The following is a 72,089-nucleotide window of genomic DNA, read 5'->3' on the forward strand; positions in this document are numbered from 1 at the left end:
AATGGTTTCTTTTTGTCTTCTTCTAATGCCTGTTAAGGGGAAAGTAATCCAAAAGAAAAGGAAAATAATCAGATTACGTTACTGAGTTTGGGTAATCCAAAAGTTACGTTACTGATTACAATTTTGGACAGGTAACTAGCAACTGTAACAGATTACAATTAGAAAGTAACCTACCCAACTCTGTGTGCAGTGCACTTGTCACCAGCTCAAAGTCAAACTCATATACAGTGAGGGAAAAAAGTATTTGATCCCCTGCTGATTTTGTAAGTTTGCCCACTGACAAAGACATGATCAGTCTATAATTTTAATGGTAGGTTTATTTTTACAGTGAGAGACAGAATAACAACAACAAAATCCAGAAAAACACGTCAAAAATGTTATAAATTGATTTGCATTTTAATGAGGGAAATAAGTATTTGACCCCTCAGCAAAACATGACTTAGTACTTGGTGGCAAAACCCTTGTTGGCAATCACAGAGGTCAGACGTTTCTTGTAGTTGGCCACCAGGTTTGCACACATCTCAGGAGGGATTTTGTCCCACTCCTCTTTGCAGATCTTCTCCAAGTCATTAAGGTTTCGAGGCTAACGTTTGGCAACTCAAACCTTCAACTCCCTCCACAGATTTTCTATGGGATTAAGGTCTGGAGACTGGCTAGGCCACTCCAGGACCTTAATGTGCTTCTTCTTGAGCCACTCCTTTGTTGCCTTGGCCGTGTGTTTTGGGTCATTGTCATGCTGGAATAACCATCCATGACCCATTTTCAATGCCCTGGCTGAGGGAAGGAGGTTCTCACCCAAGATTTGACGGTACATGGTGCCGTCCATCGTCCCTTTGAGGTGGTGAAGTTGTCCTGTCCCTTTAGCAGAAAAACACCCCCAAAGCATAATGTTTCCACCTCCATGTTTGATGGTAAACATGGACGTCTTGTGGTAATAGGCAGCATTCCTCCTCCTCCAAACACGGCGAGTTGAGTTGATGCCAAAGAGCTCAATTTTGGTCTCATCTGACCACAACACTTTCACCCAGTTCTCCTCTGAATCATTCAGATGTTCATTGGCAAACTTCAGACCGGCCTGTATATGTGCTTTCTTGAGCAGGGGGACCTTGTGGGCGCTGCAGGATTTCAGTCCTTCACGGCGTAGTGTGTTACCAATTGTTTTCTTGGTGACTATGGTCCCAGCTGCCTTGAGATCATTGACAAGATCCTCCCGTGTAGTTTTGGGCTGATTCCTCACCGTTCTCATGATCATTGCAACTCCACGAGGTGAGATCTTGCATGGAGCCCCAGGCCGAGGGAGATTGACAGTTCTTTTGTGTTTCTTCCATTTGCGAATAATCGCACCAACTGTTGTCACCTTCTCACCAAGCTGCTTGGCGATGGTCTTGTAGCCCATTCCAGCCTTGTGTAGGTATACAATCTTGTCCCTGACATCCTTGGAGCACTCTTTGGTCTTGGCCATGGTGGAGAGTTTGGAATCTGATTGATTGATTGCTTCTGTGGACAGGTGTCTTTTATACAGGTAACAAGCTGAGATTAGGAGCACTCCCTTTAAGAGTGTGCTCCTAATCTCAGCTCGTTACCTGTATAAAAGACACCTGGGAGCCAGAAATCTTTCTTATTGAGAGGGGGTCAAATACTTATTTCACTCATTAAAATGCAAATCAATTTATAACATGTTTGACATGCGTTTTTCTGGATTTTTTTGTTGTTATTCTGTCTCTCACTGTTCAAATAAACCTACCATTAAAATTATAGACTGATCATTTCTTTGTCAGTGGGCAAATGTACAAAATCAGCAGGGGATCAAATACTTTTTTCCCTCACTGTATCATGTGTTTGACCTAGCCCAACCCTGAACCAGGCCCCCTCTCCCACATGGAGAAAGCTGTGGGCTGGGTGCTGACACTGATCGGTCGGCAAGGCGCTCTGCTCCCCGGGTCTTCCGATGCATCTCATCAAACAAAGCAGAATGGGCCTCTTGTTTACCTCCTACATGCTTGACATAGTTGAGATGGTTGAGATAACACTACAAGGCAGGCATGCTACTGGAAATGCATTCATACCCATCTGAAACAAAACACTGTTTTATTCACTTTGAGCCTAGTTCCAAAACAATTCAGCATTATGACGATAAGCATTATGTAAAACCAAGTGTGCCTATATGACCAGAGCATTATCCAGTTCATGAGAAAGTATGGCAAGGTTCAATCTCATAAGCATGGGACTATAAAGCAAAGATGTCAATTAGCATTTCTCAAATAGTTGAACTTATGAATTGAATCACTTAGCAGCCTCCAGCTACCAAGTAATTAACAGGACACCTTTATAAGACCTGACACTGTGCAGATGAGATTACTTAAGAAAACAAATGGCTTGTACAAATATATTCCTGGGCAAAAGTTGCACTTTTAAACTTTTCTGAGGATAGAAGGGAAGAGAGACCCACTATAGAGATGAGGCCATTGGTTAACCATTATTCTAAGTACTTGGTCATTGTCAGTCATTGAGCTTCAGGGAAGGCTTTACAGCTTTCATAGCCATAATGCGTTTTTAATGCAGACTGAAATGTGTCAACTTAACTTGTGTGCAAAAGGTTTTTTGAACGCTTTCAACCTTTGGGACTATTTAAAAGCTACTGTATTCAACGAAGGTTCAAATTGTCATTAACATTTCCACAGGTAAGACCAGTTACATAAAATGTAATTTATTGGTATTTAATTTAACAGCATACCAACAGCATACCAATTTCATTAGTTGTTTTTGACGGTAAAACTATTTACAAAGGTGTGTTCAAATTTGATGATAGAAATTGTACAGTGTCATCTGTCTACAGGGGGTCAGAGGGACATGATCGGGTGGCGACAGGTGTTTGTGCGCACATGTACGTACAGTATGTAACCTTCGTAGTCTTCGTTGGCAACATCAGTGAAGATAACATTAGGTCATAATAACATGTCTTCTCTTCATACATTGTGTTCCATAGTTAGTTTCCCATTTTAAAGAAAAAAACTGTTAATGTGGGACCCCAACTGAGGAAATCATTGACCACATCATTTCCCCAGGTTGTTGTGCGGAATAAAACTTAACGATCAGAAAATAAATATAACCAAAACATTATTTGGAATCCATTGTAGTTTGTGCGGGATCTCATATTCATGCGTCTTGGGTGTTATTTTCCGAAGATCCTAGGACTTCTTCATTTTGCCTGCATGGGCACTGCCATTTTTGTGGTGACTGGAACTGTTGCTGGTGCCATTGCTGGTACTGTTCTCATGGTACTTGCCATTGGCGACCAAGGTGGTCCCGTTGGCCTTGTCGTTGAGGCTGGGATTGGTATCCTGCTTGGGCAACCTCTTGCCCTTTACGTAAGCCTGGTACCAGAAGTTGGAGAAGAGCACAAAGAAGAAGGTGCCGTACATCCAGATGAGGTGGATGAACAGGGGGACCTGGTAGTCACAGCTCTTCATGAAGTAATACTGGGTGGCGTGAAGTGACACCATCACAAACTGAACCTGTTGGATAGAGTTGGTGGAATGATGAGGAACAATATGGGGATGGATGTTCTGAAATGACACAGTGCTTACACTGATCAACAATGGTATTTACTACTTTAGTATTCTGCATCTACAACAGTCCAAAAAATCTAGTAAAGATAGCCTTTTAGAGAAACAACTAAAAACTAAATGGCCACGAAGACCTGGCAAAAGCTAACTACTCATAGTACAAATCCATACAGGAAATGACAAAGCCATATACATCCATTCAAACTAACAAAAACATACAGTGCCTTGCAAAAGTATTCACCCCCCTTGGCATTTTTCCTATTTTGTTGCATTACAACCTGTAATGTAAATTGGGGGTGAATACAGTATGTATTCACCCCATTTGCTATGAAGACCCTAAATAAGATCTAGTGCTTCAGAAGTCACATAATTAGTTAAATAAAGTCCACCTGTGTGCAATCTAAGTGTCACATGATCTGTCACTTGATCTCAGTATATATACACCTGTTCTGAAAGGCCCCGGAGTCTGCAACACCACTAAGCAAGGGGCACCACCAAGCAAGCGGCACCATGAAGACCAAGGAGCTCTCCAAACAGGTCAGGGACAAAGTTGTGGAGAAGTACAGATCAGGGTTTGGTTATAGAAAAAATATCTGAAACTTTGAACGTTCCACGGAGCATCATTAAATCCATTATTAAAAAATGGAAAGAACATGGCACCACAACAAACCTGCCAAGAGAGGGCTGCCCACCAAAACTCACAGACCAGGCAAGGAGGGCATTAATCAGAGAGGCAACAAAGAGACCAAAGATAACCCTGAAGGAGCTGCAAAGCTCCACAGCGGAGATTGGAGTATCTGTCCATAGGACCACATTAAGCCGTACACTCCACAGAGCTGGGCTTTACGGAAGAGTGGCCAGAAAAAAGCCATTGCTTAAAGAAAAAAATAAGCAAACACGTTTGGTGTTCGCCAAAAGGTATATGGGAGACTCCACAAATATATGGAAGAAGGTACTCTGGTTGTCAGCTTCCTGCTTCCCCTGTTTGTCTCCTGGCCTCTAGAGGTCAGCTGTGTTCCCCTTTGCCTTAGTTCTTCCTCATGTGTCCTAATTAGCTTATCCAGGTCACCTGTGCCTTGTTTCCCCTTGTGTATTTTAGCTGTGTGTTTTCCCCTTGTTTCTCACTTGGTTATTGCGTCCTGACTGTGTGTCTCCTGCTTTGTCTCACCGTGTCAGTCCTAGTAAGTTTTTGAAGTTATCTTTAGTTTGTTTTTCTCCCCTCGTGGAGTTGTTTTGTTTTGCCTCCTGTTTGGGAACATTAAATCTACTTGCCTGGAGTATTGCCTTGGGTGTTTTATTTGGGTCCTACAACATCTCCTCTGTGGCTAAGGGGTAGTACCCCCAGCTCTACACTTCTGAGACCGGAGTTCTAACCCGGATTGTGACAGAATAACCAAGTCAATCATGGACCCAGAAACACTCAGTTCCCAGGACCTGTTGGCGGTGATCATTCGACATGAGGCTTCTTTCCAGCGCCATGAAGCCGTTCTCAGCCGACAAGAGGAGCTGATGGCTAGACATTCTCAACTCCTGGCCGAAATGATGAGTTCCCTTCACCAGCTCTTTGAACGCCTCCTTGGTCCTCCCCCCTTCCCCCGGTCACCTCCCAGTGACGACAGGCCTTCTCGGTTGGCGGAGCCCCGACTACCACCTCCCAAGCCCTTTTCTGGGGATCCAAGCTCTTGCCAGGGTTTCCTCACCCAATGCTCCCTCACCTTCGAGCTCCAACCCTCAAGTTTTCCCACAGACCGTTCCAAGATTGCCTACCTCATTACCCTTCTTTCAGACAAGGCGCTCGCCTGGGCCTCTGCGGTGTGGCAGTCCCAGGAAGCCTGTTGTGACTCCCACGCTGCATTTGTAGAAGAGTTCAAGCGGGTGTTCGATCATCCTGTCAGTGGGCGGGAGGCTTCCAAGCGCCTACTGTCTCTCCGTCAGGGCCTCCGTAGCACGGCAGATTTTGCCATTGAGTTCCGAACCATAGCAGCAAGGAGCGGATGGAATGATGAAGCGCTGAGGGTCTGCTTTCAGGGAGGGTTATCTGAGCCCCTTCAAGATGAGTTAGCCACCCGTGAACCAGCTGAAGATCTCGAGTCCCTCATAGCCTTGGCCATCCGCCTGGACAATCGTCTAAGAGAGCGGAGAACGGCTCGCCGTCAGGTGTCTCAGTCCCAAGTTCCTCTGAGCAGCTCTGTTTCTCCTGTTTGGACTCCGTCATTCAGAGCTGCCCCGGCTCCTGAACTGCCCCAGGATTCCCCGGAGAGCATGCAGTTAGGCCGTTCCAGGCTTTCTTCCAACGAAAGGGAACGTCGCATGAGGGAGCGTCGGTGCCTCTACTGCGGGGTTGCCGGCCACTTCCGCTCCACTTGCCCCGAGCTTTCGGGAAACGCCTGTCCCCGCCCAGCTACAGGAGGGTTGTGATGGGGAAAATTAGAGCTCCTCCTACTAACGCGGTCCTAGCTATTACAGCCACTCTGTCCTGGGAGGGCCACCAGCATCGGGTCCAGGCTATGATCGATTCCGGTGCCGCAGGTGATTTTATGGATGTAACCTTGGCTAAGGAACTTAAGATCCCTACCCAACTACTTCCTCAACCCCAGGCAGTTACAGCCTTAGATGGCAGACCTCTGGAACCAGGAAAAGTTACTGAGGCGACTCAGTCCCTGCGACTTACCATCTCTCAACACCAGCAGGAGGAGACCTTCTATCTCATTGACTCTCCCGAGTATCCTATTATCCTGGGTCACCCTTGGCTATGCAGACATAATCCCCAGATCGACTGGCCTACTGGCACCATTCTTAGCTGGGGTCCCACTTGCCAACTCACCTGCATGCTTCAGAGTTCCTCAGCCCCTAGTACCCAGTTTCAAGAGTCTGTTGACGTCTCCCGAGTCCCCAGTGTTTACCATCGGTTCAAGGCAGTGTTCAGCAAGGCCCGGGCTACTGCCTTACCGCCTCATCGCACTTATGACTGTGCCATTGATCTACTCCCTGGGTGCTGCCCTCCTAGAGGTCGGATCTTTTCCTTGTCCTCCCCGAGCACGCAGCTATGGACACCTACATTAAGGAGTCCTTGGCAGCCGGCCTCATCTATGCCTCTACTTCCCCGGCTGGGGCGGGCTTCTTTTTTGTTGAAAAGAAAGACGGGGGTCTGAGGCCTTGTATTGATTACCGGGGACTCAACAAGATCACGGTTCGGAATCGATACCCTCTTCCTCTCATGGCCACTGCTTTTGAGCTGCTTCAAGGGGCTTCCATTTTTACTAAGCTGGATCTCCGCAATGCTTACCATCTCGTGCGGATCCGGCCAGGAGACGAATGGAAGACGGCGTTCAACACGCCCACGGGACACTATGAATATCGGGTGATGCCGTTCGGGCTCACCAATGCCCCCGCAGTATTCCAAGCCCTGATTAATGATGTTCTCCGGGATATGCTTAATCTGTTCGTCTTCGTGTACCTGGACGATATCCTCATCTTCTCGAGGTCACTGAAGGAACATGAGGGGCATGTTAGCCGGGTTCTCCAGAGGCTCCTTGACAATCACCTCTACGTTAAGCCTGAGAAGTGTGAATTTCATGTTTCTCAGACTCAGTTTCTCGGGTTTATTGTCACTCCCGGGCACCTAGAGATGGATCCCAAGAAGGTCAAGGCGGTCCACGATTGGCCCACACCTGCCACGGTCAAGGAGGTTCAACGGTTCATTGGCTTTTCTAACTTCTATCGGAAGTTCATCAAGAATTTCAGCTCGGTGGTAGCCCCCTTGACGACGCTTACCAAGGGAGGAGGGACCAAGATTCACTGGGGTCCGGAAGCAGCAGGGGCCTTCGAGGATCTCAAGCGCCGCTTCACTTCTGCTCCGATTCTGGTGACCCCTGACCCAGAGAGACCTTTCGTGGTGGAGGTGGACGCCTCAGAGGTGGGGGGTGGGAGCCGTCCTGTCACAGAGGGGTGCGGATGGGAGATTACACCCTTGTGCCTTCATGTCTCGCCGCCTGTCTGAGGCCGAGCGCAACTACCACGTGGGGGATCTAGAGTTGCTTGCGGTAAAACTGGCCTTGGAAGAGTGGCGCCATTGGCTTGAGGGGGGCTCAGCACCCTTTCCAGGTTCTCACAGACCACAAGAACCTGGAATATCTCCAACAGGCTAAGCGGATGAACCCTCGGCAAGCACGATGGTCCCTTTTCTTTAATCGATTCCAGTTCCTCCTGACTTACCGACCTGGCACCAAGAACGTCAAGCCGGATGCTCTGTCTCGAGTCTATTCTCCCGAGGTACAAGAGAAGCCCTTGGCATCGATTATTCCGAGGTCTAGGATCGTCGCACCTCTTCAGTGGGAACTAGAAAGAGGGGTACGAGAAGCTCTTGCCCATGAGCCCGATCCAGGCGGTGGTCCTGCCGGTCGCCTGTACGTTCCTCTCTCGGTTCGGGCCCGCGTCTTGCAGTGGGGTCATGAGTCGCCCTTGACATGCCATCCTGGCAGTGCTCGCACACTGGAGTTCCTCCGACGGCGGTTTTGGTGGCCGTCCATCAAGAAGGACGTGCAGGTCTATGTTGAGGCCTGCCCTGTGTGCAACCAGGGAAAGTCGACACGCCAGCGACCCCCAGGGACTGCTCCATCCCTTACCTGTTCCTCGAAGGCCATGGTCACACCTTTCTCTGGACTTTGTTACGGGACTTCCTCTATCCCAGGGCAACACCGTCATCCTTGTGGTGGTAGACCGTTTCTCTAAGGCTGCCCGGTTTATTCCCCTGCCCAAGCTGCCCTCGGCTAAGGAGACTGCTGAGCTCCTCATGAACCATGTCTTCCGGATATTTGGCATTCCCCTGGACGTGGTCTCTGACCGAGGTCCCCAATTCTCGTCCCGGTTTTGGGGGGCCTTCTGCAGGCTTATTGGGGCCACAGCCAGCCTATCGTCAGGATTCCATCCAGAGTCTAATGGCCAAACGGAACGGATTAATCAGGATCTGGAGACCACCCTGCGGTGTATGGCGGCCAGTAATCCCACGTCTTGGGCCACCTATATCATTTGGGCTGAATATGCCCACAACACCCTCCAGTCCTCAGCCACCGGATTGTCCCCCTTCGAATGCCAGTTCGGTTACAACCCTCCATTATTTCCAGAGGAAGAGGCGCAAGTTGGTGTTCCCTCGGCCCAGCGCTTTGTCCAACGCTGTAGGCGGACCTGGAAGAAGGCCAGGTGTACCCTCCTTCGGACCTCCCAGAGATACCAAAGTCAGGCTAATCGCCACCGCCGGACGGCCCCCTAGTTTCCGAGCTGGACAGAGAGTTTGGTTGGCCACTAAGAACTTGCCCCTCCGGGTCGAATCCAAGAAGCTTTCCCAGAGATACATCGGCCCTTTCCGCATTGCTAGAAAGGTTAACCCTGTTTCGTATCGTTTAGTTCTGCCTCGCTCCCTTAGAGTTAACCCCACTTTCCATGTTTCACTCCTTAAACCTGTCTTGTCTTCTCCTTTTGCCCCCCCCACAGACCCCCGCCACCTCCCAGGATCATAGACGGCCAGCCAGCCTACACAGTCCGCCGGATACTGGACTCCCGGAGGGTCCAGAACTCTCTGCAGTATCTGGTGGACTGGGAGGGCTACGGGCCAGAGGAGCGCTCCTGGGTTCCAGCCAGGGACATCCTGGACCCAGGGTTGATCCGAGATTTTCGCACCCTGGGGCCAGGGTGTTCTGGAAGGAACGTCAGGAGTCGTTCCTAGAGGAGGGGGTCCTGTCAGCTTCCTGCTTCCCCTGTTTGTCTCCTGGCCTCTAGAGGTCAGCTGTGTTCCCCTTTGCCTTAGTTCTTCCTCATGTGTCCTAATTAGCTTATCCAGGTCACCTGTGCCTTGTTTCCCCTTGTGTATTTTAGCTGTGTGTTTTCCCCTTGTTTCTCACTTGGTTATTGCGTCCTGACTGTGTGTCTCCTGCTTTGTCTCACCGTGTCAGTCCTAGTAAGTTTTTGAAGTTATCTTTAGTTTGTTTTTCTCCCCTCGTGGAGTTGTTTTGTTTTGCCTCCTGTTTGGGAACATTAAATCTACTTGCCTGGAGTATTGCCTTGGGTGTTTTATTTGGGTCCTACAACATCTCCTCTGTGGCTAAGGGGTAGTACCCCCAGCTCTACACTTCTGAGACCGGAGTTCTAACCCGGATTGTGACACTGGTCAGACGAGACTAAAATTGAGCTTTTTGGCCATCAAGGAAAACGCTATGTCTGGTGCAAGCCCAACAACTCTCATCACCCCGAGAACACCATCCCCACAGTGAAGCATGGTGGTGGCAGCATCATCCTGTGGATATGTTTTTCATCGGCAGGGACTGGGAAACTGGTCAGAATTGAAGGAATGATGGATGGCGCTAAATACAGGGAAATTCTTGAGGGAAACCTGTTTCAGTCTTCCAGAGATTTGACACTGGGACAGAGGTTCACCTTCCAGTAGGACAATGACCCTAAGCATACTGCTAAAGCAACACTTGAGTGGTTTAAGGGGAAACATTGAAATGTCTTGGAATGGCCTAGTCAAAGCCCAGACCTCAATCCAACTGAGAATCTGTGGTATGACTTAAAGATTGCAGTACACCAGCGGAACCCATCCAACTTGAAGGAGCTGGAGCAGTTTTGCCTTGAAGAATGGGTACAAATCCCAGTGGCTAGATGTGCCAAGCTTATAGAGACATACCCCAAGAGACTTGCAGCTGTAATTGCTGCAAAAGGTGGCTCTACAAAGTATTGACTTTTTTTTGTGTCTTATTTTGCATCTTCAAAGTGGTAGGCATGTTGTGTAAATCAAATGATACAAACCCCCAACATTTTATAATTCCAGGTTGTAAGGCAACAAAATACGAAAAATGCCAAGGGGGGTGAATACTTTCGCAAGACACTGTACCAGCTGGATGGCGGTCATGTACTTCTTCCACCAGAGGAACTTCTGGAATCGTGGTCCAGCCGCAGACAGGCCGTAGTAGGAGTACATGATGATGTGGACGATGGAATTCACCATGGCATGGAAAGAGCCCATTCCCCCTGGGGTAAAACACACAGAACACATCAAACCAACCCTGTCCACATTCCACTGGATCCACCAACAAGATACTTGTCTTCTAAGAGTTTCTTTAAATTAATGATTGAATGGGTGATGAGCTGTTTCTGGTCTATATTAACAGCTAATACATGACAGTCATTTATGTAGTTTCAGGATTCCTTCTGGGGTAAGCATGTAATAATGGGTAACACAAACACAATTTTAGAAGGCATGGACTTTTGGACTACTACACTTTAATTGAAAAGCTCAATTTTCTCCCAATTGTTTGTCTACTGCAAGTGGAATTGTCTTCCCACCATTTCACACACCCAGTATTACAATACCGGTCGGTAACATGACGATAAATGTTTTCTATTTTGAAATGTCAAAAGTTGAACTAGTATTCCAGCTGACTGGTAGCAGGCCAGGCAGTAGTGTGGACTGACCGGGAGCGAAGCTGACGCCCCACCACCAGGTCCAGGGCATGAAGGAGTGGTGGAAGACGTGCAGGAAGGTGATCTGGCCGTGTTTCTTCCTCAGAACGAAGAACACCTGACCCAAAGAGAGAAACACGTCAAATTCAGCGATGATCACCTCAACGTGAACAGAGGGAGTGTTAGAGATGATTGAGACATATTTGTATAAAAGACAGAACATACAGAGCTCCATGTACGTGTGTGGAAATATATCACATATGAATGTATATGATGAAATATTAGGTACGTACCTTTCTGATTTATATTTACCTGATTGAGATATATTCCTTTGTTATTAGTGTAACTTAGTTTTTAGCTCCCCCTCTTGCCCATTCATTGTACTGTGGTAAGTGTGTTAGTGATAGGATAGAGGCAGGAAGTTGGGCCTTCGGGGGGAGGGGAGTCCTAGCTAGATGTGGGAGTGGTATATTCTTTTGACCATACATACACAATATGGCCTGTTTATATACATGTATTTTTCATGTCAAGTAATCTATGCTTTAAGTTGATTGGAAAATCATTTTTTGTTAGATATAAGAAGAATAAACCTTTTTTGTGTTGCACCATATCCCTGGATCCCATTGAATGTTTTTGCCGTTTGGAAACTTCGAATGTGGACTGTATGCGTCCGAAACAACCCTGCTTCAGACTTGGGCAGTGGCTATGGTCAATTGGTAAGGAAGCCACTACAGGGAGAGACTGGGGAAATCCAAATCTAAAAGAAATAATCTGAAGTCTTACCGTGTCCAAGAGCTCAATGAATTTGGAGAACAAGAACAACCAGGCCACTCGAACCATCTAGTAAGGGAACAAAACATGAAAAGGTGAGAATTTGGACAAAACAGTCTAAAGATAGTATTGACACAGTGGATCAGTAGGAATATATAAGAATGTTGACCTTTTCATGCATACTTTCTTTCAAAGAAGATGCATCTCATGACCATTACGGGGAAACCATGTGTGAAGCGAAGATTCAACACTTACTCTAAGGCCTTTGGGGCTGTCCGAGTAATCAATTGCGTCACATCTCCATGTGTATGTTGTGGCCCAGCCAGACATCAAGAACTAAGAATACAAGAGGACAAAATCAGTTTAGACATGCTGTAGCTACCGGTAGTCAAACTAGATTGGTAGATTGGAAAGGACCCACACTGTTATTGACTATATGGGAGTATATCGGTCATCTTCATGTAAATCTCAAATCTTATTTACCTCTGTGCCTCCCGTCTATCTAGGCAATAGTAATTTAGCTAGTGTTCCAATTATCCAACACACTCTGGCCAAGGAGGCGAATGACCCATTTAGATAGAGCTGCCACATACCAAACACCCAATATACTGCCAGGGAATGACTGGCTCCAAGTTCTGTAGAGATGCCTCTCAAAAGAACCAATCAAGAACCCTGATCTTTGAGAAACAAGAGCTTTGCTTCACAGTGTCTCACCTCATAGACAATAAAGGTTGACATCGCCACCATGGTAAAGTTGTAGGTGATCATGGCCTCCTTGAGCTGAAAGGGCTTCCTGTTGGCCATGAAGCGAGGCCCAGCGACCAGCACGAAGAAGATGTAGGTCAGCAAGATGGCCGTCATGTTCACCGGACTCTGCATGAGTGGGTAGCCCCACAATCGCGGGTCTGAGAAATAAAACATTCTCAGAGTTGTGAAAATACACTACAGAACAGGTCTATGACCAATAAGTCATGTACAGCTTTCAAAGTACACAAAGCAGAGGTATAGTAAGGTAATTAACTATGTAGAAAAATAAATCCCTCACCTGTTCCCTTCATGAGGAACTCGTAGACCTCCATGGTTCTAGCACCAATGTCCTGGAGCATTTTGACTAGCTTCCTCCTGTGGTATCACTACCCAATCACCTGTGGAAGAGCAAATGGATTAGTCATGATGTCATTTTAATACTAGCTACTTGTCACGCCCTGGCTCTGGGGACTCTTAAATGTTGAGCCAGGGTGTGGAGTTTCTATGTTGTATTTTCTATGTTGTGTTTTCTAGATCGTGTGGATCTATGTTGGCCAGGGTGGTTCCCAATCAGAGGCAGCTGTAACTCGTTGTCTCTGATTGGGGACCATACTTAGGCAGTCTGTTTGGCACTAGTCGGTGTGGGATCTTGTTCCGTTTAGGTTTGTGTTGTGTAACCTAGGACTTCACGTATCGTTTGTTTGTTGTTTTGTCGTGAGTTAAGTACTAAATAAAATGTACGCTTATCACGCTGCGCCTTGGTCCGTATCTTCAGTAAACGAACGTGACACTACTACACTCAGCAATTACAATATACCGTATATAGAGGTAAGTGTAATATGCTACTGCAATACCCTTACGTACTGACTTACAGTGCATTCGGAAAGTATTCAGACCCATTTACCTTTTCCACATTTTGTTACATTACAGCCTTATTCTAAAATGGATTAAATAAAAAAAGTGTCCTCATCAATCTACATACAATACGCCATAATGACAAAGTGACACATTTATTCAAAATAAAAACAGAAATACCTTATTTACATAAGTATTCAGACCCTTTGCTATGAGACTTGAAATTGAGCACAGGTGCATCCTGTTTCCATTGATCATCCTTGAGATGTTTCTACAACTTCATTGGAGTCCACCTGTGGTAAATTATATTGATTGGACATGATTTGGAAAGGCACACACCTGTCTATATAAGGTCCCACAGTTGACAGTGCATGTCAGAGCAAAAACCAAGCCATGAGGTCGAAGGAATTGTCCGTAGAGCTCCGAGACAGGATTGTGTCGAGGAACATATCTGGGGAAGGGTACCAACACATTTCTGCAGCATTGAAGGTCCCCCAAGAACACAGTGGCCTCCATCATTCTTAAATGGAAGAAGTTTGGAAACACCAAGACTCTTCCTAGAGCTGGTTGCTCGGCCAACCTGAGTAATCGGGGGAGAAGGGCCTTGGTCAGGGAGGTGACCAAGAACCCGATGGTCACTCTGACAGAGCTCCAGAGTTCCTCTGTGGAGATGGGAGAACCTTCCAGAAGGACAACCATCTCTGCAGCACTCCACCAATCAGGCCTTTATGGTAGAGTGGCCAGACGGAAGACACTCCTCAGTAAAAGGCACATGACAGCCCGCTTGGAGTTTGCCAAAAGGCACCTGAAGTACTCTCAGACCATGAGAAACAAGATTCTCTGTGAAACCAAGTTTTAACTCTTTGGCCTGAATGGCAAGCGTCACGTCTGGCGGAAACCTGGCACCATCCCTACGGTGAAGCATGCTGGTGGCAGCATCATGCTATGGGGATGTTTTTCAGCGGCAGGGACAGGGAGACTAGTCAGGATTGAGGGAAAGATGAATGGAGAAAAGTACAGAGAGATCCTTGATGATAACCTGCTCCAGAGCGCTCAGGACCTCAGACTGGAGCAAAGGTTCACCTTCCAACAGGACAACGAAACTCCCCAAATACAGATGTGCCAAGCTTGTAGCGTCATACCCAAGAAGACTCGAGGCTGTAATCGCTGCCAAAGGTGCTTCAACAAAGTACTGAGTAAAGGGTCTGAATACTTATGTAAATGTAATATTTCCGTTTTTTATTTTAAATACATTTGCAAAAAATTCTAAAAACCTGTTTTTGCTTCGTCATTATAGGGTATTGTGTGTAGATTGATGAGGGGGAAAAACAGTTTAATCCATTTTAGAAAAAGGCTGTAATGTAACAAAATGTGGAAAAAAGTCAAGGGGTCTGAATACTTTCTAAATGCACTGTATATGCTATGCTATAGCAATACCTTAATGTACTGACTTTACAATGTCATTACAGTGTCATTACCCAAACATCAGTCATGGTATTAAACATAACAGGGCTACCTGCATCAAATTATTAATTTTGTATTTGTCAAAACCATCAACCCTTGTTACTCCCAAACACATCAAATACAATAGAACGTCATAGCATAGCACTACTATGGCATCACTTTACAGCCTGTATTTTATTTGGTTTCCTGACATGAGAGAATGAGAAAGGAAATGTGTGCAGTTGATGGTCCTTGTTCAGCAGCAGAGTGCTCTGGTTCTGAACAACTATCACTGACCCAAACGGGTTGTCATCACTGACCCAGCTTTCCACATTCTGCCCCCCACATCCCAGCATACCTTGGCCCTGTCCCGGGCGCTCGGCAGACATGGCCTGACAGTAGAGGGGAGGGGCTACAGTGGACAGATAAGCATCTCCATCCCACAGCACAGAGGCAGCCCTCGCCTCAGTTTGGGACTGCCAAGTACAGGAACCAGGCCAAAACACAGAACAATGGAAAAACTCTCCCTCTCTGCTCTCCCAAAATGACCCCGACCATGAGAGAGAGAAGGCAAAGGCAACAGTCTTTGATGTTTAAATTTGTTCTAAACCGGACTCAAGAGATCAAGGTGCAGACATAACTACACTGACTGAAGAAGGGAGATCAAACAGGCTTATTTAAAGACACGTTACCTCTGGAAACAAACAGCATAACACAGGTTTGACGGTTTTACCTCAAGGTTTATAAGGATAATTGGACTGAAGACAGTTGTTCCACAGACTGACACTTTTACCTCAGGTTTATCAGGAGAATTTGACTGAACTCAACGACCTGCAACTTTTATCATCTACCAAACTAGAAGTACTTAATAAAACAAACAGTAACCATCTGATATTTGGATGAAAATGAAATACTTTGATAAAGTAAAAAAGTAAAGCTGTAAACATTTGTGTTAATATGTTAGTTGTTGTTGAAAACAAGGAATGGTTTTTCAAACATGAACAGGTTTGTGTGTGTGTGTGTGTGTGTGTGTGTGTGTGTGTGTGTGTGTGTGTGTGCGTGTGTGCATGTGAGTGTGAGTGTGTGAATGTTGCTGACTTTCAGATGGAGTTTCATGACTCAGAGTTTTGACAAGCAGGTCTGAACCAATCATAGACATCCTATGTTTCACAAGTTTGGACAGCACAGTATACAGTAGAGCACAGCAGAGTACAGAACAGTAAAGAAAAGAAAAGTAGAGTGTATTCAGTACAGTAGAGTAGAGTACAGTAGGGCACAGTAAAGTAGAGTTTAGTTCAGTACAGTAGAGCACAGTAGGATACAGTACAGTAAAGTACTGTAGAGTATGGTTCAGTGCAGTAGAGTAGAGTATAGCACAGTAGGGTGGAGCAGGGGTTCCCAAACCTTTTCACTTGGGGCCCCCCTTCCAGCATTGGGGCCCCCTGCAAGCGCGTGCACGCGCCACGTCTATTTCTATGGGCACAAGCACTGTTCATGACACAAACTGTTCACACCTCTCTTGTTGGTGGAGATCATTTTTCAGGTTTGAATCTTATTTCCTGCAATTCTACACATTCTGTCATGGGGTGCAAAGAAAATTGAGCTGTTTTTACGCTAATTTTCTTGCAATTCTATACATTTTGCCATGTCTAATGTGTATTCATGTCATATTTGAGTGACTCGAAAATTAAATGTATAAGGGCTAAAAAAACTAAATAAAAAACATTAGCTAACATTGGCAAGTTGATCTGTACATTTCAGGCTCTGTCGTAGCCGGCCGCGACCGGGAGACCCATGGGGCGGCGCACAATTGGCCCAGCGTAGTCCAGGGTATGGGAGGGAATGGCCGGCAGGGATGTAGCTCAGTTGGTGGGTTCGATTCCCACGGGGGGCCAGTATGAAAAATTAAAAAATAATAATGTATGCACTCACTAACTGTAAGTCGCTCTGGATAAGAGCGTCTGCTAAATGACTAAAATGTTTTTTAAAAAATGACAAGTTAAAAATAGCTCTCTAATGTATGCAATGACTAACATGACAAGAGGAACTGATGATGCACTACCCAATTTCGAAATTTCGCCTTGTGCATTCTACTATTACAACTTTAAAGAGAAAGTTTAAAGCTGGACTGAATTCCTTAAAAAAATGTATTAATAATTTTTTGGGCGGGACCCCCTCGCCACCCCTGCCGACTGTATTGTATACTTAATTAAACTCAACTGCACTGTACAGTACTCTAATGTACTGTACTCTACTATACTGAATTCAACTGTACTTTACTCTAATATACTGTACTCTACTTTGCTCTACTGTACTGTACTCTACTGAATTAAACTGTGCTGTACTGTGCTGTCCACACTTGTGACACATAGACAACGTTTCATTGTCATTTAGCTTACTGGGTACATTGTTACAATGGGGATGATTGTCAGATTGGGACAAGCAACCCTGACATCAATGCTAATTAAGATGCTAGTTACCATGGCTTGACCTAGGAACTCACAATTAGGCTTGAAATAAAGCTTTCCCTTTCCTCCTTTCAATAAAAGTAATTGTTTATGTATACTCCCATCATACAACTATTTATTAAAGAAATAACAAGCATATGAATATTTACTTTCACCAATGAAAAATACAAATATTCCTCTCACCTCAATGTTTTGTGATCCTGACCTTAATTGGCCACATGGATGACCTCTGCTATAGACGACACACATTTTTATCTTGAAATTATTACTCCAGATTTGGAGTCACACTCAAAATTAAAGTGGAACACCATACTACAGGCTGATCCAACTTTGATGTAATGTCCTTAAAACAAGTCTAAATGAGGCTCAGTAGTGTGTGTGTGGCCTCCACGTGCCTGTATGACCTCCCTACAATGCCTGGGCATGCTCCTGATGAGGTGGCGGATGGTCTCCTGAGGGATCTCCTCCCAGACCTGGACTAAAGCATCCGCCAACTCCTGGACAGTCTGTGGTGCAACGTGGCGTTGGTGGATGGAGCGAGACATGATGTCCCAGATGTGCTCAATTGGATTCAGGTCTGGGGAACGGGCGGGCCAGTCCATAGCATCAATGCCTTCCTCTTGCAGGAACTGCTGACACACTCCAGCCACATGAGGTCTAGCATTGTCTTGCATTAGGAGGAACCCAGGGCCAACCGCACCAGCATATGGTCTCACAAGGGGTCTGAGGATCTCATCTCGGTACCTAATGGCAGTCAGGCTACCTCTGGCAAGCACATGGAGGCCCCCCAAAGAAATGCCACCCCACACCATGACTGACCCACAGCCAAACCGGTCATGCTGGAGGATGTTGCAGGCAGCAGAACGTTCTCCACGGCGTCTCCAGACTCTGTCACGTCTGTCACATGTGCTCAGTGTGAACCTGCTTTCATCTGTGAAGAGCACAGGGCGCCAGTGGCGAATTTGCCAATCTTGGTGTTCTCTGGCAAATGCCAAACGTCCTGCACGGTGTTGGGCTGTAAGCACAACCCCCACCTGTGGACGTCGGGCCCTCATACCACCCTCATGGAGTCTGTTTCTGACCGTTTGAGCAGACACATGCACATTTGTGGCCTGCTGGAGGTCATTTTGCAGGACTCTGGCAGTGCTCCTCCTGCTCCTCCTTGCACAAAGGCGGAGGTAGCGGTCCTGCTGCTGGGTTGTTGCCCTCCTACGGCCTCCTCCACGTCTCCTGATGTACTGGCCTGTCTCCTGGTAGCGCCTCCATGCTCTGGACACTACGCTGACAGACACAGCAAACCTTCTTGCCACAGCTCGCATTGATGTGCCATCCTGGATGAGCTGCACTACCTGAGCCACTTGTGTGGGTTGTAGACTGTGTTTCATGCTACCACTAGAGTGAAAGCACCGCCAGCATTCAAAAGTGACCAAAACATCAACCAGGAAGCATAGGAACTAAGAAGTGGTCTGTAGTCACCACCTGCAGAACCACTCCTTTATTGGGGGTGTCTTGCTAATTGCCTATAATTTCCACCTGTTGTCTATTCCATTTGCACAACAGCATGTGAAATTTATTGTCAATCAGTGTTGCTTCCTAAGTGGACAGTTTGATTTCACAGAAGTGTGATTGACTTGGAGTTACATTGTGTTGTTTAAGTGTTCCCTTAATTTTTTTGAGCAGTGTATATAAAAAACATGGGGAATTGGAAGTGATGCAGACAATTACATTGATGGAAGTTACAATCTATTTTCAATATTAAGCTGATCTACCCCCAAAAAAATTTAAAATATATAAAATAAATAAATAAACAAATAAAAAATAAAAGAATGTCAAACAACACTGGTTTTCAAGGGGACAACTTAAGGTAAGTGCTTTGTTGAGGGTGGCAAACACGCAAACGTTTTTTGTGTGTACATGTCAACAGTTACTATTTCATGCACTTTCACACCATTTGAAACTTTAACCAACATGATTTATTTAAGTGGTGTAAATGACAACCTGTGACCTACTTAAATTGAACCTAAGACAAACAAAAGTTTGTCAACACTAGGTTAAGGGAACTAGCTTAGGTATGCACTATTCTAAATGGTGTTGAATAGCAAGCCATTCCCTTTAATCTGTTTCAGCATCTATACTCTTTCATAAGGAAAATCCAGTGTCTTGTTCTTTTCATTTGACAGTGATAACCCACTGGGCAAAAACTGGTTGAATCAACTTAGTTTCCACGTCATTTCAACTAAAGAAATCCATGTGATGACGTTGAATCAACATGGAAAACTGATTGGATATGAAAAAAGTAATCGACGTAAGGGAATTGTCTTTTTTTCACCCAACTTTTAACCTAAATCCAATGACATGGTGACATTTTTTGTTTATTTCACATTGCATTCACGTTAGTTGACAACTCAACCAAATGTAAATCAAAACTAGACGTTGAACTGACATCTGTGCCCTGTAGGAATGAACTTGAAGTTAGCAGCCAGCCATTTTCAGACCAACAGAGCTTTCTATAAAAGGAATGGCCTAATCATCTAAACTGCAAACAAAACTGTATGCAAAGGTAACTGGCATTAGGTTATCTGTACTTCTCTTGAACTCTGGTAAAGGTGAGGAGTACCACTAACTGTAGCCACAAGGCATAGCAAATGCACCCATCGAAGAGGCAAAGGAATGCCCTGTATGCGAGATCCAATCTAGTGGCCGATGGCACCTGCACATTTTGTTCACCTGGATACCTTCAAGGACCAGTGGCGATCCGTCATTCAGGGCAGGTGGGGCGGAGCCCCACCTGTTTTAAGCCCCACCTTTTAATGTTATTTTGACATTAATATGCGCCACATGTCATTTTGCAAACAATGTAAAACAAATAAAAATAAAACATTGAGTTAATAAAGCTGCATACAAACATGGTCTCTTTTTGCTTTCTTGAGTAAGGCAGCTTCAAAATGCAGGTGTTTCAGCCTAGCTCAGTGCTTTCTGTGGCGGTCGGGCAGCCAGTGGAAAATACAGAGCGTAGGGGTTGGTAATGTTCTCTAGTTGCGCCGTGATTGGGTAATGTTCTCTAGTTGCACCGTGATTGGCTCAATGTTCTGTCACTCATGGGGACATTACATCTTGGGTGGCAGGTAGCTTAGTGGTTAAGAGCATTGTGCCAGTAACCGAAAGGTCGCTGGTTCTAATTCCCGAGCCGACTAGGTGAAAAATCTGTTGATGTGCCCTTGAGCAAGACACTTAACCCTAATTACTCCTGTAAGTCGCTCTGGATAAGAGCGTCTGCTAAATGACTAATTAATTAATTACATCGTCGCCATATCTAAAGGTAGAGCTCCAAAATTCAAGCCCCTTGGGTGCTGCCATAGAGTTACATTAGAAGTGCCCATCCAAGAAGGCTCAAGGTCATTGGCCACAGATAAAATGACGTCAAATCACACTATATTTACAGTAGCTTTGATTGGACTGATCATGTCAAAATCTTAGCTAGCAGTCATCATCATGAATCAAGTCGACAATCTACTGGCAAATGCTTTTTAATCCTTGTCATATGAAGAGAAATAATGAAGAGAAATTATAGAGAAAACGTATCGGTGCTCATCAGCCATTGGACATAAACATTACACAACAAGATGAAAATCACAAATTCAACAATGAGTGGTTTGGAAGGAATTAGTGGCTAACTGCAAGCATCGCAAAGCAATCACTAGCCTGCTATTCAGTGGAGTGGGTTTGCGGTTCCAAGTCTGGGTTTAAGGGTCTCTTTTCCAAGCTTAAGAGGATAAACATTCAACATTGGCCATGCTGTCAATCCAGCATGATTTCTGCTGCGCTCAAAACAACTGTAAACTCAGAACTGAGAAATCTGACTTCAGTGAGTTCAAGACAACTGGGAACTCGGGAAAAAACGAGGTCTGACTGGGAAAATACCTTTTTAGCTATAAAAAAACAGGGGGTTACCTGTTTTTAATGTTATTTTGACATTAATACGTGCCACATATCAGTTTGCAAACAATGTAAAAAAAAGAGAAGCATTGAGTTAATAAAGCCGCATACAAACATGGTCTCTTTTTGCTTTCTCGAGTCAGGCAGCTCCAAAATGCAGGTGTTTCAGCCTAGCTCAGTGCTTTCTGTGGTGGTCGGGCAGCCAGCGGAAAATACAGAGCGTAGGGGTTGGTAATGTTCTCTAGTTGCGCCGTGATTGGGTAATGTTCTCTTGTTGCGCCGTGATTGGCTCAATGTTCTGTCACTCATGGGGACACTACATCGTCGCCATATCTAAGGGTAGAGGTCCAAAATTCAAGCCCCTTGGGTGCTGCCATAGAGTTACAATAGAAGTGCCCATCCAAGAAGGCTCAAGGTCATTGGCCACAGATAAAATGACGTCAAATCACGTTATATCTACAGTAGCTTTGATTGGACTGATCATGTCAACATCATACTGTCAAAATCTTAGCTAGCAAGCTAGCAGTCATCATCATGAATCAAGTCGACAATCTACTGGCAAATGCTTTTTAATCCTTGTCATATGAAGAGAAATAATGAAGAGAAATTATAGATAAAACCTATCGATGCTCATCAGCCATTGGACATAAACATTACACAACAAGTTGAAAATCGCAAATTCAACAATGAGTGGTTTGGAAGGAATTAGTGGCTAACTGCAAGCATTGCAAAGCAATCACTAGCCTGCTATTCAGTGGAGTGGGTTTGTGGTTCCTAGACTGGGTTTAAGGGTCACTTTTCCAAGCTTAAGAGGATAAACATTCAACATTGGCCATGCTGTCAATCCAGCATGATTTCTGCTGCGCTCAAAACAACTGTAAACTCAGAACTGAGTAATCTGACTTCAGTAAATTCAAGACAACTGTGAACTCGGGAAAAAACAAGGTTTGACTGGGAAAATACGTTTTGAACGGTCATCCAACTCGGAATTGCAAGTTGGGAACTCGGGCCTCCGACCTGAAGATCACTGACGTCATCATGATTCGACCTTGTTTTTTTCAGAGTTCCCAGTTGTCTTGAAAGCACCATAAATCCAGAGAATACCAGACTTTGATGACAAAATTTGTCCACGAAGGACCACCGCGCCACCTTCCTGTTCAAGTGAGCACAGCACAACAAGGTGAGTTCAAAAATGTATTGTATGCTGCTGCATAAATTATGTAATATGCCAGGGAGATACAGTATCTCACAAAAGTGAGTACACCCCTCACATTTTTTGTAAATATTTGAGTATATCTTTTCATGTGACAACACTGAAGAAATGACACTTTGCTACAATGTAAAGTAGTGAGTGTAAAGCTTGTATAACAGTGTAAATTTGCTGTCCCCTCAAAATAACACAACACAGAGCCATTAATGTCTAAACAGCTGGCAACAAAAGTGAGTACACCCCTAAGTGAAAATGACCAAATTGGGCCCAAAGTGTAAATATTTTGTGTGGCCACCATCATTTTCCAGCACTGCCTTAACCCTCTTGGGCATGGAGTTCACCAGAGCTTCACAGGTTGCCACTGGAGTCCTCTTCCACTCCTCCATGACGACATCACGGAGCTGGTGGATGTTAGAGACCTTGCACTCCACCAGCTTCCGTTTGAGGATGCCCCACAGATGCTCAATAGGGTTTAGGTCTGGAGACATGCTTGGCCAGTCCATCACCTTTACCCTCAGCTTCTTTAGCAAGGCAGTGGTCGTCTTGGAGGTGTGTTTGGGGTCGTTATCATGTTGGAATACTGCCATGCGGCCCAGTCCCCGAAGGGAGGGGATCATGCTCTGCTTCAGTATCTCACAGTACATGTTGGCATTCATGGTTCCCTCAATGAACTGTAGCTCCCCAGTGCCGGCAGCACTCATGCAGCCCCAGACCATGACACTCCCACCACCATGCTTGACTGTAGGCAAGACACACTTGTCTTTGTACTCCTAACCTGGTTGCCGCCACACACGCTTGACACCATCTGAACCAAATAAGTTTATCTTGGTCTCATCAGACCACAGTACATGGTTCCAGTAATCAATGTCCTTAGTCTGCTTGTCTTCAGCAAACTGTTTGCGGGCTTTCTTGTGCATCATCTTTAGAAGAGGCTTCCTTCTGGGACGACAGCCATGCAGACCAATTTGATGCAGTGTGCGGCGTATGGTCTGAGCACTGACAGGCTGACCCCACACCCCTTCAACCTCTGCAGCAATGCTGGCAGCACTCATACGTCTATTTCCCAAAGACAACCTCTGGATATGACGCTGAGCACGTGCACTCAACTTCTTTGGTCGACCATGGCGAGGCCTGTTCTGAGTGGAACCTGTCCTGTTAAACCGCTGTTGCTTTTCAGTTCTTTGCCATGAGGTGCCATGTTGAACTTCCAGTGACCAGTATGAGGGAGTGTGAGAGTGATGACACCAAATTTAACACACCTGCTCCCCATTCACACCTGAGACCTTGTAACACTAACGAGTCACATGACACTGGGGAGGGAAAATGGCTAATTGGGCCCAATTTGGACATTTTCACTTAGGGGTGTACTCACTGTTGTTGCCAGCGGTTTAGACATTAATGGCTGTATGTTGAGTTATTTTGAGGGGACAGCTAATTGAGACTGTTATACAAGCTGTACACTCACTACTTTACATTGTAGCAAAATGTCATTTCTTCAGTGTTGTCACATGAAAAGATATACTCAAATATTTACAAAAATGTGAGGGGTGTACTCACTTTTGTGAGATACTGTATGTATACTGTAGCTAAGAAAGTAATACTAAATGTGTGTTGTGTAGTAATCTGTTAGTAGCCCACGTGCCTCACCCTAATAATTTGGTCCCTTTTCCTGCTCTTAATTTCGCCTACTGTTCTGACCTGGTGGTGCACATGTAGCCTGTAGCCTGTTTTAGATAAATGTAATCATTGAATTTTGTAAGGGCTTTCATTGTCTGCTTTATATGCCCCCTTTATTTATCCTACGGTTCTGACTTTGTGTACAGGGAGAATACTGTAAAAACGGCCCACGTTCTGAATTCTGTCGCTGTACATTTCAAAAGTGCTGAACAAACAGTTATATTGACTACGTCTGTCCTAGCTCGCTCATTAATGTCTTAATCAAAATTAGGGATTGCCTCTTATCAGTGGTGGAAAAAGTACCCAATTGTCATACTTGAGTAAAAGTAAAGATACCTTAACAGAAAAATACTCAAGTAAAAGTGAAAGTCACCCAGTAAAATATTACTTGAGTGAAAGTCTAAAAGTATATGGTTTTAAATATACTTAAGTATCAAAAGTAAATGTAATTGCTCAAATATACTTATGTATAAAAATAAAAGCAAAAGTATAAATCATTTAAAATTCCTTATATTAAGCAAACCAGACGGCATTATTTTCTTGTTTTTTAATTTACAGATAGCCAGGGGCATGCTCCAACACTCAGACATCATTTACAAACGAAGCATGTGTTTAGTGAGTCTGCCTGGTCAGGGGCAGTAAGGATGACCAGTTTTTATCTGACAGCATCATCACTTCAATCTGGCCATCTCTACCAAATGCTTCAAGACATACCAATCACATGAGCTCACTACAAACACTTTAGCTTTGAAACGCCACTCAAGACTCCCTACTGACAATGTAACAAAGCTTGCTGAATGTTACTGTAAAGACTTCCATGAGAATTTCCTCATTGTGTTGTGACTGCTAAGTCAGCAATAGTCGTTCCCCCAGCAGACAGTGGTGGATCACAAGGTGGCAGGGCCGGAGTTATGGGCGTGCCTTAACATACCTGGCCCGCCCTACGGTACCTCCTTGCCCATCCAAATAAAATATTGAAATATTTATAATTTATTTGACCAAGACGCTCGCCGACAGAAAGACCCATCATTGTCAGATAAAGCATCCAAGCAAGCGAAACAGCGCCTCTCTGTCTCAGTATGTGTAGTCCATGTATCTGATGCTGTCTGGACTAAAAGAGTATGGCATGACATTCTCTTTTTTGCCAGACCACATCAGATACATGGGGCTACATATTGTAAGACAGAAGGGTGCTGTTTTAGTCGATTGGATGCTATTTTGGACTAACATGCGAAGGTAATCTACTTTTTTAAGTTATTTGTTTTTTACAATCAGATCATGCCACATCGAAAGATAGGCTAATACATTTTTACAGTTAAGTTGCATGTCGTTACTATAAAACCCACAATAGAACAGCTAAAGCAGTCATTTGTAATGCTCATTAATTTAAAAAATGTATAACTCTGCCAATTTTTAAATCATGCCCTCCTCTGTCCTTGACTTTCCTAAATAAATCTATAACACACACTGTCATTGTTCTAATCTTAATATCACAAACAGAACTGGTGTTATAAACTGTTTTAGGAGGGCATGTCATTTTTTATATGGTTTTCCCGTTGCCCCTTCTTCTCCCAATAGTTGAAGAGGCCGTGCCCAGTTGAAAATCACCCCGATAATTACCTCGAAAGGAAACCGAAACTATAGCGAAACTAATTTCACACATATAATAAGAGATTAAATAATTAAGTAGGCTCAAGTATGATGGGGAAGAATTGATGAGTTGATGAACGAAGGGAAGCGAATGATGCATAATTATGTGATCACCAATTGTGAATGAAGAACAGGGCGGGCCATTCTAATGTATTGATCTATTCTAATTATAATCTCAAAATGTTATGTGCTCTATCAGTCTACTCTGGCCTACTTGGAGTACACAAGAGAGCGTACGTAATTTACAATGGCAAGAAGACCAAGATGAAAGGATGCACTCGTTAGCATTGCTACAACATCTGAATGAAAATGACTCTGATGGTGGGGAAGAAATAAATCATTATGACATAGCTGATGAGTATTCGTCTGATTCTGAAGCTCAACCTGAACCTACACCTCTGAGGCCTAAACGCAAAAAAGCCAAAACTGTGCGCACTGAGCAGGTGCCCACGCCACCACCAAATGAAGCGGTGCGAGTGTAGAAAGGACGGCACGGTTTGGAATAGAACAAGCCGGTGAGAATTCTACGGGCTATTATCAGCACAAAATGTCATCACTGAGGGAGCAGGCCCTACATATCAAGCAATAAATCAAATCAGCAATGCACTCAACAGCTTTCGTTGTTTAGGCTATGTGACATGTACATGCTCCAACTGATAATTGACTTTTTGACTGCTGTCATATCAACACTTATGTTCATAATACCTGATTGTTTTTGTGATGATTTTCACTATTATCAAGCACACTTGGCACTTGTAATGATGTTTAGGCTACTGATGTTTTCATCTTTTGACCATGCATCTTGCTGACCGTGCACATTGGTGGTTGGGTTTTTTATTTGTATTTTGTTGTTATAAAAATAAGCTTATACCGGGTTCCAACACCAATGCTTTCTGTTTCATAGTTGTAACAAAGGCACTCCACAAATACAATTTATTGAACACTTATTGTTTTTAATTACACATTTTTTAAATGTATATATATCCACATAGGAGGTTGAGTGAAACAAACTTGCCCCCCTATGGAAATCAAATCACCTTGACCAGAGGGTCACAAAGTCCATGTGCTACACTACCTCAATTCCATGAAAGAAACACCATATATGCCTAGCTAACCTTACTGTAAACAAATAGACAAATGTAGCCAATTGATTTACCCCTTTTTGGTATTCTGGTCCTCAAACACTAAACTCTACAGGGCTGCAGAGAACAGTCATAAACCAGGAGGGCAGCGACTGTCAGATCACCTCATCCCTCCCTGCTCCAGAATTGATGGAGGAGATATTTCCTCGAAGCTATCAACCACGACCTATCATGTGATGATAAGCCATCTCGAAACCTTGGCCTGTCGCTATTCTCTGTGACTTCACTATTGACATTGAAAACGCAGAGGAGAGACGGAGGAGAGGGAGAAAAACGTCCACAGGGAGAGGGAGTCAAGGAGGAGCCCATTAGAACAAACACACAGTGCAGCATCTGTTTAACAGGAGTGTCTGCAGGGCTGCTCTACCTACTGTACACACACACCAGGTTTTCTACCTCCACACACACACACACTCACACTCACACACACACACAACGTCCAAACAGCGTCTCTCTGTGTTTACCCCAGCTGGTTAAGACACAGAACAGAGCCATTCCCTGAGGTGATACAATACCTAAAACCAACTTAGGGACACAAACCCGACCGGTAGAAACCATTGGCTCAACAAGTGGGCCAAAATGAGAGAAAGGTAGAGAGGGGTTAGAGTTAGTTTCCTGGGTACTCCATCTTGTGCTAATTGGGCGGACTTACCTCGTCGTTGCTGTGGTTTACTTCCTGTTCTCCTCAGAGCGGGCTAATGGATGCCAGTGTGGATGCCAAGTCCTGTTCGCCGCAGAGAACAGCTAGCTAGCTCTCCCTGTCCTGATGAAGAGAAGGGCCAGGACAGCAGTCGAGGGAGAGATTTGGAGAGAGAGGGAGGGACAACGAGAGAGAGAGAGGAGGGAGAGGGAGTGAGTTAAAGAGATAGAGGAGGGAGAGGAGTTAGAGAGAGAGCAAACTGACAAAGTGTGACTGGTACTGCTGCCCTCCAAGTCCCCACCCTCCCTGTCACACAAACACAGTGGATGAATAACGAGTTCAGAAAAGAGAGCGAGACATAGAGAGAGGGAGTGCAAGGGAGAGAGAGAGAGAGAGAGGGAGGGAGCAGTGTATATGTGTCAGTGAGAGTGCAAGCCGGACGAGTGAGAAAGTAAAAGCAAGAGGGAGCTGGCCTTCTATTTCAACCGGCGGTGTGAAAAACCCCAAATAGCAAAAAAGGTGCCCTGGTCTGACAGGAGTTGCCCCATCCCCCTCCTCGCTCCCTCCCCCATTCCTCTCACAGAGGTAAACACAGCAGACTATGGCATCCTCCTGTGGCTGGTTTCTCTCCCAAGGGGCGGGCTGATAATATAATTCTCAGGCAACGCAGCAGAGAAATCACTGGCGACTCTGTTATCATGAAGGGGGCCATTGTTGCGCCGCTAGCGTCTCTGTCCCCAGCCAACACAAAGAAAGCAAAGCTAACATCCATTTCACCCTTCATCTAGACTGGAAGTCAAAGTCTTTACTAAAATAAACATGTACAACCCCACAATAACACCTACAAAACAATCATTTGAGATTTCCACATTTAATTTTAAAATGTATTTCTCATCAAACAACATGGAATCCTTTGTCATGATTCTCCCTGGGTGAGGATCAAAGGTCTCACATCAGCTTGGCAAATGGCTGACAACAACAAGAGACCCTCTTACCCACAGAGGGGGTGGGGTGGGGGGAGGGGTGGGGTGTGCCGGTCTTGACGCCTTAACACTCAGCCCTCTAGTATGGTGAAAGGAATGTTTGCCGCCCAAAACTTTTACGTCCTAAAAGTAAACACTGGAACAATATTCCTAACATCCGAATGTTTGGAATGGTCACTGGGGATCTAAACACTAATCATGTCATATTGTTCATTATTTTGTGATGTCATTAAAAATGTTGTGCAACTAAGATAAAGGATGATGAGAATATGTCTGTGAAGATAGGAATGTGATTTTAGTTTTCTAACTGCGCTCACGGTTATCCTAATACTTTTTCCCAGTCCGTAGCCATGCCCGAGGGAGCTCAGAAAGAGTGTCGGCGTGATGGAATGCGACTTTGTCGTCTTCACCTGGAATGCGCCCTTTTACCCGAGGGTATAAGGGATGAGTTCAGAATTAATATATCAAACCAGACGGACTCAAGCTGCAGCTTTTGTCTCCATTGGTTACGACCCTGAAAATCAACACGAGGTGAAGACGACAAAGTCGCCTCTCTAACAATCAATGTTACGGCTGAGTAGCTGTTCTAAGGACTGTATCTAAGAAGGTGAATTTAAGTAGGACCATCCTGTTACTCTCTTCAAACCATCTTCTACTACACTGCTCTCATCACCCCACAGGGGATCATCGACATGGCTGATTAGCTCTCTTCAGAGGACCACTCTTCTAGAATGAGTGAAAGGAAACACTACCCTGTTGGGCTTTGGCTCAGACTACATGACCAGTCATTTAAGCCACGGACTACTAAGACGAAGGACATTGTGATCTCTGGTGGACAACCAGAGACTTACACTCAAGGTTGGAGAGAAGGCCCAACGAAACCGTTCCCAAGAAGGCTTGGGTCCAACAGAGATAGAACGACGAAGGAAGACAATTCAGACAGGGAAATACATTCATTGCGTCTTCTCCCAATGGACGGTGGTTAGGGTGCTAAGTATTCTGATTATTGTGAGTGTAGTTTACAAATGTATAAGTTTTGTGTCTCTCTCCATCTCTCTCTCTTTTCCTCTCTCTCTATTCCTCCATATTTTGGGTAAACAAGCAGTCATGCATAGTTAGTCCACTAGGGACCTGTTTCCATTGTATTACGTTTCTAATCAATAACCTATACCGTGTGTATCCTGTGTTACCATTTAGTTAGTTAGTAAATAAATAATTAAACCAATTTGTGTGGTACAGATTGATCAGTAAAGGCTGGGGTTTGTGCGGATGCAAGGACTATGCGACTTTCAGAATGATTTGATATGTGGTAGTGAGTAATTAGTGACTGTTATTGACGTAAGAGATATCCACATATCTTCTAGAGTTAATTTGGGAGATGGCAACTCGTTAAACAAATTCTCCCGTGGTGCCCCAAATCCTATTGAGTTAATTGTTACATGATTAATTTAATCTGGTAACAATTAAACATAGTTAGTTAATTAGAGAAATTACAGTCATCAGATTAATATTAAGTCACGTCACGACACCTTCCTCTAGTCTAGAAACTGTGACGTTCAGAACACATAAAAGGAAGAGACCAGTTGGTGCATACAATAAAACATATTATTATCCTGTTTACTCAAGGCTGGTTGTTAAATCTAATAACATAGACACAGCCATTATGGTTCCTACTACATGACAACAGTGACTCACTGACTAGTACTACAGTATGTTGGAAGTGCAGCTTGGTCTCACTCGTATGAAATCACTTAGTCTGATCTCCCCACCACGCCCAGTTTTAAAAGGAGGAACAGATATTCAGATAATCTTTAACGCTACATAGTTATGACATAGCTATGATGCTCATTCACTCTTCCTCTAGAACAAACATGTGCGACACAGACACACACACACACACACACATCTTGGTATACCAGTCCTGGGCCATACAGAACACGTAGGTGGGAGTCAGACACACTACGCCCTTTAGTTTTATATTAACAGGGTAACCCTTTCCTGCAACCAATGACCAAAAGTGCCCTCTTTGGCCTCATGGGTGGAATGTTATTAATATTTTTCATAATTTCATAATTAATAAAGATTATTTAAACAAATATATTTCAGTCTTCTGTGATGTACAGTGAGGGAAAAATGTATTTGATCCCCTGCTGATTTTGTACGTTTGCCCACTGACAAAGAAATTATCAGTCTATAATTTTAATGGTAGGTTTATTTGAACAGTGAGAGACAGAATAACAACAACAAAAAAACAGAAGAATGCATGTCAAAAATTTTATAAATTGATTTGCATTTTATTGAGGGAAATAATTATTTGACCCCTCTGCAAAACATGACTTAGTACTTGGTGGCAAAACCCTTGTTGGCAATCACAGAGGTCAGACGTTTCTTGTAGTTGGCCACCAGGTTTGCACACATCTCAGGAGGGATTTTGTCCCACTCCTCTTTGCAGATCTTCTCCAAGTCATTAAGGTTTCGAGGCTGACGTTTGGCAACTCGAATCTTCAGCTCCCTCCACAGATTTTCTATGGGATTAAGGTCTGGAGACTGCCTAGGCCACTCCAGGACCTTAATGTGCTTCTTCTTGAGCCACTCCTTTGTTGCTTTGGCTGTGTGTTTTGGGTCATTGTCATGCTGGAATACCCATCCACGACCCATTTTCAATGCCCTGGCTGAGGGAACGAAGTTCTCACCCAAGATTTGACGGTACATGGCCCCGTCCATCGTCCCTTTGATGCGGTGAAGTTGTCCTGTCCCCTTAGCAGAAAAACACCCCCAAAGCATAATTTTTCCACCTCCATGTTTGACGGTGGGGATGGTGTTCTTGGGGTCATAGGCAGCATTCCTCCTCCTCCAAACACGGCGAGTTGAGTTGATGCCAAAGAGCTCAATTTTGGTCTCATCTGACCACAACACTTTCACCCAGTTCTCCTCTGAATCATTCAGATGTTCATTGGCAAACTTCAGACGGGCATGTATATGTGCTTTCTTGAGCAGGGGGACCTTGCGGGCGCTGCAGGATTTCAGTCCTTCACGGCGTAGTGTGTTACCAATTGTTTTCTTGGTGACTATGGTCCCAGCTGCCTTGAGATCATTGACAAGATCCTCCCGTGTAGTTCTGGGTTGATTCCTCACCGTTCTCATGATCATTGCAACTCCACGAGGCGAGATCTTGCATGGAGCCCCAGGCCGAGGGAGATTGACAGTTCTTTTGTGTTTCTTCCATTTGCGAATAATCGCACCAACTGTTGTCACCTTCTCACCAAGTTGCTTGGTGATGGTCTTGTAGCCCATTCCAGCCTTGTGTAGGTCTACAATCTTGTCCCTGACATCCTTGGAGAGCTCTTTGGTCTTGGTCATGGTGGAGAGTTTGGAATCTGATTGATTGATTGCTTCTGTGGACAGGTGTCTTTTATACAGGTAACAAACTGAGATTAGGAGCACTCCCTTTAAGAGTGTGCTCCTAATCTCAGCTCGTTACCTGTATAAAAGACATCTGGGAGCCAGAAATCTTTCTGATTGAGAGGGGGTCAAATACTTATTACCCTCATTAAAATGCAAATCAATTTATAACATTTTTACATGCGTTTTTCTGGATTTTTTTGTTGTTATTCTGTCTCTCACTGTTCAAATAAACCTACCATTAAAATTATAGACTGATCATTTCTTTGTCAGTGGGCAAACGTACAAAATCAGCAGGGGATCAAATACTTTTTTCCCTCACTGTATATAAAGTGTAATATTGGGATGCAAACTCAAAATGGAATACATTTCAATGCTATATCTGACATGGTACAGGTGTTTAATTTTTTTAAGCCCGTAGCCATGTGTGTGAGGTGTATACTTTTGTTTCAAAGTAGATTTGTTTAAGACTACCAATAATGTGTGATCCTGATTTAGCCCACTGCAGCAAAAGGTTATTAAGTAGCCTACTAATTTCTCCCTACTTTCAGCAAGCTCGAAGATCCTTTGTGATGTAAAACATTTGGCAAACAAGCCATCACTAATTAAGAGTGAAGGTCACTCGTCAAGTCCTGCTATCATCTTTTATCTAATATCAATCTATTGGTCCTCTGTAGCTCAATTGGTAGAGCATGGCGCTTGTAACACCAGGGTAGTGGGTTCGATCCCCGGACCACCCATACGTAAAAATGAATGCACACATGACTGTAAGTTGCTTTGGATAAAAGCGTCTGCTAAATGGCATATTACTCTATTACTGTAATGAGGTACTTAGCCATGACTAAGACCTTGAAGTGTGCATCACAAATGGCATTCCATCCCTATTCCCATCAACTGTTAATAGTTGTACTTCCCTGTAGCAATAGGTTTTCGCTCCAACCCCAGGTGTTACTAACCTGATTCATTTTATCAACCTGCTAATTATTAGAATCAGGTGTGCTAGATTAGGGTTGGAGCAAAAACCTACAGGACGGTAGCTCTCCAGGAACAGGGTTGGGCAGTCCTGGGTTAGAGTGTTGGGCCAGTAGACGAAAGGTCGCTAGTTTGAATCCCTGAGCCGACAAGGTGAAAAATCTGTTGATGTACCCTTGAGCAAGGCACTTTACCCTAATTGCTACAGGGTCACCGTTGATAATGGTAGACTCTGGCCGTAACCCCACTTTCTGAGGGTCTCTTACCCTTGGAGGGTAAGATACGCAAAAAATAAACATTTCCAATTAATATACACTTGTACATGTGTGAAATAGGACAAATATAAGCACCCACCAAATTATTAATGTATCTCTCTGTGCCCTGCTGACCTGGTGTGTGTGAGAGTGTGTGTTCTAATACCTACACAACAAGTAAGCATGTGTCTCCGGGACTCCTCTCTGTACCCAAGACTGCGCAGTACCAGGGCCTTCGCTACTCACACATTCCATTGAATGGAATGAGCTACGGAGTAGGAAAGGTACAGTAAACGACCAAGGCAAAAGGGTACATTTCTACAAAAGACGCAGTCCTTTCTGAAATTGAATAACATTTCTTAACTGTCCACGACATTGCACACTATGAATCACCATGGTTAGGTGGCACATAAAAGAGACAGTTCACTGTAAAATAAAAGTTTGTCAGATGTTTGCAGACCTCAAAAGTGGTCTAATGTCAAAATAAGTCCACGTCCCACGACATCTGTTATGTAGGTACAGTTATATGGCTCAACTCCAAGTGAATAAGAAAATTAGGCACCGTCTGAAATTATGTTATTACGGTGCCCGTCTTTCCCATACATTTGGGATTGAGGCATATATCGGTAGTGGATCAATGAATCAGATGGCCATCGGTGGGCTTGGGACGTGGACTCAATCGACAATAGACCACTTTTCAGGTCTGTCTGTCAAACTACAGTAGTTACACAGTACTAAACACATTAGCATGGAATCAGAATCAGCATCACATTTGTATTTTTTTTATCACTTTTGCATTGCTTTTGTATGACCTAGTTGTTTATTTTCATTGGGGAGGGTGGAGCGGCTTCCCCATGACGGTTTTTAACTTCGCAAAAAAAAAAAAGATAATAGCTATCAGTTTTGACTTATTTATCCTCTTGTTTTCTGGAGAAGAACTAGTTTACTGCAGGATGAGCGATGAAAATGTGTCTTATGACTTTCTATGACTGGCTCATTTTTTTCCAAGCAATGTCTTGCATTGAAATATCATAATGGAGTATTGCAGAATACTATGTGACTTTGTAGTTAAATACATTTTTTGTCAACTATGAGTATGACACGACATCTCACTGAGCATTACACCTTGCCCTGTTGCAGCACTGATGCAAGACAAGCAGCAGTGTTATAGCAAGTTGCTGTGGCAGAGGATGCAGTGGAAGAAATGCTGTTTTATCTGTGTTGTCATGCTGAGTGTTTCTTTGATACTTTCAACTAGATACTGTCAACAAAACCTCCGATTATCAGCTCAAATGGCTAGATATTAAATCTTTGTTTTATTGTCACTTACTTACGATTATTATTTGATTAAGAACTTGATTTTCTAGTCTTTCAGTCTTGTAATGGATATTGTAAATCACAAATACCAGTATACTTTAGGGTTATTATTGCACTCCCACCCCCTGTAGATACAGTATGTAAATGACATGTATTGACTAATAACAGTGGCAGAATGATCTACTTACTATGTTGGGGGCGGATTTTGGTGTTTCTAGACAGGGACAATCTATCCCATGTCCCCGGCAGCACAGTGACTACACTGTGAGTCACCAGCTTATTTTAGCCTAATCAGCCACTTTATTTTACAGGGAAAGGAAGTTCAAACGTATATCTTCTTCAACGAGGACTATCCTGAAGCTGTGCGCCAGAAGAGGAAAGAACTTATCCCAGCCATGAAAGCTGCCAGAGCGTGTGGGGACATTGCTTACATCCGCTATGACAGGCTCATTGTCCACCCTCCCTCCCTCCCTCCCAAAAGCCTGTAAGGGATGAGAGAGCCAAGCCTATGGGTTCGTAATTTCAACCCCGCAGCACACACACACACTTACACACACCAACTGATTAATGGACTGCTGAATGTATATTTTTTTCTCTTGCTTTGTTTGGTCTTTTCCATATTACAGTTGAAGTCGGAAGTTTACATACACTTAGGTTGGAGTCATTAAAACTCGTTTTTCAACCACTCCACACATTTCTTGTTAACAAACTATAGTTTTGGCAAGTCGGTTAGGACATCTACTTTGTGCATGACACAAGTAATTTTTCCAACAATTGTTTACAGACAGATTATTTCGCTTATAATTCACTGTATCACAATTCCAGTGGATCAGAAGTTTACATACACTAAGTTGACTGTCCTTTTAAACAGCTTGGAACATTCCAGAAAGTGATGTCATGGCTTTAGAAGCTTCTGATAGGCTAATTGAAATCATTTGAGTCAATTGGAGGTGTACCTGTGGATGTATTTCAAGGCCTACCTTCAAACTCAGTACCTCTTTGCTTGACATCATTGGAAAATCAAAAGAAATCAGCCAAGACCTCAGAAAAAAAATGGTAGACCTCCACAAGTCTGGTTCATCATTAGGAGCATTTTCCAAACACCTGAAGGTACCACGTTCATCTTTACAAACAATAGTACGCAAGTATAAACATCATGGGACCACGCAGCCATCATACCGCTCAGGAAGGAGACGCGTTCTGTCTCCTAGAGATGAACGTACTTTGGTGCGACAAGTGCAACTCAATCCCAGAGCAACAGCAAAGGACCTTGTGAAGATGCTGGAGGAAACAGGTACAAAAGTATCTATATCCACAGTAAAACGAGTCCTATATCGACATAACCTGAAAGGCCGCTCAGTAAGGAAGAAGCCACTGCTCCAAAACCGCCATAAAAAAGCCAGACTACGGTTTGCAACTGCACATGGGGACAAAGATCATACTTTGGAGAAATGTCCTCTGGTCTGATGAAACAAAAATAGAACTGTTTGGCCATAATGACCATCGTTATGTTTGGAGGAAAAAGGGGAACGCTTGCAAGCCGAAGAACACCATCCCAACCGTGAAGCACGGGGGTGGCAGCATCATGCTGTGGGGGAGCTTTGCTGCAGGAGGGACTGGTGCACTTCACAAAATAGATGGCATCATGAGGAAGGAAAATTATGTGGATATTTTGAAGCAACATCTCAAGACATCAGTCAGGAAGTTAAAGCTTGGTCGCAAATGGGTCTTCCAAATGGACAATGACCCCAAGCATGCTTCCAAAGTTGTGGCAAAATGGCTTAAGGACAACAAGGTCAAGATATTGGAGTGGCCATCATAAAGCCCTGACCTCAATCCTATAGAAAATTTGTGGGCAGAACTGAAAAAGCGTATGCGAGCAAGGAGGCCTACAAACCTGACGCAGTTACACCAGCTCTGTCAGGAGGAATGGGCCAAAATTCACCCAACTTATTGTTGGAAGCTTGTGGAAGGCTACCCGAAACGTTTGACCCAAGTTAAACAATTTAAAGGCAATGCTACCAAATACTAATTGAGTGTATGTAAACTTGTGACCCACTGGGAATGTGATGAAAGAAATAAAAGCTGAAAGAAATAATTCTCTCTACAATTATTATGACATTTCACATTCTTAAAATAAAGTGGTGATCCTAACTGACCTAAGACAGGATTAAATGTCAGGAACTGTGAAAAACTGAGTTTAAATGTATTTGGCTAAGGTGTTTGTAAACTTCCGACTTCAACTGTATGTCTATCTCTGATAAGCTACCCAGGAAAGGGCCCATATTAATATATGTAACCTTAGAAATAAGGTTCATGAAATCAATAACTTTCTAACATCAGATAACATTAATATGTTAGCCATTTCTGAGACTCACTTCGAGAATTCATTTGATGATACAGCAGTAGCAATACAAGGATATAACATCTATAGAATAGACAAAAATGCTTATGGGTGAGGTGTTGCTGTATATATTCAGAGCTATATCCCTGTAATGCTTAGAGAATATCTCATGTCAAGTGTTATTGAAGTGTTGTAGTTGCAGGTTCACTTGGCACATCTAAAGCCTTTTCTTTTGGGGTGTTGCTATAGGCCACCAAGTGCTGACAGTCAGTATCTAAATAACGTGTGAAATGCTTGATAGTGTAAGTGATGTAAACAGAGAGGTCTACTTTCTTGGGGAACTGAATATTGACTGGTTTTCATCAGGCTGTCCGCTCAAGAGGAAGCTTCCTACGGTAACCAGTGCCAGGGTATTAATTTATTGATCACATTTTTACTAAGACTGTAGAACTTTGTTCTTAAGCTGTATCCGTACACAGTGGATGCAGTGATCACAATATAGTGGCTACTGTAAATCCAGGAAAGCCAAAGTTCCAAAAGCTGGGCCTAAAATAGATCATACAAAATATTTTGCTGTGACTCTTATGTGGATGATGTTAAAAATATTGGTTGGTCTGATGTGATTAATAAGGAGCATCCAGACGCTGCACTTGATGAATTTATGAAATTACTTCTTCCAATTATTGGTAAACATGCACCTGTTAAGAAACTGACTGTTAGAACTGTTAAGTTGCCATGGATTGATGAGAAATTGAAGAACTGTGTGGTTGAAAGAGATGGGGCAAACTTCTTCCATTTAAGAATGATGGAGGCCACTGTGTTGTTGGGGACCTTCAATGCTGCAGAAATGTTTTGGTACCCTTCCACAGATCTGTGCCTTGACACAATCCTGTCTCGGAGCTCTACGGACAATTCCCTTGACATCATGGTTGGTTTTTGCTCTGACATGCACTGTCAACTGTGGGTCCTTATATAGACAGGTGTGCCTTTCCAAATCATGTCCAATCAATTGAATTTACCACAGGTGGACTCCAATCCAGTTGTAGAAACATCTCAAGGATGATCAATGGAAACAGGATGCACCGGAGCTCAATTTCGAGTCTCATAGCAAAGGGTCTGAATACTTATGTAAATAAGGTATTTCTGTTTTTTATTTTTTATATATTTACAACAATTTCTAAAAACCTGTTTTCACTTTGTCATTATGGGGTATTGAGAACACAGTGGCCTCCATCATTCTTAAATGGAAGAAGTTTGGAACCCCCAAGACTTTTCCTAGAGCTGGCCGCCCGGCCAAACTGAGCAATCGGGGGAGAAGGGCCTTGGTCAGGGAGGTGACCAAGAACCCGATGGTCACTCTGAAGAGCTCCAGAGTTCCTCTGTGGAGATGGGAGAACCTTACAGAAGGACAACCATCTCTGCAGCACTCCACCAATCAGGTCTTTATGGTAGAGTGGCCAAACCGCAGCCACTCCTCAGTAAAAGGCACATGACAGCCCACTTGGAGTTTGCCAAAAGGCACCTAAAGGACTCTCAGACCATGAGAAACAAGATTCTCTGGTTTTACATCAACATTTACATCATTTAGCAGACGCTCTTATCTGATGAAACCAAGATTGAACTCTTTGGCCTGAATGCCAATCGTCACGTCTCGAGGAAACCTGGCACCATCCCTACTTTGAAGCATGGTAGTGGCAGCATCATGCTGTGGGGATATTTTTCACCGGCAGGGACTGGGAGACTAGTCAGGATCGAGGCAAAGATGAACGGAGCAAAGTACAGAGAGCTCCTTAATGAAAACCTGCTCCAGAGCACTCAGGACCTCAGACTAGAGCAAAGGTTAACCTTCCAACAGGACAACCACCCTAAGCACACAGCCAAGACAACGCAGGAGTTGCTTCGGGACAAGACTCTGAATGTCCTTGAGTGGCCCAGCCAGAGCGCGGAAATTAACACGATCTAACATCTCTGGAGAGACCTGAAAATAGCTTGCAGCAACGCTCCCCATCCAACATGACAGAGCTTGAGAGGATCTGCAGAGAAGAATGGTAGAAACTCCCCAAATACAGGTGTGCCAAGCTTGTGGCGTCAAACCCAAGGAGACTCAAGGCTGTAATCGCTGCCAAAGGTGCTTCAACAAAGTACTGAGTACCAGGTGGCACAAAATAATCAAAGGTCTGACTGCACGGAGATGCTTGGGAAAAATGGTTACAACGGGGGACCAGAGTGTTTGTGTCTCAGGTGAAGAGGGTGGATCTGATCTCCATCACCTAGGACTTGACATAGATTAAGTAGATTCATCAAATCTCACATTGTTGTCAATTTATGCTCAATCTTGCATGCTTTCTCAATCAGCTGTAACTGTATGTGTACTCGTAAATCAGGTCCTTTCTTGAGTTGGGCTCTGGGATGTAACAACCTTTGAGCATCTGATTTTATGGTGGATTGTGGAGGAGGGGGGTTGAATGTGTTGGAGTATGTGAGTATGTGCGTGTGTGTTTGTCCGGCATCTGTTGTGGGGGGTGGGGATGTTGGGGGGGTATGGGATGGACCGCGGTAATTATTTGCTAGGATAATAATTGCTTGTCATTAAACGTAATACAATGGCAATCCGGGTTATGTGTATATATATATATACAGTGGGGAAAAAAAGTATTTAGTCAGCCACCAATTGTGCAAGTTCTCCCACTTAAAAAGATGAGAGAGGCCTGTAATTTTCATCATAGGTACATGTCAACTAAGACAGACAAATTGAGAAAAAAAAATCCAGAAAATCACATTGTAGGATTTTTAATGAATTTATTTGCAAATTATGGTGGAAAATAAGTATTTGGTCACCTACAAACAAGCAAGATTTCTGGCTCTCACAGACCTGTAACTTCTTCTTTAAGAGGCTCCTCTGTCCTCCACTCGTTACCTGTATTAATGGCACCTGTTTGAACTTGTTATCAGTATAAAAGACACCTGTCCACAACCTCAAACAGTCACACTCCAAACTCCACTATGGCCAAGACCAAAGAGCTGTCAAAGGACACCAGAAACAAAATTGTAGACCTGCACCAGGCTGGGAAGACTGAATCTGCAATAGGTAAGCAGCTTGGTTTGAAGAAATCAACTGTGGGAGCAATTATTAGGAAATGGAAGACCTACAAGACCACTGATAATCTCCCTCGATCTGGGGCTCCACGCAAGATCTCACCCCGTGGGGTCAAAATGATCACAAGAACGGTGAGCAAAAATCCCAGAACCACACGGGGGGACCTAGTGAATGACCTGCAGAGAGCTGGGACCAAAGTAACAAAGCCTACCATCAGTAACACACTACGCCGCCAGGGACTCAAATCCTGCAGTGCCAGACGTGTCCCCCTGCTTAAGCCAGTACATGTCCAGGCCCGTCTGAAGTTTGCTAGAATGCATTTGGATGATCCAGAAGAGGATTGGGAGAATGTCATATGTCATATGGTCAGATGAAACCAAAATAGAACTTGTCGTGTTTGGAGGACAAAGAATGCTGAGTTGCATCCAAAGAACACCATACCTACTGTGAAGAATGGGGGTGGAAACATCATGCTTTGGGGCTGTTTTTCTGCAAAGGGACCAGGACGACTGATCCGTGTAAAGGAAAGAATGAATGGGGCCATGTATCATGTGATTTTGAGTGAAAACCTCCTTCCATCAGCAAGGGCATTGAAGATGAAACGTGGCTGGGTCTTTCAGCATGACAATGATCCCAAACACACCGCCCGGGCAACGAAGGAGTGGCTTCGTAAGAAGCATTTCAAGGTCTGGAGTGGCCTAGCCAGTCTCCAGATCTCAACCCCATAGAAAATCTTTGGAGGGAGTTGAAAGTCCGTGTTGCCCAGCGACAGCCCCAAAACATCACTGCTCTAGAGGAGATCTGCATGAAGGAATGGGCCAAAATACCAGCAACAGTGTGTGAAAACCTTGTGAAGACTTACAGAAAACGTTTGACCTGTGTCATTGCCAACAAAAGGTATATAACAAAGTATTGAGAAACTTTTGTTATTGACCAAATACTTATTTTCCACCATAATTTGCAAATAAATTCATAAAAAATCCTACAATGTGATTTTCTGGATTTTTTTTCCTAATTTTGTCTGTCATAGTTGACGTGTACCTATGATGAAAATTACAGGCCTCTCTCATCTTTTTAAGTGGGAGAACTTGCACAATTGGTGGCTGACTAAATACTTTTTTTCCCCACTGTATATATGCATATACAGTGGGGAGAACAAGTATTTGATACACTGCTGATTTTGCAGGTTTTCCTACTTACAAAGCATGTAGAGGTCTGTAATTTTTATCATAGGTACACTTCAACTGTGAGAGACGGAATCTAAAACAAAAATCCAGAAAATCACATTGTATGATTTTTAAGTAATTCATTTGCATTTTATTGCATGACATAAGTATTTGATACATCAGAAAAGAAGAACTTAATATTTGGTACAGAAACCTTTGTTTGCAATTACAGAGATCATATGTTTCATGTAGGTCTTGACCAGGTTTGCACACACTGCAGCAGGGATTTTGGCCCACTCCTCCATACAGACCTTCTCCAGATCCTTCAGGTTTCGGGGCTGTCGCTGGGCAATACGGACTTTCAGCTCCCTCCAAAGATTTTCTATTGGATTCAGGTCTGGAGACTGGCTAGGCCACTCCAGGACCTTGAGATGCTTCTTACGGAGCCACTCCTTAGTTGCCCTGGCTGTGTGTTTCGGAACGTTGTCATGCTGGAAGACCCAGCCACGACCCATCTTCAATGCTCTTACTGAGGGAAGGAGGTTGTTGGCCAAGGTCTCGCGATACATGGCCCCATCCATCCTCCCCTCAATACGGTGCAGTCGTCCTGTCCCCTTTGCACAAAAGCATCCCCAAAGAATGATGTTTCCACCTCCATGCTTCACGGTTGGGATGGTGTTCTTGGGGTTGTACTCATCCTTCTTCTTCCTCCAAACACGGCGAGTGGAGTTTAGACCAAAAAGCTATATTTTGTCTCATCAGACCACATGACCTTCTCCCATTCCTCCTCTGGATCATCCAGATGGTCACTGGCAAACTTCAGATGGGCCTGGATATGCGCTGGCTTGAGCAGGGGGACCTTGCGTGCGCTGCAGGATTTTAATCCATGACGGCGTAGTGTGTTACTAATGGTTTTCTTTGAGACTGTGGTCCCAGCTCTCTTCAGGTCATTGACCAGGTCCTGCCGTGTAGTTCTGGGCTGATCCCTCACCTTCCTCATGACCATTGATGCCCCACGAGGTGAGATCTTGCATGGAGCCCCAGACCGAGGGTGATTGACTGTCATCTTGAACTTCTTCCATTTTCTAATAATTACGCCAACAGTTGTTGCCTTCTCACCAAGCTGCTTCCCTATTGTCCTGTAGCCCATCCCAGCCTTGTGCAGGTCTACAATTTTATCCCTGATGTCCTTACACAGCTCTCTGGTCTTGGCCATTGTGGAGAGGTTGGAGTCTGTTTGATTGAGTGTGTGGACAGGATTATTTTATACAGGTAACGAGTTCAAACAGGTGCAGTTAATACAGGTAATGAGTGGAGAACAGGAGGGCTTCTTAAAGAAAAACTAACAGGTCTGTGAGAGCCGGAATTCTTACTGGTTGGTAGGTGATCAAATACTTATGTCATGCAATAAAATGCAAATTAATTACTTAAAAATCATACAATGTGATTTTCTGGATTTTTGTTTTAGATTCCGTCTCTCACAAGTGTACCTATGATAAAAATTACAGACCTCTACATGCTTTGTAAGTAGGAAAACCTGCAAAATCGGCAGTGTATCAAATACTTGTTCTCCCCACTGTATATATATATATATATACAGTGGGGAAAAAAAGTATTTAGTCAGCCACCAATTGTGCAAGTTCTCCCACTTAAAAAGATGAGAGAGGCCTGTAATTTTCATCATAGGTACACGTCAACTATGACAGACAAAATGAGAGAAAAAACATCCAGAAAACACATTGTAGGATTTTTTTTTAATTTATTTGCAAATTATGGTGGAAAATAAGTATTTGGTCAATAACAAAAGTTTTGTTATATACCCTTTGTTGGCAATGACACAGGTACAACGTTTTCTGTAAGTCTTCACAAGGTTTTCACACACTGTTGCTGGTATTTTGGCCCATTCCTCCATGCAGATCTCCTCTAGAGCAGTGATGTTTTGGGGCTGTCGCTGGGCAACACGGACTTTCAACTCCCTCCAAAAATGTTCTATGGGGTTGAGATCTGGAGACTGGCTAGGCCACTCCAGGACCTTGAAATGCTTCTTACGAAGCCACTCCTTCATTGCCCGGGCGGTGTGTTTGGGATCATTGTCATGCTGAAAGACCCAGCCACGTTTCATCTTCAATGCACTTGCTGATGGAAGGAGGTTTTCACTCAAAATCTCACGATACATGGCCCCATTCATTCTTTCCTTTACACGGATCAGTCGTCCTGGTCCTTTTGCAGAAAAACAGCCCCAAAGCATGATGTTTCCACCCCCATGCTTCACAGTAGGTATGGTGTTCTTTGGATGCAACTCAGCATTATTTGTCCTCCAAACACGACGAGTTGAGTTTTTACCAAAAAGTTATATTTTGGTTTCATCTGACCATATGACATTCTCCCAATCCTCTTCTGGATCATCCAAATGCACTCTAGCAAACTTCAGACAGGCCTGGACATGGACTGGCTTAAGCAGGGGGACACGTCTTGCACTGCAGGATTTGAGTCCCTGGCGGCATAGTGTGTTACTGATGGTAGCTTTGTTACTTTGGTCCCAGCTCTCTGCAGGTCATTCACTAGGTCCCCCCGTGTGGTTCTGGGATTTTTGCTCACCATTCTTGTGATCATTTTGACCCCACGGGGTGAGATCTTGCGTGGAGCCCCAGATCGAGGGAGATTATCAGTGGTCTTGTATGTCTTCCATTTCCTAATAATTGCTCCCACAGTTGATTTCTTCAAACCAAGCTGCTTACCTATTGCAGATTCAGTCTTCCCAGCCTGGTGCAGGTCTACAATTTTGTTTCTGGTGTCCTTTGACAGCTCTTTGGTCTTGGCCATAGTGGAGTTTGGAGTGTGACTGTTTGAGGTTGTGGACAGGTGTCATTTATACTGATAACAAGTTCAAACAGGTGCCATTAATACAGGTAACGAGTGGAGGACAGAGGAGCCTCTTAAAGAAGAAGTTACAGGTCTGTGAGAGCCAGAAATCTTGCTTGTTTGTAGGTGACCAAATACTTATTTTCCACCATAATTTGCAAATAAATTCATAAAAAATCCTACAATGGGATTTTATGGATTTTTTTTCCTCAATTTGTCTGTCATAGTTGACGTGTACATATGATGAAAATTACAGGCCTCTCTCATCTTTTTAAGTGGGAGAACTTGCACAATTGGTGGCTGACTAAATACTTTTTTCCCCCACTGTATATATATATATATTATATATATACAGTGGGGAAAAAAAGTATTTAGTCAGCCACCAATTGTGCAAGTTCTCCCACTTAAAAAGATGAGAGAGGCCTGTAATTTTCATCATAGGTACACTTGTGAGAGACGGAATCTAAAACAAAAATCCAGAAAATCACATTGTATGATTTTTAAGTAATTAATTTGCAAATTATGGTGGAAAATAAGTATTTGGTCAATAACAAAAGTTTCTCAATACTTTGTTATATACCCTTTGTTGGCAATGACACAGGTCAAACGTTTTATGTAAGTCTTCACAAGGTTTTCACACACTGTTGCTGGTATTTTGGCCCATTCCTCCATGTAGATCTCCTCTAGAGCAGTGATGTTTTGGGGCTGTCGCTGGGCAACACGGACTTTCAACTCCCTCCAAAAATGTTCTATGGGGTTGAGATCTGGAGACTGGCTAGGCCACTCCAGGACCTTGAAATGCTTCTTACGAAGCCACTCCTTCATTGCCCGGGCGGTGTGTTTGGGATCATTGTCATGCTGAAAGACCCAGCCACGTTTCATCTTCAATGCACTTGCTGATGGAAGGAGGTTTTCACTCAAAATCTCACGATACATGGCCCCATTCATTCTTTCCTTTACACGGATCAGTCGTCCTTGTCCCTTTGCAGAAAAACAGCCCCAAAGCATGATGTTTCCACCCCCATGCTTCACAGTAGGTATGGTGTTCTTTGGATGCAACTCAGCATTCTTTGTCCTCCAAACACGACGAGTTGAGTTTTTACCAAAAAGTTCTATTTTGGTTTCATCTGACCATATGACATTCTCCCAATACTCTTCTGGATCATCCAAATGCACTCTAGCAAACTTCAGACGGGCCTGGACATGTACTGGCTTAAGCAGGGGGACACGTCTGGCACTGCAGGATTTGAGTCCCTGGCGGCGTAGTGTGTTACTGATGGTAGGCTTTGTTACTTTGGTCCCAGCTCTCTGCAGGTCATTCACTAGGTCCCCCCCGTGTGGTTCTGGGATTTTTGCTCACCGTTCTTGTGATCATTTTGACCCACGGGGTGAGATCTTGCGTGGAGCCCCAGATCGAGGGAGATTATCAGTGGTCTTGTATGTCTTCCATTTCCTAATAATTGCTCCCACAGTTGATTTCTTCAAACCAAGCTGCTTACCTATTGCAGATTCAGTCTTCCCAGCCTGGTGCAGGTCTACCATTTTGTTTCTGGTGTCCTTTGACAGCTCTTTGGTCTTGGCCATAGTGGAGTTTGGAGTGTGAGTTTGGAGTGTGTTTGGATTGTGATCTGCTTGCGTGTTGTCAAAATAGTTTATACTAACAAAGGAAATAGAAAGTCTAACAGAACAGATAGATGGCAATAAAAACTGTAAAATAGAGGCTAAGAATAAATTAGAGGAAAAACTAAAAGAAATGGAGAAACTTATTCAAGAAAGATCAAGTGTAATATATTATAAAAATAAAGCAAACTGGATGGAATATGGGGAAAAATTCACCAAATTGTTTTTTTATCTTCAACATAGGAATGCTACCAAAAATAATCTAATGAAACTGGTTACAACTGACGGAGTAACCCATGATTCACCAAATGATATTTTGAAGGAGGAAACAAAGTACTTTAAGCATATGTTTTCGTTTCAGTTGCCTCCATCTCCTCTAACGGAAGCTAATTGTAGAAGCTAATTGTAGAGATGTTTTTTCTATTGATAATGTAAAATTAACAGCCATACAGAAATACTCATGTGAAGGTGAAATTACAGAGGAGGAACTTCTGGATGCAATTAATGACTTTAAGTCCGGGAAAACTCCAGGGTTGGAGTCAAGGTATACCAAACCTTTTTTGATATACTAAGAGGACCGTTATTAGCATGTTTTAACCACTCCTATGTAAATGGTAGATTATCTGACACTCAAGAAGAAGGTCTGATCTCATTATTACTGAAACAGGATACAAGTGGAAAATATAAAGATCCAGTCCATTAAAAAAATTGGAGGCCCCTTACACTTCAGTATTGTGATGCAAAAATTCTAGCAAAATGTATAACGCATAGAATTAAAAAGGTATTGTTGGAAATTATTCATTCTAATCAGACAGGTTTTTTACATGGAAGATACATTGGAGATAATATAAGGCAAGTATTGGAAACAATAGAACACTATGGAAAATCTGAGAAACCAGGCCTGCTATTCATAGCAGACTTAGAAAAGGTATTTGATAAAGTACGACTGAGGTTTATATATAAATGCCTGGAGCATTTCAATTTTGGAGAATCTCTTATAAAATGGGTCAAAATCATGTATAGTAACCCTAGGTGTAAAATAGTAAATAATGGCTATTTCTCAGAAAGTTTAATCTGTCAAGAGGAGTGAAACAAGGTTGTCCACTATCGGCATATCTATTTATTGTGGCCATCGAGATGTTAGCTATTAAAATCAGATCCAACAATAATGTCAGGGAATTAGAAATCCAGGGCTTAAAAACAAAGGTGTCATTGTACGCTGATGATTCATGTTTTCTTTTAAATCCACAACTAGAATCCCTCCACAGCCTCATAGAGGATCTAGATACATTTTCTAACCTCTCTGGTCCTCTGTAGCTCCGCTGGTAGAGCACAGCGCTTGTAACGCCAAGGTAGTGGGTTCGATCCCCGGGACCACCCATACACAAAAATGTATGCACGCATGACTGTAAGTCGCTTTGGATAAAAGCGTCTGCTAAATGGCATATTAATTAATTTCCAACGAAATTATGACAAATGTACTATATTACGTATTGGATCACTAAAAAATACAACTTTTACATTACCATGTAGTTTACCAATAAAATGGTCTGATGGTAATGTGGATATACTCGGAATACATATCCCAAAGGAAATAAATGATCTCACTTCAATACATTTTAAATAGAAAGTTAGCAAAAATAGATAAGATCTTGCTACCATGGAAAGGTAAATACCTGTCAATTTGTGAAAAAATCACCCTGATTAACTCTTTAGTATTATCCCAGTTTACCTATTTGCTTATGGTCTTGCCTACGCCTAGCGAACAGTTTTTTAAATTATATGAGAAAAAAATATTCCATTTTATTTGGAACGGCAAGCCAGATAAAATTAAACGGGCCTATTTATATAATGAATATGAATTCGGAGGACAGAAATTATTAAATATTAAAGCCTTAGACCTATCACTAAAAGCTTCAGTCATACAAAAGTTATACTTAAATCTGAACTGGTTCTCTAGCAAATTAGTAAGATTGTCTCACCCAATGTTCAAGAATGGCCTTTTTCCCTTTATTCAGATTACAACCACTCACTTTCAGTTATTTGAAAAGGAAATCATCTCCCAAATATCACTATTTCTAAAACAAGCCATAGAAAGTTGGTTGCAATTTCAATTGAATCCTCCAGAAACGACAGAACAAATAATGCAACAAATATTGTGGTTAAACTCAAATTACTAATTGACAAAAAACCTTTTTTTTTTTGACACAATGTTTAAAAAATGTATAATCTTCGTAAATTATATCATCGGTAGGACTGGTGGAGTTATGTCGCACATGCAGCTAACAAAAACATATGGAAATGTCTGCTCTTCCCAAAATTACAACCAAATAATTGCAGCCTTACTGCAAAAATGGAGGAGGAAAGTGGAAGGGGGAGAAAGTAAGGAACTTGTCTGTCGGCCTTGCATTAAAGAACATAATTGGTTAAGGAAAACTGTGATAAATAAAAAAGTACATCAGTTTCATTTAAGGACCAAAGGATTGACAGCCGTCCCATATAGATTGCAAAATAGTTGGGAAGAGATTTTTGACGTACCGATCCCATGGCATAGTGTTTATGAACTGATACGCAAAACGACACCGGATTCAAAACTTAGAATCTTTAAATTTAAATTATTATATAAAATTCTTGCTACCAATATAATGTTATTTATATGGGGGATACAATCTTCCCAGCTCTGCAGATTTTGCTGTGAAGAGACAGAATCATTACATTATTTGTTTTGGTACTGTCCATTTGTAGCTTGTTTTTGGACACAGGTCCAGGAATGGCTAAAGGACTGCAATATTTACCTGGAGCTAACCTTGCAGATAGCATTACTGGGTGATCAGAAAAGTCATAGTCAATCGATCAATAACATAATAATACTTTTAGCAAAAATGTTTATTTTCAATTCACAATCTGTAGAAACAATGAGAATAGAAAGTTTCAGAACTTTTTTAAGACATCACAGTACAGTTGAAATATATATGGCAAATATAAATCCTATATGGATGGTGTTAAAAGATAGATGGGAGGTGTTGAATGGAATTGAAGGATGGGACTAATAACAACTAACAACAAACAATAACAAGATAACTAATAATGTAAGCATACTGTGTCCATAATAAGTATATAGGTTGTAGGATGGGAGCTTTTGTGAAAGAGCACAGTTAGAAAGATATGGCATATAGAAGCAAACCGGATGGACATCATGAAAATGATCGGAGAGGTTGAGAGTAGAAGAAGTTCAGGAGAAAAAACAAACAAAATATAATAATTGTAAAATTGACTGTGTCCATAAAATGTAGATAGTAAGTATAAGCTGGAAGTAGAGGCCTAAGGATTGTTGTTCACTATTTTACTCCAAGTAGCGAAAGGGTGGCGGGGTTGGAAAGTAATAAAGGGGAATATATATATATTTTTTAAGGATATGTATGTGTATGTATGTATGTATGTGTGTATGTATGTGTGTGTATGTGTGTATGTATATGTGTATATATATAAAATAAAATAAATACTGAGTAAAGGGTCTGAATATTTCCGGTTTTTCTTTTTAATGAATTAGCAAACATTTCTAAAAACCTTTTTTTGCTTTGTCATTATGGGGTATTGTGTGTAGATTGATGAGGGGGGGAAAACTATGTAATCAATTTTAGAATAAGGCTATAACCTAACAAAATTTTAAAAGGTCAAGGGGTCTGAATACTTTCCGAATGCACTGTAATGTGTTGTGAAAACTGTTGTGAATGTATTGTAATGTTTTTAAAATGGTATAACTGCCTTAATTTTGCTGGACCCCAGGAAAAGTAATGGGGATCCTTAATAAATTCAAATACAAATAAAGAGATGCTCTGCTTTTTTGACACCACACTCCAAAAAGCAAGTCCTGCAGGCTCTAGTTTTGTCTTATCTTTGATTATTGTCCAGTCGTGTGGTCAAGTGCTGCAAAGAAAGACCTAGTTAAGATGCAGCTGGCCCAGAACAGAGAGCAGCACGTCTTGCTCTTCATTGTATTCAGAGGGCTAATTTAAATACTATGCAGCCAGTCTCTCTTGGCCAAGAGTTGAGGAGAGACTGACTGCATCACATTATTTTGTTGAAAATCCCAAATTGTTTGCATAGTCAACTTACACACAGCTCTGACACACACACTTACCCACCAGACATGCCACCAGTGGTCTTTTCACAGTCCCCAAATCCAGAACAAATTCAAGAAAGAATACAGTATTATATAGAGCTATTATTGCATGGAACTGTTCCATCTTATATTGCTCAAATGAACAGCAAACCTGGTTTAAAAAAAACAGATAAAGAAACACCTCACGGCACAACGCCTCTCCCCTTTTTGACCTAGATAGTTTGTATGTATTGATATGAAGGCTACCTTTTTTAAATTGATGTAGTTCTGTCCTTGAGCTGTTCTTGTCTATTAATGTTCTGTATTATGTCATGTTTCATGTTTTGTGTGGACCCCAGGAAGAGTAGCTGCATTTTTCGCAACAGCTAATGGGCATCCTAATAAAATACCAAATATCAGTCAATAGTTTCCCAAGGTAGTGTAGGTGTATTGGGAGGAGGTCGTCGGGTAAGCTTGGCGTCGGGTAAGTTTGGCTTTATACATAGCTTGGGCTTTGTCGAGTAAGGCTTAAACTATGTATTTAGATTGTAGTTAGGTATTGTAGGTAGGTATCGTGGGTTGTTGTAGGTAGTTATTGTATGTAATTATTGTAGGTTAGTATTGTATTCGGCGGTGCCGGGTGTAGCACGAAGCTAGCTAGCTAGCTAACTCACCACCTGGACTAGCTGGCGAGTAGCTATTAGCAACGGTATAGTTGTTTCACGCCTGAGAGTGCCTGTAATTACGCCAGCTGGCTGCCTACAATAATTACATACATTAATTGCCTACCATTCAGCTGTTTTCTAACCTCATTGTCTGAACCGTTAACGTTAGGTAGCAAGTGGCTACTGTGCTTGAAAATTAGCAAGCTTGTTGCAACCTGGATAGCTACTTGTAAACAATAGCTGGAGCGACCGAGCCGAACAGACGCGAACTGGCTGAGTCAATTCAGTGGCTAGCTTTGCACTTGGCTAGCTAACAGTAGCTGCTAGGGGTAAGTCATAACCTACACTTGTGTTTAGTTTTTTTACATATTGATAGCCCGAGTCGCTCAAGGAATTCGGGACATGGGTGACTAGTTAACGTTAGTTTGGCTCTCTCTGTGTGTTCGTGCCGTGAAAGGAGGGGTTCTTCTTTGTCTGAAAGCAATGGCTAGCTAGTTTGCTAACTATTCTAGCTAACTAACTGGCTGAATAAGTTGACGACGGATTCGCTCAAGCTGTCGGGACTAACCCACAACGTTAGACACGGACACGAACGATCTGCTTGCGTGTTGATACACTGGTGGTTGTTGTGGCTGAGTATTGGCGCTAAACCCTGCTGTTGGAGACCGGCATGCTAGCTGGCTGTGGCGTCTTATGACGAGGTGCCCGGACGTTTTCACGGAATAATACTGCACCTAGTTAGCTAGCTGAATAAACTAGGTTAGTCTATTCCTAGAAAACATTGAACCGCTGTAGTTTACAACAATTATAGTTTCTGAGGTGGAAGTTGGGAGAGTTATATTTGGGAGTTGTGGTGAGGGAGGCCCCGCTCTCTCCTTTCCCAGATGTTTAGTTCATTTTATTCCGATCTCCTATGCATTATTGTAGCCATCTGCTGCAGCCTGTCAACTATGCCTCTGCCTATCCCTGTTCTCTCCTCTCCGCACAGGCTACACAAACGCCTCACACCACGTGGCTGCTGCCTCTCTAACCTGGTGGTCCCTGCATGCACGACCCATGTGGAGTTCCAGGTCTCAGGCAGCCTCTGGAACTGCCGTTCTGCTGCCAACAAGGCAGACTTCATCCCAGCCTATGCTACCCTCCAGTCCCTCGACTTCTTGGCGCTGACTTCTTGGCGCTTGTCTACCTAATGGCATCCTTCCAACTTTATTATCGAGTATCCTGCCTACACCCCATAATGTAACTAGCTACTGTAATCCCCTTCAAGTTTGTCTGACAATGATGACATGCTGGCTAGGTAAACAGTGTCTAGAACGAGTGGATGCACACCATAGAAATATAATGTATGAGATGCAAACTTCACAATCTGGGTCTACATAAACAATTATTTATATTACCAGTGACTGGTAGGGAGCAGATAACCGGAGTGACTGGGCACCGGTGGAGCGGACTGCTCTGGCACTGGGAGGAGCCGCTGACCGGAGCTGAACTGGACCCCGGTGGAGCGGACTACTCTGGCACTGACTGGAACCGCTGACCGAGTTGGACTAGGCACCGGTGGAGCGGACTTCTGGCACTGGAGTGGAGCAGCTGACCTGAGCTGACCACCGGTGGAGCGGATGGCACTGGAATGTAGCAGCTGACCGGAGCTGGACTAGGCACCGGTGGAGCGGACTGCTCTGGCACTGGAGTGGAGCCGCTGACCGGAGCTGGACCAGGCTGGGGACACGCACCACTGGTCTGGTGCGAGGTGCAGGCAAGGGGCGCACCGGACTGGGGACATGCACCACTGGTTTGGTGCGAGGAGCAGGTACAGGGCGCACCGGGCTGGCTACACGCACCACTGGTTTGGTGCGAGGAGCAGGTACGGGCCGTACAGGACTGGAGACACGCACCACTGGTATGGTGCGAGGAGCAGGTACGGGACGTACCGGGCTGGCGACACGCACCACTGATTTGGTGCGTGGAGCAGGCACAGGCCGTACAGGACTGGAGACACGCACCACTGGTTTGGTGCGAGGAGCAGGTACGGGGCGTACCGGGCTGGCGACACGCACCACTGGTTTAGTGCGTGGAGCAGGCACAGGCCGTACAGGACTGGAGACATGCACCACTGGTTTGGTGCGTGGAGCAGGTACGGGCGCACCGGGCTGGCGACATGCACCACTGGTTTGGTGCGAGGAGCAGGTACAGGGCGCACCGGGCTGGGGACACGCACCATTTGTCTGGTGTGAGGAGCAGGCACGGGCCTTACCGGGCTGGGAACACGCACCACTGGTTTGGTGCGAGGAGCAGGTACGGGGCGCACCGGGCTGGAGACACGCACCACTGGTTTGGTGCGAGGAGCAGGCACGGGCCGTACAGGACTGGAGACACACACCACTGGTTTGGTGCGAGGAGCAGGTACGGGCGCACCGGGCTGGCGACACGCACCACTGGTTTGGTGCAAGGAGCAGGTACGGGCCGTACAGGACTGGAGACACGCACCACTGGTTTGGTGCGAGGAGCAGGTACGTGGCATACCGGGCTGGGAGACACGCACCACTGGTTTGGTGCGAGAGCAGGCACAGGCCGTACAGGACTGGAGACACGCACCACTGGTTTGGTGCGTGGAGCAGGTACGGGGGCGCACCGGGCTGGCGACACGCACCACTGGTTTGGTGCGAGGAGCAGGTACGTGGCATACCGGGCTGGAGACACGCACCACTGGTTTGGTGCGAGGAGCAGGCACAGGCCGTACAGGACTGGAGACACGCACCACTGGTTTGGTGCGTGGAGCAGGTACGGGCGCACCGGGCTGGCGACACGCACCACTGGTTTGGTGCGAGGAGCAGGTTCTGGGCCGTACAGGACTGGAGACACGCACCACTGGTTTGGTGCGAGGAGCAGGTACGGGCGTACCGGGCTGGCTGACAAGCACCACTGGTTTGGTGCGAGGAGCAGGTATGGGCGCACCGGGCTGGAGACACGCACCACTGGTTTGGTGCGATGAGCAGGCACGGGCCGTACTGGTCTGTGAGCGCACTGGCGGCACAGTGCGTAAAGCCGGCGTATAGCCTGGTGCCTGCACGGTCACACGCTCCTCAAAGCGAGTGCAGGGAGTTGGCTCTGCTAAACCTGGCTCCGCCAGCCTCTGGTCTAAGGCCCGAGCTCTCTGCTGCTGGAGGGTTAACTCCTCTCTCAGCTCCTCCTGTTGCCTGGCCAGCTCCTCTCTCCGTGCATCCACTGACTCATTCTCCCTGTGGGCCTCCTGCAGCACCTCCTTCTGAAGGGAGAGCTCCTGCTCCCTCTTATCTATCAGCCCCCATAAGGTGGTGGTCTCCTCTCTCAGAGTGCTGAGCTGCAGGTCTTTCAGGGCCTCCTGCTGCTTCGCCCACCACCCCGTGTGCCCCCAAAAAATGTTTCATGGGGCTGCCTCTCGGGCTTCCTTGGTGATCGGGACCTTTTGAGTCGCCGTTTTTTCTCCCTCGCTGTCTCCGTCTGCTCCCAAGGAAGGCGATCCATACCTGCCTGGATCTCTTCCCAAGTCCAGGATCCCTTACCGTCCAAAATATCCTCCAATGTCCATGTTGTCTGCTCTTCCTGTTCACGCTGCTTGGTCCGTTGGTGGTGGGACCTTCTGTCACGTTCGCTGTTTAAAGGATCGGACCAAGGTGCAGCGTGGTATGCGTACATGTTTAATTCATTAAATAAACACTTGACAAAATAACAAAAGCAACTGAACGTGAAGTTCTGAAGGCTAACAGCAACAAGCCGAAACAGAAACAGAAACAAGATCCCACAACTAACGTAGGCAACATGGCTGCCTAAGAATGATCCCCAATCAGAGACAACGACCAACAGCTGCCTCTGATTGGGAACCACACCCGGCCAACATAGAAATATATAACCTAGATCAACTAGCATTCACACCCTGACCAAACTAAGGTCAGGGCGTGACATATCCTGACCCCAACAGCAGCTACATTGGATTCTAGGAAGTTGAGAAGGCTCATAGCGTCTTATACGAATAACATTTTCAAGAAATAACATTGTAGTTCACATTTTTTTATAAACAATTTAATGTTATTATACCACAACATTAACACTTTACTTGACACTCAGCATCATAACACATTATGACACGGTCATAACCATGTCATAATATGTCATAACAGCTGACATAACTTGACATAACTTGTCATAACCTGTCATGATATGGTCATAATACTGTCATGACACATATATTTACACCTGTTGTGACATATATATATTGACCATATTAAATTATTATTGTAATTGCGCACACATTGAGGTCAGACATGCGCCTACCCCAATGCTCTGTTTCTGATGACTGGGATGAATGCAGGAGCATATTTCAGGAGCAGGACAAGACACCCTCTTTGTGACTGATGACTGACATAAGTGCATGTACCTGATAGGCCTATCTGGCTTATATGATTATGATGGTCATAATGTGTATTTTCTACAAGTCATTTAAAATATGATGACAAGAAACATTACAAGAATTCATTACAGCAACAACAACAAAGAACTTTAGAAAAAGGAAACATCTTGGCAGGGAAAAATACATTTGAATAAATGTGGGTTTTGACACTCTTATCTAGGTGTCATATCCAGCCATAAAATAACGCAATATATGTCACAACAGGTGTAAGTATATGGGTCACGACAGTGTTATGACTATATTATGACAGGTTGAGACAAGTTAGATCAGCTGTTATGACATATTATGACATTGGGTTAGGATGTGTCATAATGTGTTATGACGCTGTGTGTCACGTAAAATGTTACCAAAACAACAATTACACAGTTACTACGCCATTCATACCGTCACTCAGCATTAGTTAGACCAGGGATTTACAAACATGTTCCTGGAGAGCAACCGTCTTGTAGGTTTTTACTCCAACAGGTGAGCTTCATTAGGGTTGTCTTGGATTGAAAACCTATAGGACAGTGGCTCTCTAGGTACAAGGTTTGAGAACCGTGGGGTTATGTAAAACACAGAGAAGATCCCAATTGCTCCCAAAAGTCTTTGCGGCCTCTCTCCTTCTCAAAACACATTGGATGAGAAAGCCAGAGGATGGACCTCTGACTTTCTCATCCAATGTGTTTTAGAAGGAGACTAGAGAGAGAACTGAGAGTACGCAATTGAGATATTCCCACAGAAGTCTGGAACCAACAGGACCCTGAACAGCTTCTACCCTCAAGCTATAAGACTGCTAAATAGTTAACAAATTAGCTACCTGGACTATCTGCAATGATCCTTTTTGCACCAACTTTTTTGACTCATTGCATATGCTGCTGTTACTGTTTATTATCTGTTCTATGTACATAAACTACATATACAAAAGTATGTGGACACCCCTTCAAATTAGTGGATTTGGCTATTTCAGCCACACCCATTGTGTAGGTGTATAAAATCGAGCACACAGCCCTGCAGTCTCCATAGACAAACATTGGCAGTAGAATGGCCCTTACTGAAGAGCTCAGTGACTTTCAACGTGTCACTGTCATAAGATGCCACCTTTCCAACCAGTGCTTTGCAAAAGTTTTCATCCCCCCTTGGCGTTTTTCCTATTTTGTTGCATTACAACCTGTAATTTAAATTCATTTTTATTTGGATTTCATGTAAAGGACATACAAAAAAAAAATAGTCCAAATTGGTGAAGTGAAATGTTTTTTTTTTTAAACATAAATAACAGAAAAGTGGTGCGTGCATATGTATTCACCCCCTTTGCTATGAAGACTCTAAATAAGATCTGGTGCAACCAATTACCTTCAGAAGTCACATAATTAGTTAAATAAAGTCCACCTGTGTGCAATCTAAGTGTCACATGATCTGTCACATGATCTCAGTATATATACACCTGTTCTGAAAGGCCCCAGAGTCTGCCAACACCACTAAGCAAGGGCACCACCAAGCAAAGCGGCACCATGAAGACCAAGGAGCTCTACAAACAGATCAGGGACAAAGTTGTGGAGAAGTACAGATCAGGGTTGGGTTATAAAAAAAAATATCAGAAACTATGAACATCCCACGGAGCACCATTAAATCCATTATATAAAAATGGAACGAATATGGCACAACAACAAACCTGCCAAGAGAGGGCCACCCACCAAAACTCACAGACCAGGCAAGGAGGGCATTAATCAGAGAGGAGAACAAAGAGACCAAAGATAATCCTGAAGGAGCTGCAAAGCTCCACAGCGAAAGATTGGAGTATCTGTCCATAGGACCACTTTCAGCCGTACACTCCACAGAGCTGGGCTTTACAGAAGAGTGGCCAGAAAAAGCCATTGCTTAAAGAAAAAAATAAGCAAACACGTTTGGTGTTCGCCAAAAAGGTATATGGGAGACTCCCCAAACATATGGAAGAAGATACTCTGGTCAGATGAGACTAAAGTTGAGCTTTTTGGCCATCAAGGAAAACGCTATGTCTGGTGCAAACCCAACACCTCTCATCACCCCGAGAACATTCATGCTGTGGGGATGTTTTTCATCGGCAGGGACTGGGAAACTGGTCAGAATTGAAGGAATGATGGATGGCGCTAAATACAGGGACATTCTTGAGGGAAACCTGTTTCAGTCTTCCAGAGATTTGAGACTGGGACGGAGGTTGACCTTCCAGAAGGACAATGACCCTAAGCATACTGGTAAAGCAACACTTGAGTGGTTTAAGGGGAAACATTGAAATGTCTTGGAATGGCCTTGTCAAAGCCCAGACCTCAATCTGTGGTATGACTTAAAGATTGCTGTACACCAGCGGAACCCATCCAACTTGAAGGAGCTGGAGCAGTTTTGCCTTGAAGAATGGGCAAACAACCCAGTGGCTAGATGTGCCAAGCTTATAGAGACATACCCCAAGAGACTTGCAGCTGTAATTGCTGCAAAAGGTGGCTCTACAAAGTATTGACTTTAGGGGAGTGAATAGTTATGCACCCTCAAGTTTTCTGTTTGTTTGTCTTATTTCTTGTTTGTTTCACACACAAAAATTTTTTTGCATCTTCAAAGTGGTAGGCATGTTGTGTAAATCAAATGATACAAACCCCCCCCAAAATCCATTTTAATTCCAGGTTGTAAGGCAACAAAATAGGAAAAATGCCAAGGTAGGTGAATACTTTCGCAAGCCACTGTTGGTGCCCCGGTCAACTGCAAGTGCTGTTATTGTGAAGTGGAAATGTCTAGGAGTAACACACAAGCTCACAGAACGGGACCGCCGAGTGCTGAAGTGCGTAAAAATGGTCTGTCCTCAGTTGCAACAGTGTTAATACTATTGTAATTATTCTGCACTATAGCCTATTTATTGCCTTACCTCCATAACTTGCTACATTTGCACACACTGTTTATATATTTTCTGTTGTATTTCTGACTTTATGTTTTTTTTACCCCATATGTAACTCTGTGTTGTTTTTATTGCACTACTTTGCTTTATCTTGGCCAGGTCGCAGTTGTAAATGAGAACCTGTTCTCAACCTAGCTTACCTGGTTAAATAAAGGTGAAATAAAAAAATAAAAAATACCGAGTTCCAAACTGCCTCTGGAAGCAACCTCCCAGCACAAGAACTGGTCATCGGGAGCTTAATGAAATGGCTTTCCATGACTGAGCAGCCACACACAAGCCTAAGATCACCATATGCAATGCCAAGCGTCAGCTGGAGTGGTGTAAAGCTCGCCGCCATTGGACTCTGGAGCAGTGGAAACGCGTTCTCAGGAGCGATGAATCACGCTTCACCATCTGGCAGTCCGACGGATGACTCTGGGTTTGGCGGATGCCAGAAGAGCGCTACCTGCCCGAATGCATAGTGCGGTGCCAACTGTTAAGTTTGGTGGAGGAGGAATAATGGTCTCGGGCTGCTTTTCATGGTTCGGGCTAGGCCCCTTAGTTCCTGTGAAATAAAATCTTAACACTAAAGCATACAATGACATTCTAGACGATTCTGTGCTTCCAACTTTGTGGCAACAGTTTGGGAAGGACATTTCCTGTTTCAGCATGACAATGCCCCCGTGCACAAAGCGAGGTCCATACAGAAATGGTTTGTCGAGATCAGTGTGGAAGAACTTGACTGGCCTGCACAGAGCCCTGACCTCAACCCCATCAAACACCTTTGGGATGAATTGGAAAGCCGACTGCGAGCCAGGCCTAATCGCCCAACAACTGTGCCCGACCTCACTAATGCTCTTGTGGCTGAATGGAAGCAAGTCCCCACAGCAATGTTCCAATATCTAGTGGAAAGCCTTCCCAGAAGAGTGGAGGCTGTTATAGCAGCAAGAGGGGACCAACTCCATATTGATGCCCATGACTTTGGAATGAGATGTTTGATGAGCAAGTGTCCACATACTTTTGGTAATGTAGTGTATCTACCTCAATTACCTCGTAGCCATGCACATCGACTCGGCACTGGTACCCCTTGTACTGTGTATAGCCAAGTTATCGTTACTCATTGTGTATTTATTATTACTTTTTTATTATTTCTTTGTTTTCTCTCTCTCTGCATTTTTGGGAAGGGCCCGAAAGTAAGCATTTCACTGTTAGTCTCCACCTGTTGTTTACCAAGCATATGACAAATAACATTTTATTTGATGACAACAACAGGCAGCCATTGCAAGTGAGTTGACCAGTCAAATTGCCAGGGTTAGAGGGTTCAAGCATATTCTATTCATTCTGATTTCCATGCCCATGAGTTTACCGGAATGAATACACCCCTGAGGTAGAGAACGGTGCTGTTCCAGGTGGTCTACATAGCAGTCACACTGCACGAAGCCACCAATGATTACATGACAAGTTATTGACGGCATTCCACAACATCACACTGCCATCATTAGGCTAGCTAAAGTTAGTTGCAAAGTTAGGCTGAAAGATTTACCACCAGCTCCTCCTTGGTTGGTTTTTCAACCATGTGCGATGTTGGGAGGTAGGTCTGATGTGTCAACTTTGAAGTCTGGGTCTTTGTATATGACCTGTTTATCTTCCTGCCGCTTGACAGCCTGCTGGACCAATCGGGTTCTAAAGTTGAATGTCTTCTGTTCAGACACTCTTCTCTACCCAGTCCTTGGCCTGTTTGGAATACTCCACACAGCTTCTTGGATCTCCTAAAAGATGTGTAACAGAATATCAAAACCAAAAATAGAAATTAGTCCTAATTAGTCTTTCCTCACCTCGCTGATCAACTCATCCTTGACCGCTGGCTATGTCCCTTCCGTCTTCAAGAGAGCGAGAGTTGCACCCCTTCTCAAAAAACCAACACTCGATCCCTCTGATGTCAACAACTACAGACCAGTATCCCTTCTTTCTTTTCTCTCCAAAACTATTGAGCGTGCTGTCTTTAGCCAACTCTCATGCTATCTCTCTCAGAATGACCTTCTTGATCCAAACCAGTCAGGTTTCAAGACTGGTCATTCAACTGAGACTGCTCTTCTCTGTGTCACAGAGGCTCTCCGCACTGCCAAAGCTAACTCTCTCTCCTCTGCTCTTGTCCTTCTAGACCTGTCTGCTGCCTTTGATACTGTGAACCATCAGATCCTCCTCTCCACCCTCTCCGAGCTGGGCATCTCCCGGCGCGGCTCACTCTTGGATTGCGTCCTACCTGACCAGTCGCTCCACCAAGTGGCGTGGCGAAGCTGTCTCCGCACCACGTGCTCTCACCACTGGTGTCCCCCAGGGCTCAGTTCTAGGCCCTCTCCTATTCTCGCTATACACCAAGTCACTTGGCTCTGTCATATCCTCACATGGCCTCTCCTATCATTGTTACGCTGACGACACACAACTAATCTTCTCCTTTCCCCCTTCTGATAACCAGGTGGCGAATCGCATCTCTGCATGTCTGGCAGACATATCAGTGTGGATGACGGATCACCACCTCAAGCTGAACCTCGGCAAGACGGAGCTGCTCTTCCTCCCGGGAAGGACTGCCCCGTTCCATGATCTCGCCATCACGGTTGACAACTCCGTTGTGTCCTCCTCCCAGAGTGCGAAGAGCCTTGGCGTGACCCTGGACAACACCCTGTCGTTCTCCGCTAACATCAAGGCGGTGACCCGATCCCTGTAGGTTCATGCTCTACAACATTCGGAGAGTACGACCCTGCCTTTCACAGGAAGCGGCACAGGTCCTAATCCAGGCACTTGTCATCTCCCGTCTGGATTACTGCAACTCGCTGTTGGCTGGGCTCCCTGCCTGTGCCATTAAACCCCTACAACTCATCCAGAATGCCGCAGCCCGTCTGGTGTTCAACCTTCCCAAGTTCTCTCACGTCACCCCGCTCCTCCGCACACTCCACTGGCTTCCAGTTGAAGCTCGCATCTGCTACAAGACCATGGTGCTTGCCTACGGAGCTGTGAGGAACGGCACCTCCGTACCTTCAGGCTCTGATCAGTCCCTACACCCAAACGAGGGCACTGCGTTCATCCACCTCTGGCCTGCTGGCTCCCTACCTCTGCGGAAGCATAGTTCCCGCTCAGCCCAGTCAAAACTGTTCGCTGCTCTGGCACCCCAATGGTGGAACAAGCTCCCTCACGACGCCAGGACAGCGGAGTCACTCACCACCTTCCGGAGACATTTGAAACCCCACCTCTTTAAGGAATACCTGGGATAGGATAAAGTAATCCTTCTACCCCCCTTTACTCCAACCCCCCCAAAAAAAAACACACAAAAAAAAACATTGTAAAGTGGTTATCCCACTTGCTATAAGGTGAATGCACCTATTTGTAAGTCGCTCTGGATAAGAGCGTCTGCTAAATGACGTAAATGTAAATGTAAATGTATTGCCCCCTGGTGACAGCTCTGTCAGCCTACTCAAACTATTTGCCTTGAGATAACAACCAAGAGGTAGTAGTGACTCAGATGCAGACAGTGTCGAAGTAACAAAGGTTTATTACAAAAACAAGGGGGCAGGCAACGACAGGTCAAGGGCAGGCAGAGGTCAGTAATCCAGATCAGATTCCAAAAGGTATAGAATGGCAGGCAGGCTCAGGGTCAGGGCAGGCAGAGGTCAATAATCCTGGGGTGTGTGACAAGGTACAGAACAGCAGGCAGGCTCAGGATCAGGGCAGGCAGAATGGTCAACACCGGGAAAACTAGAAACCAGGAACTTGAGAACGACAGGCGCAAGGAGAAAAAACACTGGTAGGCTTACCGAAACAAATGGCAACAGACAAACAGAAAACACAGGTATAAATACACTGGGGATAATGGGGAAAATGGGCGACACCTGGAGGGGGGTGGATACAATCACAAAGACAGGTGAAACAGATCAGTGTGTGACAGTTCTCTAATTCTACATTAAATACTGAAGTAAATCTTATCAGAACTGGTTTCACAGTGGAAATAAACATCAGTTGTGCTCATTTTACAAGGATATTTATATTACTCTCTAAAATGAAAATAAATAGTCTACCTAATGACATCCTTCCAACTTTATTATTGAGTATCCTGCCTACACCCCATAATGTAACTAGCTACTGTAATCCCCTTCAAGTTTGTCTGACAATGATGACATGCTGGCTAGGTAAACAGTGTCTAGAACGAGTGGATGCACACCATAGAAATATAATGTATGAGATGCAAACTTCACAATCTGGGTCTACATAAACAATTATTTATATTACCAGTGGACTGGTAGGGAGCAGATAACCGGAGCAGGACTGGGCACCGGTGGAGCGGACTGCTCTGGCACTGGAGTGGAGCCGCTGACCGGAGCTGAACTGGACCCCGGTGGAGCGGACTACTCTGGCACTGGACTGGAACCGCTGACCGGAGCTGGACTAGGCACCGGTGGAGCGGACTTCTCTGGCACTGGAGTGGAGCAGCTGACCGGAGCTGGACTGGGCACCGGGGGAGCGGACTGCTCTGGCACTGGAATGTAGCAGCTGACCGGAGCTGGACTAGGCACCGGTGGAGCGGACTGCTCTGGCACTGGAGTGGAGCCGCTGACCGGAGCTGGACCAGGCTGGGGACACGCACCACTGGTCTGGTGCGAGGTGCAGGCAAGGGGCGCACCGGACTGGGGACATGCACCACTGGTTTGGTGCGAGGAGCAGGTACAGGGCGCACCGGGCTGGCTACACGCACCACTGGTTTGGTGCGAGGAGCAGGTACGGGCCGTACAGGACTGGAGACACGCACCACTGGTATGGTGCGAGGAGCAGGTACGGGACGTACCGGGCTGGCGACACGCACCACTGATTTGGTGCGTGGAGCAGGCACAGGCCGTACAGGACTGGAGACACGCATCACTGGTTTGGTGCGAGGAGCAGGTACGGGGCGTACCGGGCTGGCGACACGCACCACTGGTTTAGTGCGTGGAGCAGGCACAGGCCGTACAGGACTGGAGACATGCACCACTGGTTTGGTGCGTGGAGCAGGTACGGGGCGCACCGGGCTGGCGACATGCACCACTGGTTTGGTGCGAGGAGCAGGTACAGGGCGCACCGGGCTGGGGACACGCACCATTTGTCTGGTGTGAGGAGCAGGCACGGGCCTTACCGGGCTGGGAACACGCACCACTGGTTTGGTGCGAGGAGCAGGTACGGGGCGCACCGGGCTGGAGACACGCACCACTGGTTTGGTGCGAGGAGCAGGCACGGGCCGTACAGGACTGGAGACACACACCACTGGTTTGGTGCGAGGAGCAGGTGCGGGCGCACCGGGCTGGCGACACGCACCACTGGTTTGGTGCAAGGAGCAGGTACGGGCCGTACAGGACTGGAGACACGCACCACTGGTTTGGTGCGAGGAGCAGGTACGTGGCATACCGGGCTGGAGACACGCACCACTGGTTTGGTGCGAGGAGCAGGCACAGGCGGTACAGGACTGGAGACACGCACCACTGGTTTGGTGCGTGGAGCAGGTACGGGGCGCACCGGGCTGGCGACACGCACCACTGGTTTGGTGCGAGGAGCAGGTACGTGGCATACCGGGCTGGAGACACGCACCACTGGTTTGGTGCGAGGAGCAGGCACAGGCCGTACAGGACTGGAGACACGCACCACTGGTTTGGTGCGTGGAGCAGGTACGGGGCGCACCGGGCTGGCGACACGCACCACTGGTTTGGTGCGAGGAGCAGGTACGGGCCGTACAGGACTGGAGACACGCACCACTGGTTTGGTGCGAGGAGCAGGTACGGGGCGTACCGGGCTGGCTGACAAGCACCACTGGTTTGGTGCGAGGAGCAGGTATGGGGCGCACCGGGCTGGAGACACGCACCACTGGTTTGGTGCGATGAGCAGGCACGGGCCGTACTGGTCTGTGAAGGCGCACTGGCGGCACAGTGCGTAAAGCCGGCGTATAGCCTGGTGCCTGCACGGTCACACGCTCCTCAAAGCGAGTGCAGGGAGTTGGCTCTGCTAAACCTGGCTCCGCCAGCCTCTGGTCTAAGGCCCGAGCTCTCTGCTGCTGGAGGGTTAACTCCTCTCTCAGCTCCTCCTGTTGCCTGGCCAGCTCCTCTCTCCGTGAATCCACTGACTCATTCTCCCTGTGGGCCTCCTGCAGCACCTCCTTCTGAAGGGAGAGCTCCTGCTCCTCTTATCTATCAGCCCCCCATAAGGTGGTGGTCTCCTCTCTCAGAGTGCTGAGCTGCAGGTCTTTCAGGGCCTCCTGCTGCTTCGCCCACCACCCCGTGTGCCCCCCAAAAATGTTTCATGGGGCTGCCTCTCGGGCTTCCTTGGTGATCGGGACCTTTTGAGTCGCCGTTTTCTCCCCTCGCTGTCTCCGTCTGCTCCCAAGGAAGGCGATCCATACCTGCCTGGATCTCTTCCCAAGTCCAGGATCCCTTACCGTCCAAAATATCCTCCAATGTCCATGTTGTCTGCTCTTCCTGTTCACGCTGCTTGGTCCGTTGGTGGTGGGACTTTCTGTCACGTTCGCTGTTTAAAGGATCGGACCAAGGTGCAGCGTGGTATGCGTACATGTTTAATTTATTAAATAAACACTTGACAAAATAACAAAAGCAACTGAACGTGAAGTTCTGAAGGCTAACAGCAACAAGCCGAAACAGAAACAGAAACAAGATCCCACAACTAACGTAGGCAACATGGCTGCCTAAGAATGATCCCCAATCAGAGACAACGACCAACAGCTGCCTCTGATTGGGAACCACACCCGGCCAACATAGAAATATATAACCTAGATCAACTAGCATTCACACCCTGACCAAACTAAGGTCAGGGAGTGACATATCCTGACCCCAACAGCAGCTACATTGGATTCTAGGAAGTTGAGAAGGCTCATAGCGTTTTATACGAATAACATTTTCAAGAAATAACATTGTAGTTCACATTTTTTAATAAACAATTTAATGTTATTATACCACAACATTAACACTTTACTTGACACTCAGCATCATAACACATTATGACACGGTCATAACCATGTCATAATATGTCATAACAGCTGACATAACTTGACATAACTTGTCATAACCTGTCATGATATGGTCATAATACTGTCATGACACATATATTTACACCTGTTGTGACATATATATATTGACCATATTAAATTATTATTGTAATTGCGCACACATTGAGGTCAGACATGCGCCTACCCCAATGCTCTGTTTCTGATGACTGGGATGAATGCAGGAGCATATTTCAGGAGCAGGACAAGACACCCTCTTTGTGACTGATGACTGACATAAGTGCATGTACCTGATAGGCCTATCTGGCTTATATGATTATGATGGTCATAATGTGTATTTTCTACAAGTCATTTAAAATATGATGACAAGAAACATTACAAGAATTCATTACAGCAACAACAACAAAGAACTTTAGAAAAAGGAAACATCTTGGCAGGGAAAAATACATTTGAATAAATGTGGGTTTTGACACTCTTATCTAGGTGTCATATCCAGCCATAAAATAACGCAATATATGTCACAACAGGTGTAAGTATATGGGTCATGACAGTGTTATGACTATATTATGACAGGTTGAGACAAGTTAGATCAGCTGTTATGACATATTATGACATTGGGTTAGGATGTGTCATAATGTGTTATGACGCTGTGTGTCACGTAAAATGTTACCAAAACAACAATTACACAGTTACTACGCCATTCATACCGTCACTCAGCATTAGTTAGACCAGGGATTTACAAACATGTTCCTGGAGAGCAACCGTCTTGTAGGTTTTTACTCCAACAGGTGAGCTTCATTAGGGTTGTCTTGGATTGAAAACCTATAGGACAGTGGCTCTCTAGGTACAAGGTTTGAGAACCGTGGGGTTATGTAAAACACAGAGAAGATCCCAATTGCTCCCAAAAGTCTTTGCGGCCTCTCTCCTTCTCAAAACACATTGGATGAGAAAGCCAGAGGATGGACCTCTGACTTTCTCATCCAATGTGTTTTTAGAAGGAGACTAGGAGAGAGAACTGAGGAGTACGCAATTGAGATATTCCCACAGAAGTCTGGAACCAACAGGACCCTGAACAGCTTCTACCCTCAAGCTATAAGACTGCTAAATAGTTAACAAATTAGCTACCTGGACTATCTGCAATGATCCTTTTTGCACCAACTTTTTTGACTCATTGCATATGCTGCTGTTACTGTTTATTATCTGTTCTATGTACATAAACTACATATACAAAAGTATGTGGACACCCTTCAAATTAGTGGATTTGGCTATTTCAGCCACACCCATTGTGTAGGTGTATAAAATCGAGCACACAGCCCTGCAGTCTCCATAGACAAACATTGGCAGTAGAATGGCCTTACTGAAGAGCTCAGTGACTTTCAACGTGTCACTGTCATAAGATGCCACCTTTCCAACCAGTGCTTTGCAAAAGTTTTCATCCCCCTTGGCGTTTTTCCTATTTTGTTGCATTACAACCTGTAATTTAAATTCATTTTTATTTGGATTTCATGTAAAGGACATACAAAAAATAGTCCAAATTGGTGAAGTGAAATGTTTTTTTTTTTTAAACATAAATAACAGAAAAGTGGTGCGTGCATATGTATTCACCCCCTTTGCTATGAAGACTCTAAATAAGATCTGGTGCAACCAATTACCTTCAGAAGTCACATAATTAGTTAAATAAAGTCCACCTGTGTGCAATCTAAGTGTCACATGATCTGTCACATGATCTCAGTATATATACACCTGTTCTGAAAGGCCCCAGAGTCTGCAACACCACTAAGCAAGGGGCACCACCAAGCAAGCGGCACCATGAAGACCAAGGAGCTCTACAAACAGATCAGGGACAAAGTTGTGGAGAAGTACAGATCAGGGTTGGGTTATAAAAAAAATATCAGAAACTATGAACATCCCACGGAGCACCATTAAATCCATTATATAAAAATGGAACGAATATGGCACAACAACAAACCTGCCAAGAGAGGGCCGCCCACCAAAACTCACAGACCAGGCAAGGAGGGCATTAATCAGAGAGGGAACAAAGAGACCAAAGATAATCCTGAAGGAGCTGCAAAGCTCCACAGCGAAGATTGGAGTATCTGTCCATAGGACCACTTTAAGCCGTACACTCCACAGAGCTGGGCTTTACAGAAGAGTGGCCAGAAAAAAGCCATTGCTTAAAGAAAAAAATAAGCAAACACGTTTGGTGTTCGCCAAAAGGTATATGGGAGACTCCCCAAACATATGGAAGAAGATACTCTGGTCAGATGAGACTAAAGTTGAGCTTTTTGGCCATCAAGGAAAACGCTATGTCTGGTGCAAACCCAACACCTCTCATCACCCCGAGAACATTCATGCTGTGGGGATGTTTTTCATCGGCAGGGACTGGGAAACTGGTCAGAATTGAAGGAATGATGGATGGCGCTAAATACAGGGACATTCTTGAGGGAAACCTGTTTCAGTCTTCCAGAGATTTGAGACTGGGACGGAGGTTGACCTTCCAGAAGGACAATGACCCTAAGCATACTGGTAAAGCAACACTTGAGTGGTTTAAGGGAAACATTGAAATGTCTTGGAATGGCCTTGTCAAAGCCCAGACCTCAATCTGTGGTATGACTTAAAGATTGCTGTACACCAGCGGAACCCATCCAACTTGAAGGAGCTGGAGCAGTTTTGCCTTGAAGAATGGGCAAACAACCCAGTGGCTAGATGTGCCAAGCTTATAGAGACATACCCCAAGAGACTTGCAGCTGTAATTGCTGCAAAAGGTGGCTCTACAAAGTATTGACTTTAGGGGAGTGAATAGTTATGCACCCTCAAGTTTTCTGTTTGTTTGTCTTATTTCTTGTTTGTTTCACACACAAATTTTTTTTTGCATCTTCAAAGTGGTAGGCATGTTGTGTAAATCAAATGATACAAACCCCCCCCAAAATCCATTTTAATTCCAGGTTGTAAGGCAACAAAATAGGAAAAATGCCAAGGTAGGTGAATACTTTCGCAAGCCACTGTTGGTGCCCCGGTCAACTGCAAGTGCTGTTATTGTGAAGTGGAAATGTCTAGGAGTAACACACAAGCTCACAGAACGGGACCGCCGAGTGCTGAAGTGCGTAAAAATGGTCTGTCCTCAGTTGCAACAGTGTTAATACTATTGTAATTATTCTGCACTATAGCCTATTTATTGCCTTACCTCCATAACTTGCTACATTTGCACACACTGTTTATATATTTTCTGTTGTATTTCTGACTTTATGTTTTTTTTTTACCCCATATGTAACTCTGTGTTGTTTTTATTGCACTACTTTGCTTTATCTTGGCCAGGTCGCAGTTGTAAATGAGAACCTGTTCTCAACTGGCTTACCTGGTTAAATAAAGGTGAAATAAAAAAAATAAAAAAATACCGAGTTCCAAACTGCCTCTGGAAGCAACCTCAGCACAAGAACTGGTCATCGGGAGCTTAATGAAATGGCTTTCCATGACTGAGCAGCCACACACAAGCCTAAGATCACCATATGCAATGCCAAGCGTCAGCTGGAGTGGTGTAAAGCTCGCCGCCATTGGACTCTGGAGCAGTGGAAACGCGTTCTCAGGAGCGATGAATCACGCTTCACCATCTGGCAGTCCGACGGATGACTCTGGGTTTGGCGGATGCCAGAAGAGCGCTACCTGCCCGGAATGCATAGTGCGGTGCCAACTGTTAAGTTTGGTGGAGGAGGAATAATGGTCTCGGGCTGCTTTTCATGGTTCGGGCTAGGCCCCTTAGTTCCTGTGAAATAAAATCTTAACACTAAAGCATACAATGACATTCTAGACGATTCTGTGCTTCCAACTTTGTGGCAACAGTTTGGGGAAGGACATTTCCTGTTTCAGCATGACAATGCCCCCGTGCACAAAGCGAGGTCCATACAGAAATGGTTTGTCGAGATCAGTGTGGAAGAACTTGACTGGCCTGCACAGAGCCCTGACCTCAACCCCATCAAACACCTTTGGGATGAATTGGAAAGCCGACTGCGAGCCAGGCCTAATCGCCCAACAACTGTGCCCGACCTCACTAATGCTCTTGTGGCTGAATGGAAGCAAGTCCCCACAGCAATGTTCCAATATCTAGTGGAAAGCCTTCCCAGAAGAGTGGAGGCTGTTATAGCAGCAAAGAGGGGACCAACTCCATATTGATGCCCATGACTTTGGAATGAGATGTTTGATGAGCAAGTGTCCACATACTTTTGGTAATGTAGTGTATCTACCTCAATTACCTCGTAGCCATGCACATCGACTCGGCACTGGTACCCCTTGTACTGTGTATAGCCAAGTTATCGTTACTCATTGTGTATTTATTATTACTTTTTATTATTTCTTTATTTTCTCTCTCTCTGCATTTTTGGGAAGGGCCCGAAGTAAGCATTTCACTGTTAGTCTCCACCTGTTGTTTACCAAGCATATGACAAATAACATTTTATTTGATGACAACAACAGGCAGCCATTGCAAGTGAGTTGACCAGTCAAATTGCCAGGGTTAGAGGGTTCAAGCATATTCTATTCATTCTGATTTCCATGCCCATGAGTTTACCGGAATGAATACACCCCTGAGGTAGAGAACGGTGCTGTTCCAGGTGGTCTACATAGCAGTCACACTGCACGAAGCCACCAATGATTACATGACAAGTTATTGACGGCATTCCACAACATCACACTGCCATCATTAGGCTAGCTAAAGTTAGTTGCAAAGTTAGGCTGAAAAGATTTACCACCAGCTCCTCCTTGGTTGGTTTTTCAACCATGTGCGATGTTGGGAGGTAGGTCTGATGTGTCAACTTTGAAGTCTGGGTCTTTGTATATGACCTGTTTATCTTCCTGCCGCTTGACAGCCTGCTGGACCAATCGGGTTCTAAAGTTGAATGTCTTCTGTTCAGACACTCTTCTCTACCCAGTCCTTGGCCTGTTTGGAATACTCCACACAGCTTCTTGGATCTCCTAAAAGATGTGTAACAGAATATCAAAACCAAAAATAGAAATTAGTCCTAATTAGTCTTTCCTCACCTCGCTGATCAACTCATCCTTGACCGCTGGCTATGTCCCTTCCGTCTTCAAGAGAGCGAGAGTTGCACCCCTTCTCAAAAAACCAACACTCGATCCCTCTGATGTCAACAACTACAGACCAGTATCCCTTCTTTCTTTTCTCTCCAAAACTATTGAGCGTGCTGTCTTTAGCCAACTCTCATGCTATCTCTCTCAGAATGACCTTCTTGATCCAAACCAGTCAGGTTTCAAGACTGGTCATTCAACTGAGACTGCTCTTCTCTGTGTCACAGAGGCTCTCCGCACTGCTAAAGCTAACTCTCTCTCCTCTGCTCTTGTCCTTCTAGACCTGTCTGCTGCCTTTGATACTGTGAACCATCAGATCCTCCTCTCCACCCTCTCCGAGCTGGGCATCTCCGGCGCGGCTCACTCTTGGATTGCGTCCTACCTGACCAGTCGCTCCTACCAAGTGGCGTGGCGAGAAGCTGTCTCCGCACCACGTGCTCTCACCACTGGTGTCCCCCAGGGCTCAGTTCTAGGCCCTCTCCTATTCTCGCTATACACCAAGTCACTTGGCTCTGTCATATCCTCACATGGCCTCTCCTATCATTGTTACGCTGACGACACACAACTAATCTTCTCCTTTCCCCCTTCTGATAACCAGGTGGCGAATCGCATCTCTGCATGTCTGGCAGACATATCAGTGTGGATGACGGATCACCACCTCAAGCTGAACCTCGGCAAGACGGAGCTGCTCTTCCTCCCGGGGAAGGACTGCCCGTTCCATGATCTCGCCATCACGGTTGACAACTCCGTTGTGTCCTCCTCCCAGAGTGCGAAGAGCCTTGGCGTGACCCTGGACAACACCCTGTCGTTCTCCGCTAACATCAAGGCGGTGACCCGATCCTGTAGGTTCATGCTCTACAACATTCGGAGAGTACGACCCTGCCTTTCACAGGAAGCGGCACAGGTCCTAATCCAGGCACTTGTCATCTCCCGTCTGGATTACTGCAACTCGCTGTTGGCTGGGCTCCCTGCCTGTGCCATTAAACCCCTACAACTCATCCAGAATGCCGCAGCCCGTCTGGTGTTCAACCTTCCCAAGTTCTCTCACGTCACCCCGCTCCTCCGCACACTCCACTGGCTTCCAGTTGAAGCTCGCATCTGCTACAAGACCATGGTGCTTGCCTACGGAGCTGTGAGGGGAACGGCACCTCCGTACCTTCAGGCTCTGATCAGTCCCTACACCCAAACGAGGGCACTGCGTTCATCCACCTCTGGCCTGCTGGCTCCCTACCTCTGCGGAAGCATAGTTCCCGCTCAGCCCAGTCAAAACTGTTCGCTGCTCTGGCACCCCAATGGTGGAACAAGCTCCCTCACGACGCCAGGACAGCGGAGTCACTCACCACCTTCCGGAGACATTTGAAACCCCACCTCTTTAAGGAATACCTGGGATAGGATAAAGTAATCCTTCTACCCCCCTTTACTCCAACCCCCCAAAAAAAAAACACACAAAAAAACATTGTAAAGTGGTTATCCCACTTGCTATAAGGTGAATGCACCTATTTGTAAGTCGCTCTGGATAAGAGCGTCTGCTAAATGACGTAAATGTAAATGTAAATGTATTGCCCCTGGTGACAGCTCTGTCAGCCTACTCAAACTATTTGCCTTGAGATAACAACCAAGAGGTAGTAGTGACTCAGATGCAGACAGTGTCGAAGTAACAAAGGTTTATTACAAAAACAAGGGGCAGGCAAACGACAGGTCAAGGGCAGGCAGAGGTCAGTAATCCAGATCAGATTCCAAAAGGTATAGAATGGCAGGCAGGCTCAGGGTCAGGGCAGGCAGAGGTCAATAATCCTGGGGTGTGTGACAAGGTACAGAACAGCAGGCAGGCTCAGGATCAGGGCAGGCAGAATGGTCAACACCGGGAAAACTAGAAACCAGGAACTTGAGAACGACAGGCGCAAGGAGAAAAAACACTGGTAGGCTTACCGAAACAAATGGCAACAGACAAACAGAAAACACAGGTATAAATACACTGGGGATAATGGGGAAAATGGGCGACACCTGGAGGGGGGTGGATACAATCACAAAGACAGGTGAAACAGATCAGTGTGTGACAGTTCTCTAATTCTACATTAAATACTGAAGTAAATCTTATCAGAACTGGTTTCACAGTGGAAATAAACATCAGTTGTGCTCATTTTACAAGGATATTTATATTACTCTCTAAAATGAAAATAAATAGTCTACCTAATGACATCCTTCCAACTTTATTATTGAGTATCCTGCCTACACCCCATAATGTAACTAGCTACTGTAATCCCCTTCAAGTTTGTCTGACAATGATGACATGCTGGCTAGGTAAACAGTGTCT

General features: G+C 44.8%; 1 protein-coding gene across 1 annotated transcript; it reads right to left on the minus strand.

Annotated features, from left to right (window-relative positions):
• Window positions 1-2,691: 2,691 nt before the first annotated feature.
• LOC121533732 (elongation of very long chain fatty acids protein 1) lies at window positions 2,692-28,076 on the minus strand. Its single transcript, XM_041839918.2, has 8 exons — window positions 27,573-28,076; window positions 12,838-12,937; window positions 12,507-12,697; window positions 12,048-12,128; window positions 11,805-11,861; window positions 11,034-11,139; window positions 10,453-10,589; window positions 2,692-3,515 (listed from the first exon to the last, which is right to left on the minus strand). The coding sequence occupies exons 2-8, from the start codon at window positions 12,896-12,898 to the stop codon at window positions 3,189-3,191; spliced, it is 960 nt and encodes a 319-aa protein (XP_041695852.1). The 5' UTR covers window positions 12,899-12,937; window positions 27,573-28,076; the 3' UTR covers window positions 2,692-3,188.
• Window positions 28,077-72,089: the final 44,013 nt, after the last annotated feature.

The sequence above is a fragment of the Coregonus clupeaformis genome, chromosome 20, assembly GCF_020615455.1.
Source record: "Coregonus clupeaformis isolate EN_2021a chromosome 20, ASM2061545v1, whole genome shotgun sequence".
NCBI classification, from domain to species: Eukaryota; Metazoa; Chordata; class Actinopteri; order Salmoniformes; family Salmonidae; genus Coregonus; species Coregonus clupeaformis.

What these genes read in the sequence shown, in the direction of transcription:
- LOC121533732 (XM_041839918.2), bottom strand. Translation starts at nt 12,898, where the DNA reads ATGCTCCAGGACATTGGTGCTAGAACCATGGAGGTCTACGAGTTCCTC. An exon ending in GTTCCTCATGAAGGGAACAG is followed by an intron (nt 12,698 to 12,837) that starts GTGAGGGATTTA and finishes TTTATTTCTCAG; the next exon opens with ACCCGCGATTGTGGGGCTAC. An exon ending in CAACCTTTATTGTCTATGAG is followed by an intron (nt 12,129 to 12,506) that starts GTGAGACACTGT and finishes TTGTATTCTTAG; the next exon opens with TTCTTGATGTCTGGCTGGGC.